The sequence below is a fragment of the Protomyctophum bolini genome (assembly GCF_963924005.1).
Source record: "Protomyctophum bolini genome assembly, chromosome: 5".
Taxonomy (NCBI): Eukaryota; Metazoa; Chordata; class Actinopteri; order Myctophiformes; family Myctophidae; genus Protomyctophum; species Protomyctophum bolini.
In genome coordinates, this window is record NC_137866.1 from 9,147,119 (window position 1) to 9,205,966 (window position 58,848).

At 44.5% G+C, this 58,848-nt stretch overlaps 2 protein-coding genes across 7 annotated transcripts; both read left to right on the forward strand.

Annotated features, from left to right (window-relative positions):
• Positions 1–2,132: 2,132 nt before the first annotated feature.
• Positions 2,133–7,666, forward strand: dhh (desert hedgehog signaling molecule). Its single transcript, XM_080763664.1, has 3 exons — positions 2,133–3,156; positions 6,062–6,323; positions 6,454–7,666. Exons 1-3 carry the CDS (start codon positions 2,845–2,847, stop codon positions 7,236–7,238), a joined length of 1,359 nt encoding a protein of 452 aa, XP_080619790.1. The 5' UTR covers positions 2,133–2,844; the 3' UTR covers positions 7,239–7,666.
• Positions 7,667–12,471: 4,805 nt separating this feature from the next.
• kmt2d (lysine (K)-specific methyltransferase 2D) lies at positions 12,472–57,163 on the forward strand. Of its 6 annotated transcripts, none has more exons than XM_080764259.1 (55): positions 12,472–13,098; positions 15,567–15,649; positions 17,345–17,456; positions 17,576–17,778; positions 18,251–18,348; positions 18,442–18,604; positions 18,697–18,868; positions 19,595–19,709; positions 19,844–20,022; positions 20,142–20,458; positions 20,969–21,091; positions 21,244–22,076; positions 22,509–22,622; positions 22,719–22,835; positions 23,351–23,455; positions 24,403–24,584; positions 25,010–25,174; positions 26,000–26,109; positions 26,244–26,288; positions 26,392–26,583; positions 26,680–26,868; positions 26,987–27,109; positions 27,557–27,690; positions 28,869–28,992; positions 29,324–29,410; positions 29,792–29,872; positions 29,975–30,133; positions 30,271–30,340; positions 30,451–30,692; positions 31,689–31,762; positions 32,573–32,627; positions 32,765–34,392; positions 34,485–34,652; positions 34,747–34,886; positions 36,377–38,073; positions 39,787–39,907; positions 40,034–40,118; positions 40,225–40,291; positions 40,390–40,622; positions 41,778–44,837; positions 44,941–45,090; positions 45,347–45,511; positions 45,882–46,029; positions 46,232–46,301; positions 46,392–46,564; positions 47,152–47,279; positions 48,071–48,203; positions 48,326–48,447; positions 48,580–49,960; positions 50,055–50,191; positions 50,853–50,983; positions 51,958–52,243; positions 52,732–52,805; positions 52,895–53,003; positions 53,878–57,163. In XM_080764259.1, the coding sequence occupies exons 2-55, from the start codon at positions 15,601–15,603 to the stop codon at positions 53,968–53,970; spliced, it is 15,231 nt and encodes a 5,076-aa protein (XP_080620385.1). In that variant the 5' UTR covers positions 12,472–13,098; positions 15,567–15,600; the 3' UTR covers positions 53,971–57,163. The 6 variants fall into 6 exon arrangements, with proteins under 6 accessions (XP_080620385.1, XP_080620390.1, XP_080620388.1 ...); XM_080764264.1 differs by having other exon boundaries at positions 44,941–45,048; XM_080764262.1 differs by having other exon boundaries at positions 27,572–27,690.
• The last annotated feature ends 1,685 nt before the right edge of the window (positions 57,164–58,848 follow it).

A 58,848-nucleotide genomic window follows, 5' to 3' on the forward strand; every position in this document is an offset into this window, starting at 1 on the left:
GGAAATCTCTTTTCTTGTATTGGTTTAACAGTGCGGGTAATTGTTGATATGAAAGCATTTGTTGCTTTCTTTTTTTTTGTTTTTGATCGAGCCATTCCCTGCATTTGTCACGATGGCTGCGATCTCTCATCTGCGTGCCGGGGCCTGACTTGAGCATTCTTCCATGTTTATCATAAGCACAGGAAGATGCAGCTCCACCACGCTACCCCTCCCTTCAACATCCTGGGATCTTCTGGAACCTTCCCTTACATGGCTGCCTCTCCGTGACCCCTGCAGAGGGCAGCTTATTGACCTATGACCCATCACTGTGTAAAGCACATGGGTTTATGTCTGTCCAGAATGTTGTTTGTTAAATACTGTTTAATTGTGGGGGGCAGCAATAGCTGAATGGTTGCCTGGGAAACAGAAGGTGCCAGGTTCAGTGCCTGTCTAATGTGTTGAAGTGAGCATTGTTTTCATGCTAAAGGTTTTTCACACAAAGCTATCGTTCACCATTGTCTTTGTTAGTTGTGGTGTGGTCTCTGCCATGCACTTGAGTTGTGATGATTTTTTTTTAAATTATATCTTTATAGACACTATAGTGCTGGGCGTAAACGGCACTTAAACACACTTGATGGCGACAGGTGAAACGTCCTTCACATACCAACAAGATACAACATTAAGATACAAGCGACTGAGCGTAAAAACCTAAATAATAGCAGAAAATCCTGAAGATTCTCATGATTAATCAATGCTCGGTGTCTTTATTGGCGACGACACATGGTGTCCACAAGACTTCCTGAATGGAAACTAAAGGCAAGATAGTGCAGTAACACTTTGACCTTTGATATCTATTAATTTCAGTTTCCGTAGGTGATTAGAGAGGTCAGGCTCACGGGTAAAAGCACAAATCTCCATTATTCCTCTTTCCCATGTTCCCTCTGGGATATTATCTCTTGACACTTTTTTTTATGACACCCTTATTCCCAGCTATTGTTCTGAGATGGATAAAAATAATATGTTGTTGTGGCCATTGGGTGTTTCCAGTGAAGAGGTCTAGGGGTGGCAGGCAGGGTTCAGGGGTCACTCGTGTCGGCATGCATGGGTCTCCTGGCTGACGAGGCAAACAAAGGAAGGCAGCACTGTAAGTCATAGCGAGTGTGCTCAGGGTGTCAAGGCTGGATACTAGGAGCCCCTCTCTCAGCAGCAGGATGCTTGTCCAAACGGATCTGACTTTATGTCACTTTCAATATGGGCTATTAATATCTGAAGCCAGTGGTTCCCAAACTTTTTCACGTCAAGGACCCCCGAATTGACACCAATTAGCCCGCGGATCCCCCGTTTGAAAATATAGAGAAGAGAAGATTTTTACGGCTCTAGCTGTGATTCTCAACCTGTTTAATTTCAAGGACCCCCCGGTTTGACATGCATTAGTCTACGGACCACCATTTAATGGCATTTCTATATCTGGGACCCCACATTTATATTGTAAAACGCTGAGAGTGTACAAATGGAACCAAATGGACCACTCTCTGAGTTACAGACCCATGAGGGTCCATTTGCAGGTTCCAAACTATCATTTAGCTGGGGACCCCCTGGAACTCCCTTAAGGACCCCTAGGGGTCCCCGGACCCCACTTTGGGAACCACTGTCTTAAGCACATGCATGGAGTCATGATAGTGACTGTGATGAACAAACAGACAGGGTTTAGTGGGTTCAAACTAAGACCTTTCTTCTGTTGACATAACTGATATCTGGACATAGAAGTAGGCTAGAGTTAACGCAAGATAAAATACAAATGCCCTATGATCTAATTTATCAGCTGTCACAAATCTCTGGAAATTATAGGACTATACTTGTATGAGCTCTTTTGTTTAGCTAGCCAGTCAGTATGTGGTTAATGCCAACCACACTGAAAACACTGAAAAAGTATATTATTTTCTTATTTAGCCACGCTTAAAATGTAGGCTATAGGGGGGGGGGGGGGTAAATCAAAGCCTAGACGTAAAGTAGGTAATCATAATGTAGCTTGTTGTAAAGCTGAATTGGAGGCGTGTGCTGTCGCAGTGGGAGCGCGCAGAGGAAGGGAGGGCAATCTTGTCCAGACGCTAAAAGACCCAATGGCTGGAGCACGGTGGCCAGGAGCGCTGGAACGCGACAGGAGACGGTGGACTGACAAACACCACGCGAGAAGAAGCGCTACTGAATGGATGTATATAGGATGACAATGTCACTGGAAGTGGAACATGAAGAGTGCTTTCAGAGGTAGTCTACGCAATCGGAGTCGGTGCGTGTGCGTCATTTCTGCGCCTTGCCATTTCCAAGGAGGAACTGCCGTCAGGTGCCAAATATAAGCGGGGACGCGGTATAAGTGAATGGAAGCCCCCGAAAAGCACCTGCGTCAGGAGTCAGGACAGGTACATTCGAATGAGGCACGAAGATGACTTGCAGTTTAGTTTACCACTCAGTGAAGCGTTCGAACATCAACTGACCACTTGAATAATCTGACAGCCACGATATGCGTCCTTAGAAAAACGTCAGTGAATATACTTTTATAAAGTTCCATAGACTTTTAGGTCGTGATATGACCTAAGGTCAGAATTATTTTGGAAAACAAGACATCAAAGTTATTTTTTCCCCCCCGTCAAGATTGAACAGAACTAGGTCAAGAAGTCACTGCTGAATGTCACAATAATTCACATTTAGTCCGATTTATTTATTATTATAACCCATGATCTGGAATGGACCGAGATTTGACCCTCGACATTCAAATGCTATCACTCTCCTGGACCTCCTGGGCTGTCACCGCCACTGTGGGCACTGCCACTGTGGGCCTCTGATTCCACGGATCCAGAACTTTCACCAATGAAGCAGTACTCCCGGTGGGCCCGCCTCGGCCTGCTCGCTGTGTGTACATGCGCATGGCTGCTTGTTGGGGTCCAGGGATGCGGACCCGGACCCGGTTATGGCATCCGCTCCAGGCCTAGGAAGCTCACAGCCATGCACTACAAGCAGTTCGTTCCCAACTTCTCCGAAAACAACCTCGGGGCCAGTGGGAGAGCAGAGGGCAAGATCACACGCAACTCGGAGCGCTTCAATGAACTCGTCTGCAACTACAATCCAGACATTGTCTTCAAGGATGAAGAGAACACCAACGCGGACCGCTTCATGACTAAGGTGAGACTGTGTGGTAGGCTATAGTGGTCACTGGTCAGTTAGGTGAAGTTCAAGTTACATCTCACATTTTGATCATCATTCTATGTTTGTTTACGCATGTATGCAGACAGTTACATGCAGGTGGCTGTGGTACCACCAAACATTTTTTTCAGTTGGAAATCAGTTAGTTTTGGGCAGCTACAATCAAGTAATTAGGTTGTAATGATTTGGGCTTTATCAGTGGCTGTTACTTTATTCTGGAGGATTCTCTCCTCCGTCAAATTGAACTAATACAACCCCTCTGATAACCAATTAACACTTTCCCTGTGTAGGAGAGTAGGCCTACCTTTTACACTTCCAAAGCTATATGTGCTATGCTTCTCCAACTCACAAAGCTGAAATGCAAAAAGATGACCCGTTTGCTCTGCTGTACTCTTAAGTCTAAAACTACCTTTTCACACCAAGCTCTGTAACACATAAACAAATATTCAACACAAGGTCTCAGCGATTTAAACACACTTCCACTCCCTCTTCGCAAGATAAGAAGATCAGGATGTAATTCAACACTACCTTCCAGGAGACCAAGTTCCATTTCCTTTTAATCTTTAACCACACAGTCTTTGTTATCGGTAATAAAACGATTCCTCTGACTGGTTCTCTGTTTGTTTAGGAGGGAAAGGCAGGTGAGGCACTAAACATGAATCTGTACTGTTTATTGGACCAGGAATGTCATTTTAAATATAGAGTCCAGCTGAATTGGATCACTCCCTGGCCTAAATGAGTTTGCATCTTTTAATCAACATCCCTACTCTCTGAAATATACTGAGTGAGTCCTTTTAGATCAGGTGGCGATACCCTCCCTGGAGTGACATGACTGTGATTATTTTGTGATGTGAATCTGTGTTCCTTCTCCTCCCAGAGTGATTCTATGTGATGGAAATCTGTGGTTGCATATGTTTGCCCTTCCCGGTGCCCAGTGTGCGGATGTTGAGGGTGTGTGCGTGCGTGCATGTGCCCCTTTCTTGCCCAGATGTGAAAGACACTCTTTGTGCGTCATTTGGAGACTCAAGAGGGGTCGCCTATACAGAATTCCCGCCTGCTGAAGTAATGGCACCGTTGGAAAAGCCGCTATTGTAGTTCCGACAATGTAACGCCTCTCTTCAATGGCATTGCGAGAAAAATGTACCCAGTTTGTTTTCTGGCCCTCTCGCTTTCTCACTCTTGCTGTCACATTCCCAAGTGCATGCCCATACATTCCTCCCCTCTGCCCTCTCCCTTAGTCCCAACCTTGGCTCTTGACTCCCCTACTTCCTTCTCACCCAGCTTTCTCTGTCTTTTCTCACTCCTTCCTTCTGTCTCTTACCCCCCCCCCCCCCCTGTCTCTCTCTCACACTCCATCTCTGCGTTCCAACTCAGCGTTCTTTTCCATATAATGGTCAAATGGTGAATTAAGTTAAAAGAAAGTTTCTATTCAGCAAGAGCAGACATCAGGCCACAAGACCTGCCAAGACAACACCAAGTCATGAGTGAATATGCTTTAAAAAGTCGACAATGAGTAGAGTGTAGCACCTTGGATGCTGACGTCATCATTTTTTGCCAGCTATTTTGTGACAATGCTGACAGTCTTATAACATTAGGGCCCACGGGGGTGTTGGAGTTGCTGTGTTAACATTTCTGATCAAATGTCTCAGGGGTGACACTGAGAAACTCATTCCTGGAACAGTCTGGAAAGAGAGAAAGAGAATGGCCTTGATTATTCTGTCACCCTTCAGAAAATGCCAAGGAATGTGCCAAACTCGCTACAGTAGCTTTGTTCTTGGTTGTTTGAGTAAGGAGCAGTGGAGATTGGCCTTTAGCAGAAGAAGGAGGAATTATGTGCGTCATCCGACAGACCTGGTCTACTGTAAAATCCTATTTTTATTGTTGCAAATGTTGCTTTATTATAATTGTAGAGAAACAGGAAACTGAGGTCAGGGAGAAGGGAGACATGCAAGACATGACAGGAGTGTGATTCGAAAAGATTCGGGTCCTTGGGACTTACTAAGAGCATGTGGATGTCCGTGCACTAACTGGCTGAGCCACCAGGTACCCCTTCTGAGTTAAAATAATACTCAGGATTTTGCAGAAGATCACAGTCAAGGATGAGGACTACAGATTCAAACATTAGTAGTTACAGTGCACTGTGGTGCAATACATAGTAGGTTAATTTCGAGTCTCTGCTTTTCCATTTCCTAAGAACACAGTCGAGGCACTGCAGACAGTGCCGTGCACAGCAGGTTAATTTCTACTCTAGGCTGTTTCATTTCTTGATAATAACTGATGACGAGCATCTTCGTGATTGCCAACACCTTATTTTCCGTCATCATATGTTTCAGTCATCAGTCACATTGCACTTACACCAAAATGAAATTATGATGACCATCAAAAACACTAATAGGGCTATATCTTGCGCCACCCCTTACCCCTTACCCCTTATTCATAAACTTATTTGCCATTTTTTACTATTTTGAAAAACCTTTTAAAATAGTTCAAATAGCCAATCTACATGCTCACAACGTGTCGATGTGGCTAGTTCGAAATAGTGAAAAATGGCAAATAAGTTTAGGGATCAGGGGTAAGGGCAAGATAGGGCCCTTTAAATGTCACAGCATTTAGTGTGTTTGAGCAACATTAAAAGTAACAGCATTCAAATTCATCATTCAACTACAGCTTAAATATTTACTATACAGATCCATATAAGACCCATCTCTCTCTCTCTCTGTCTGTCTCTCTGTCTGTCTGTCTGTCTGTCTGTCTGTCTGTCTGTCTGTCTGTCTGTCTGTCTGTCTGTCTGTCTGTCTGTCTGTCTGTCTGTCTGTCTGTCTGTCTGTGTATGCGTGCGTGCGTGCGTGCATGCTTGCGTGTCTCCCTCTCTCTCTCATTCCAGCGGTGCAAGGACTGTATTAACAGGCTGGCGATCGCAGTGATGAACCAGTGGCCAGGGGTGCACTTGCGAGTGACAGAAGCATGGGATGAGGACGGACACCACCCCACTGACTCTCTGCACTATGAGGGCAGAGCCGTGGACATAACCACAGATGACAGAAAGACAGACAAATATGGTCTTCTAGCTCAGCTGGCTGTGGAAGCTGGCTTTGACTGGGTGCACTATGAGTCCAAGTACCACATCCACTGCTCAGTTAAAGCTGGTGAGTTTTTAAGGAGCACGAGCTCACTCAGAGAGAATTATACAGTTTGCTATGATGTGTTGAGTCACACTCATCATCACAATGGAAATGTTGCATTTTCAGTCCTTGTCTTGTTTGTTGGTGTTTTCAGATCACTCTGTGACAGTAGAGAAAGGTGGTTGTTTCCCAGGCTGGGCCCGGGTGACTGTTGCTGGAGGAGGGCAGAAGGCCCTGTCATCACTGGCTCCTGGCGACAGAATCATGGCCCTGTCTGGGACAGGTCATGTGGTGTTCAGCCAAGTCATTCTGTTTCTGCACCAGGACCAGGACAGCAGGTCCACTTTCTTGACTCTGCAGACAGAACATGGCCATAGACTAACCCTGACTCCCCATCACTTGGTTTTTCTAGCCCCCCATGACAAACTCCACCACAGTGAATATCGGGCTTGGTTTGCAAGCAGAGCCAAGAGAGGTGACTATGTGCTCATCCATGGAGCAGGCGGTCGAATACAACCGTCTCGAATCGTCTCAGTTTCAATAGAGGAGGGAGTGGGTGTCTATGCACCATTAACAGAAGATGGGACTTTGTTTGTTGATGGAGTGCTGGCATCCAGTTACGCACTGGTTGAGGACCACAGCCTTGCACACTGGGTTTTTGGACCATTTCGACTTATCTCCTCCTTTTACCAGATGCTTTCGGGAGAGAAAACTATGACAGCTCACACTGAGACTCCATTGCAAAGTAGCACTTGGGTCCTGGACCAACTGGGTATATATGGAAATAATAACAGTCTAAGCTGCATTGACAATATGACTTTACCTCTACAAATGGACACTGAAGATAAGCAAAGACAAGCATCACATGTGCACTGGTATGCTAGACTGCTGTACAGTCTTGGGCGCACGCTTTTGGACTCAAAGTCATTTCATCCCTAAAAGCCTTCAGTTAATCACTGGTACATGTGTCCTACTGATAATCGTTTACTGTGTAGATAGATTTACACTAATGCCTTCTGTATTCCCTGTTACTCTGCCTTTCAATAAATGTAAAGCACTGGAAGGGCTTGTTTGAATCTATCCTACTGGAATTAGCATTGTAATGTACAGTAATGAATTTATATTTCAGTCACATTTTTTTAAATGATGACACAAATGATCAGAAAAGCCTATTTGTAAAAACAAATACTCATAATTAATGTATTGTAATTCATTTGTACATGTTATGTGTTTAAACTACTTCAATACATGCGTAGGACAAGTCATATTCTCAATTATTCAAATGTAATAAGAATGAGGTCTTTTTTTAAAGAAACAATAAAAGCTTTATTTTTGTACCATATGAACCATAATATATAAATGTTTCAATTTATAATTGTTCAATTAATTACATGTATGTCCTACCCTTTTATGTTATTAAAAAAAACACCCCACTACTGTATTTGTTTAGTTTGAGAGTAAATTGACCTCATTAAGGCATTGTTACTTTTTGCTTCGCTTGCGAAACATGCTGCTTGCTATATGAAAGTCTTGAAATATGGAATTGCGGAAATTGCGGAAATGGTAATTACGGAAATTGCGGAAATGGTAATTGCGGAAATTGCGGAAATGGAAATTGCGGAATTGCGGAAATTGCCGAAATGGGAATTGCGGAAATGGAAATTGCGGAAATTGCGGATTTTATTTTTCATTTTTTCTCAAATACTCAAAAATGATGAAAAACGGCTCGCTATAGTATGCCGTACGATATGGGCTATAGGATTATTTTAGGAGTCATTGATTTGAGTAATTGTTTGTGTAACAGAGGGTAAAAGCCCCGCTCCGTGGAAATGTAGACCAAAGTTAATAAAAAGCCAAGCCACATACTTAATATTCTTACACTGTACCCTACCACCATGTCTTTATCATAGTTATACTGTAGCTTGCCTTGTATCAGTGTTTCAGAAGATAACCCTTTCTACCCTTTCTTTGAACACAAGTATTTTTAATATTCCAAGATTGTGGGCAGGTTTTGGTGATGTGTGCTCTATGATTGGATCCGTTTTTATCTCCCTACAATACATTAGCTCCAAGGCAAGTTCTCCATTTGAACCAGTTGGTACAATTATTAAACACTGTTACCAGATTTGTTACAATATGAAACTAGGCCTTTATTAATTATCCTACATGTCTTTTCTGTCTTTAAAATAATAATAATTCAAACTGAGCATTCCCATATTTGTAAGAATATGTTAGGCAAGACAAGCAGAACAAAACAGTTGCAGGTTCCCGGATTGATACCCGGCTCCTCCTGGCTGCAAGTGTCCTTGAACAAGACACCCCCTAACGGCTCTTGATAAGCAGGTTGGCGCCCTGCATGGTTTCCTCCATCATAGTCTTGTGTGAATGGGTGAATGCAACTAATGACTATTGGAACTCGCTTTGGAGAAAGGCACTATACTCTGACATATAAATGCACCATTTGCCATTTACAGGAAGTAATATGATGTTATACACCACCCCCTTGTGGACATTATGCAATATGCCTTTGAGATGCGTTTGTGTAATTCCATACGAAAGGACATTATCAATATACAATTTTGTGGGAAAAAATAAACAATAATTATTATTATAAAAATTATAATAATTTTATAATAAAGTTTAATTTGTATAGCACCTTTCAAAACAAAGTTACAAAGTACCACAGAGAATCAAAACAAAAATAATACACATCACAATATACTACAGTATGTGTGCGTGCAGCCCATATGTGCAGCCGTGCATGCATGCAGGCGTGTGTGTTTCAAATACACTGTTAATTAATCATATGTTTAAGATTTCTTTTTCATACTGACATTTCATTTTAAAGTGTAATCTCTTTACTGTTATTTTACTGGCCAATATGTGCTCAAACCACTTTACGTAAATCAACCAAAGGCTGATTTGACTACTTTAGTAGTAGTAGTAGTTGTAGTAGTAGTAGTTTAGACTACTGAAGTAATAATTGGACTGTGTATTCTTGCATATGTATACATTTATCAGAAATTCAAGGCATGTAGACAAATTAAACCTAGATGGGGACAAAAATTACATTTTATTGTTCCATTTTATGTGCTGTTGTAAACAGCTGTGGAGGTATTTCAGGGGATTATCCTTGAGATAGAGGAGGCAGATGGGAAAGCACCCACTCTCTTAACTGGCCAATGGGATAAGCATTGTGACCTAATACCAACCTCTATTTACATCCTTTGGCCAATCACTGAACAGAGAGTCACGGTCTTCCAACCAGTCTCAGCCCCCCAAAAATCTAATCCAATCTTGCTAAAGCTGAATGGGGAGTTAACTAATCCTGTCAGGGGCACCAGTAAACCTATTTTCTAAATTAAAACCTGTACACCCATCGATTGGTCCATGGCTTTCTCATAGATTTGATGACAAAAAAACGAATAAAATACATTTCAAAGCCATCGTGCTTGAAAAATATAGCCAAAAATAGTCACTCAACACTAAAAATAGACCTTGTAATCCTCAAAGAATCAGTTTTATTAGCATAAAACGAAACGGATATACCACTGTCCACAGCACAGTAGGCTCAACCTAGGGGTTCATTATTGCTGTATTTTCAACCATGTGAAATAAAGTGTAGGCCTAATTAAAATCTGGATCTTCTATATATCTCCAGTGTAATTCTACAGCTATATTTCAATATATATCAACCAACACATTCCTTTGGGTTTGCTGCTGCAGAATTGTGACAGAAATAAAGGCAGCTATTAACAAGTACAGCTGTCTAAGCTCATGCTCTGAAACGACCACCATGAAATACAGCTTGGGGTGTTGGTGCAACTTGATGTTGTGTATCCAGCATATGACCGTGGTCCCACATCATCCCCTAGCCACAGAATAATTTGCTTCTTAGAAACCATGGTGACTCTTTATACAGCAGGGAAGTATTACGAGTGGTTATTTATATCGTGACAATAATGCACACTTTTAGCCAGCATCATGCTGCATACTTCTAGTATCTTCTCTCTTGCAAATACTCATTTACAGGGCGCACGTGTGTGTGTGTGTGTGTGTGTGTGTGTGTGCGCGCGCGCGTGCGTGTGTGTAGTAGACAGACAAACAGACAGACAGACAGACAGACAGACAGACAGACAGACAGACAGACAGACAGACATGTAGGTCTAAAGATCTAGGCTATAGGAATCTATAGAAACTAGACATCTAGGAAGTTCCCAATGTCAAGGAATATTAAGGCTTGCATAAAAGTTGAATCATTAGTCTTTCTTGAGACTGTAGGGCTTGGCAATCCTAGTTAAACATTGTATGTCACTGTAACCTCTTGTGAATTCAAAAGTCACGTAGTCATATAGTTTGTTTTGCAGCATAGGACTTTGGAATGCAAAGAACATTCACCATTTAAAAGATGGTAACTATATACAATCTAAATTCTCTCTCTACATAATCCTGTTTTCTTCACCAGACCCGAAACAGAACCTGCATGGGACCCAAACTAGTGAAAATGGCAGATTTACAAGCTCACAACACAAGCATGTAGATCTGCTATTTTCACTGCTTCTTCAAAAGTTTTATTACATTCATGGAATTCCTTTGGATTTTATTAATTTCTTTTGAAAATGAATAACAAATAGTAGTAGGAAATAACAAAAAATAATACTCACGACCAATAACAACTGGGTGCGCGGCTCACAAATGAGTCCGACCCAGGGTTTGGGAACCACTGGTCTATAGGCTAGTCTCAGACACAGAAGCCCCTACTCATGCATTGCTGCAGGAAGGTCACTGCCCAGGATCAGCTGCAGATCAGCCCACTTAACAGGTGCACATTCAGTGCTTCGAGTGCAAATAATCTGCTAGCCATTTGCTAAATTCTGACATAACCTTCTGTTGTTCCTGAGGATCAGTCCAATGACACCCAAGCCATGCCTAAACGGTAGATTCCATTTAGTTATACAAAATAATCCGAAACACATTTAAATTTTAAAATCATGCGTGTTTTAAGAGTTTTTCTTACAACTGGTCTGGATGAGATTTTGCACACTTCCTAGTTCCTACTAAGAAACACTAAGAAACACAGTTTCTAGGGGAAGGCAGATCTCCCTCCGTCTTTAATTCCTTCACTCCATTCACTTGACCGATAAACTCTTGACCCAGTAGGCAGTATGTGACCTCTACGTGCAGACTGCAGAGAAATGCAACACTGTAACAGGAAAAAGTTATTTATTTATTTTATAAATGTGTGTTTTATATAGGTAACCTTATGTCACTTCACACCCTATTTGGGGACACATGGATTTAATTAAGAAAAGACTATCCACTTTAATATATATAAAAAGCGAATAAAATATCAATGACTGCACATTAATGTAATAGGTTAATTAGGTATTAGGTTACATGAGAAGACGAAATTACCTCAAAGATTTCAGGTGTAACAGTACAGTACAGTACAGTACAGTAGAGGGACTCCCTGGGGACCCCCACACGGAGTTGCACCACTTACGTTAGGTTAGTTTAAGTTCTGTATCCCAGGTGGGAAATTTGGGGAATTATATCATAAACTGGTAACTGGATGGATGGATGAATGGATGTCAGCAAAGGGCAGGGATGGAATGGTGAAATAAGTTAGATATTAAATGTTTGTCTAGTTTATCATGTTATTGTGTTATAGCCTACAGTTATTATAATGAAGTGACTCTTAATCAGGCTCAAGCATACATGGTGTGCAGATCTAGCACGCTGATGTTGCTTTGGTCTGACAATCATTACAATCTAATGAAAAATGGCTTCCCTGATTCTGAAAATCTAATGACAACTATCCCCACCAGTGGTCTCCAGATTTAAATATTACAGTATTCCATTCTACAACCATTGTTGTAGCTTACTATACTATACATTGCCGTCTAACATTACCTGCACTGAACCCCGGAATAAAGATCCACTAATAAATAGTAACAATACATTCTTGTTGCAGAGCAGCGCCCGTTGGCATGAATAAATATTTCACGTCGTTATTAGCTAGCGATAGCTGGCTGCTAACCACTTGGAAGAACACACTCGTGTGGGTGTGTGTGTGTGTGTGTTTTCGCGCGCACGCACGCGTGTGCGTACGCGCGTGCGCGTGTATGTGGACGCACGCAAACGCAGTTCAGTGAAGTGAAGTGATGTTGATGACCCATACAAGGGTACCCATGGCAAAGTTGAGCTGCAAATCTAGGTAGATTCATGTCCGTGAACGGCTGGAACTTTGGGGGGGAACTATTTATTTATTGACATCTCAACTAAAGTTCGCGGATGGGATGTCAGATGGGGACGATTTTAATTGTGCAAACTTGCAGCGGCTTGCACGACCTCGAAGAGAGCGAGATTCCAGAACAGAGCTGGGGCTAGCTAGCTTAGTTAGCCTCCAAAGCTAGCCTCACCACAGTTGGGCAGTTGTTGAAACTTGGGGGGCGCAGCAACTTGAAACACCCCCCCCCCCCGGCCCGGGACGTCCATGGTCGGCGGCTCGCCCCGGAGGCGCCGAAGGATTCTACTGCGGGATTTGAAGCCGGTTTCGACGCGTATTACGCATGAGTTTGTCGCTTAGCTGGCTAGCTAGCTTAGTTAGCGCATTAGAGCTAACGTTATCCATCCAATATTGCACTTCCCCCCACTCTGCTCTCCCTCAAGCCGGCTAGCCACAGCCTCGGTCCCCCGGTAGATAGATGCAATGAGACGACAGGCAGCACTGTGGGGAAAAGCTGCGTGCTTGGCCGGTGCTGATGTATGAGGAGGACCGGACATTTCCACTGTAAAGGTGAGAAGATGCTGGGCTTTTATTGAAAACTTCTCCAGAGTACAGAGTAGTAGTACACACACACACACACACACACACACACACACACACAAACCACCCTGACCTTAAACCGATGGAGGAGGGAGGGGGGCGCTGGGCAGGCACAGACTGTAAACACTTTATAGACGCTCGACAGCAAAACAACGCAGTTGCGACGCTCCAAAGTGTCGACGCGAGTCGTGTCGACACTTTGTTCGGTGCGACATGACGTGATTGTGCTTCGGAGGGACGAAGAATCACGAATATGTATCCTAAATCTACCCTCCGACACGTTAGCTCGTGCAACACCGGGTCGCGTCTACTTGCTGGGATACTAGCAGACTCCCTCCTTCCTTCCCCCGGTCATCATAACGCGCATACACACAACCTGCGAACTTGTGTTTCAAATGCTCGGTGGTTGTGTTGCTTTTGGTGTTTGTTTGCACGACTCGGGTTGTTGTGACCCGTTCGGGGTACGTGCAGTCACTTAGCTGCTGAAATATAATAAATGGTCCTTCATTAGGCAACTGTCACAGTAGTACTCACTGGGCTGTAGGCTATCGCCTGGAACGGGACAAATCCTTTGATGTCGGTTGTTTACATTGAGCGACACGGCGATTAGGTTGCAGTTGTATCGCGTACACTCAACACTGTCTTCGTTGTGGTTCTTGTGTAGTTGAAATGTGTTTTCCCCCTTGCTGTTGTTTATATTTTTGCAATATAAATAAACATGGCAAACACTAACTTGTTGGTTGATTATAGCGATCGTTTTACCATGTTATTACGGAGGTTATAGCTAACTTCATTGTGACGCCTTGTATTAATACTTAATAGACCTTTATTTAAGCATTTAAATGGATACGTTTTGGTTGAGTGTATGTTCATTTGGAAGTGTGCTGTTACTGTGTTGGATCCGCCCAACTCGCTTATCACATAATGAAATCAGAAAGTCGGCACGACCATCTTAGATATTAAGGAGCATTAATTTAATTAGAATGCATGTAGACATGCATACGCACAGAGTTGTTGTTGCACGTATTGTGTTAAAGAGTGTTATAACTGAACATTGGTCTTGCGTTCCTTTTTGCCAGTCTAGTAGTCTGTATCAGTGAACATTTTATTGTATAATTTTGTGGGAATGGGAATTCACTTGGACACCAATTCGTTTTTATTGCAGCTATGATGACAGTCAAGTTGAACACATGCCACATCACATTACCAAAAACAACATTTGTACACCCCAAACTTGTATTTTTGTCATGTCAGCATCAGCAAGCAGCACGATGTTTTGGGTATGTGTTGATGGAAAAAGAAAGATGGAGAGCCTGTGCATGTGTGACGTTGTGAGATACATTGGGAGATTTGACGGCGATCGACACTTATTTGGGGGAGATACTTGCTAATGTTCGCACTAGCTGTCCCGGGGTATAGCCAAGTAAAAACATACCGGGGTGTATGTGAATTCATCAATTGAGTTGGTTGCTCTCTCTCTCCAGTGTATCGGTTGTAATTTGCCGCCGTTATGGGCCCAATAAATCGACATTAGCTTAGCTAAACCTAACCTACGTCAGCTGCTGGGCACAAAATGGTAATCTCCTTGTCCGCTATGGTCTCATATTCGGTATTTTTTTTTTGTTAATGACTCGACTCCCGGCGGCGGAACGATGGTGTGAATGGCCGCGGTTCAGTACGAAATGAGCACAGCTGCAACAGGAAGTTCTTTATACGGAAGTTGTATTTTCTTTGTGTATCCCGTTTTATGGTTGTTTTATTTATGAAAACAACATTTTAATTTCTGCCTTTTTTTCTATCGTCCATGCGTTAGCTGTTCCGGTTTGGATTATGCATTGCTGGGTAATCAAGTACCTAAATGGTTCAAATGAATTCTGCATGATTCGTGTGCTGTGACCCCCGCGCTATTTTCATGAGAGTTGGCATCGGTTTGCCCTGGTCTTAACGAGAATAATGCGTCGAAGCGGAATCAACTCAATTGAGGCCATAACAACCACATTTTGTATTTACATACATTCTGTTGTTGAGGAATAGACACGTGTTCTCGTTGCTTTTGGATAGCTCCTAAAGTTAGTGCATAGTTTTGTGTGCCATACAGGGACTTTAAATATTTTCCTCTTTATGTTTATTTTGTACTTAAATGTATGTAGTTAGCTATTTGATTATTTTTATGTTTATATGGTCATATAGAATTGCACATCACATAACTAAGTTAACTAACAACTTCACATTTGTGATGCCAATCTAGGTGTGATGTAATCCAATCTCCCAATCATTTCTCGAGATGTGCAGAGGTCACATCACTGACACATTTGTGACATGATCACTATAGAGATGAACCTATACTAATTCTATTTCTATGCCAGGAACAGTGTTTTTTTATTTAGTATTTAGTATTAGTATTATATTTATTTAAATGTAACTCTTTAATGTTGCAGATCTCTCGCAAGGAGGTCAAATTCAGTAGAGGGGATGGACGAGCAGAAATCAAACTGCGAAGAAAATGACTCTGAACCTACGGGTAAGTTTGTTTGTTTTCACTTCAGTTATGAAAGAACGGGCAGATGTGTTGTACGTTGTTGTACTCTGTTGAGTACGTTGTTGTACCCTGTTGAGTACCTTTTCAGATGTGTTGTACGTTGTTGTACCCTGTTGAGTACGTTTTCAGTACAGAAATCCTGACACGTTCATCCCTAGCCCCGCAAGCAGAACCCGAATGTAGTAAAGTTTCTGACACTTTTATGACTTTACTGCATTGGGTCCTGCTTCACGTGGGGCTGTCGCCAGTTACGCACAAACAAATACAATGTAACACGCCATGAGACGGACTTCTGCGCGCTTTTACCATGGTTATTCATGTATTGACTTACGAATGTGCAAACTATAAGTACCTTACATACCATACCGACACATCTCCTGTGTCGCGGAAGCCGTTAAGTATTTTTAATCCATGATTGATTAAAAATGTCGCTTCTTCCTACCTTGTTTATTGACACCTCATTGTACCGCCTATCTGGCTAGCTAGTGGTGCTACAGCTATGACGGAGCAGATCAAAGGCAGGGACGTTGCCCGCAAAGCCAACCGCACATCGGGAGGCGGTACAATAAACGGTAAATAAACAAGAAGAAATCAAAGCGACATTTTTAATCAAACATGGATTAAAAATACTTAACGGCTTCCGCGACACAGGAGATTTTATCAGAGGTATGTAAGGTACTTGTAGTTCGCACATCCGTAATCAAACACAATACAAAGCGCGGTAATAGCGAGCAGATCGAAGAAAGGTTGAGTTTTTTATATCCGCGTTCCAACAATCGCATTGGAAAATCTTAGCTTGACCAGGGACCCTACGGGTCAGCCCGGTTCGGTTCGGATAGGGCTGACCCAGGGGGTTCCGAGAGGGGCTAGTTCATCCCCTGAGTTGCGGACGTTTTTTTTCTATGGAGAATAACATTAGGTCATCTTAAAATTGTCTCGTATAAAGCATTGTGGTCCAAAAATAAACAAACTGTCTCAGCGATATCGGGTAGGTGGCACTGTGTAGTTTACAATAGTCAGTCACTCATATTTGATCTGTTTCTAGCGAAAATGTAACTAATTCGACGGCAGTAACATTAGTGATTTCTCACTGCCAGTTGATGCTTCATAGCCATATGAATATAACTGCCAGGTTTAGGATTAGGTATTTTTGGAACACAGTTCATATTTGACGTGCTATAAGAAAAAGTCTATGGGAATTCAGAATGGGGGAAAAAAAGCGACCCAGGTAGGATCATGTGTAAATTACTTCAGACTTTAGTGGTCTATAGTCTATACTAGTATACACCAGACAGTGGAGAACAGCAGTTGACTGCCCATATATGAAGTAACTTTCAAGGATATCCAACTCAGGCAGATATACTGTACATAATTATGTGAGATAAAGCGCAAGGAAGGGGAAATATGAATGAGTAGATTTGCTTTACTCTCATTCAAACTACGTTTAATTCATAACATACAACAACATACAGACCAGTACTCTCAAGGTTCAAATGTGCAATAATCATTTGAAACATTATCATGCAACAGTAAAACAAATACATGGTAAAAACAAAAACAAATTCGTTTTGCAAGCATGTAAAATATGATGGCAACAGAGAACACCTACTAAAACCCACAGCAACATATTACACATGCAGAATTTTAGTAATAATATCCACACATGCACATTTACAGCTGATGACAGAGCCCCTGCAAAGCAGCCTCTCTCCTCTGAGGTGGAGTCTGAAGCCCCTCCTGCTGTAGAGGATGTGTCTGATGCTACTGCTGCCACTCCCAGCACACCCGCGTAAGTATAGCTACCTCACAAATACCCCCAAGGCCAATATGAACAGTTATGCATTCATAGCCCCCAAAGGGAAACGAACAAACATGCAAACATGTTTTATTTTACCTGTGGCAATGCAGGGAGTGTGTGAGGGCCTGCGCGCTCTGTAACTGCGTGGATCGCAGCCTGCATGGACAGCGGGAACTCCGACACTTTGGGCCATCTTCCGAGCAGCCGACCCTGGAGCCCGCAGCTTCCTCACTGCCAGGGCCTGGGAACGATGACCTGTCTTCCATTGGGTTTTCCGACTCGTCCTGTTTGGCAACGCTCTTCGATGACTCAGGTGTGACTTCATCTCAAATCAATATCACGATTATCTCAAACCTTTGACTCAATTACTATAAATTATTAATTAACGTGATTATTTATTTATTGTTAAACGAAGTACTAAGTATAATACAGGGTTAAGCAGTTAATCAGTTTTTTTTAAATTATGAGCTGAATCGTGTATTAGAATGAGTTTTAATCGATTTGTTGATATATGATACAGTATATACATGCTAAAAAGCACAAAAAAACCTGCTTCTCTATTGATCGGTTAATTGCCCAGCCCTAACTCAGGTTGGTCTCTAAACATTATTTGGCAGTCATCTTCGTCACGATAGATAGATAGTGCATATGATACATTGCTGAATAGAATAGAGTACATCATTTATCCATTTTGATTTGTGATTATATAGGCCATTGTAATTATCAATTAGTATTATTTCCACCAGGAGATCACATTCTCATCATGGTTGTTGTTTTGTGAACAGGGGGTTGTTGGGTCCATCACTGGTGTGCAGTGTGGTCCGACGGGGTGAAGGAAGAGCTGGAGAATGTGGACAAGGCTGTTATCTCAGGGACACAGCGGGTGAGTTCGCTGGATCCACAGACGTAGGAGGCAGCTTGGATGAGTGCAAATATACAGTATTTGAATTGTTTTATATGGTTTTTTTTTCTTTAGCTTTGTGAATACTGCAAAAGGCTGGGTGCAACTATCCGATGCCACGCTGAGGGCTGCTCACGGTTCTACCACTTTCCCTGCTCTGCGGCAAGCGGATCCTTCCAGTCCATGAAGCAGCTGGCGCTCCTCTGTCCAGAGCACATAGACAATGCACAGGAGTTGGGTAAGGAGACCCAACTGATTTCACCAAGCTGATAAACATCCTAATTGTCGGTGCATCGTCTCTAAATGGCAAACGTTTTGTGTGTTGTATAGCTGGCGAGGATGCTTGGTGTGCGGTGTGTGACTCTGCGGGGGAGCTCCAGGACCTGCTGTTCTGTACGGGTTGTGGCCAGCACTATCATGCTGCCTGTTTGGAGATTGGTGCCACACCTATCCAGCGGGCAGGATGGCAGTGTCCAGACTGTAAAGTGTGCCAGACGTGCAGGTGAGTCCCACCTTCCATATGTTCCTGGACAGTTCATGATGTTTAACCCATTTAGACCTGAGCTCGATTCTACAAAATGCCTTCTAAATCCTAACCGTTTTCTGAAAAACCTGTCTGTCAGTGGTTCTATTTCACGTCAGAATTATAATAATTTGGCCACGGACCCCCATCTGAAAATATGTTGTTCCAACTTCCAGGGACCCCCCCCAGAAGCAAAGATTTGAGTTAAAAACGTTCCTCTGAAAGAATATATATTCAAAGATTTGCGCGACATTTTCAAGATTTTTCAAAACCGGTGACAACCTCTTTTTAGTGCAGAGCACCGACCTGTTGTTTACACATTAACACCAGCATTAAGTTGCTCCATATGTTTGTTAGATGAACAAACTAGTCTCCCATCTGCTATTACCTTTCCATAATGAGTGATAGAATAGTGCCAGAGCCTTTTTTTTAACAGGTGGGCACTCAGCGCAAACGTTAATTCTTTGCATAATATTTGCATTGCTGATTTTGAAAGTTTTTTTCCTATTTTAAAGGATTATTTTTCTCTCTACCTATTACAAAAAAATCACACCCGTGTGAAGTGAGGGGCGCTCTTATCATCGTACATCATCATGACATAACATGTCGATTTGCTCAGACACATATGATGTAAATTCTCATTCTCATTCATCCACTGTAAACTAATCATGTATAATTTATAATCACGTGTCCTTATTTATCCAGGCAACCAGGTGAAGACTCTAAGATGTTGGTATGTGATGCCTGTGATAAGGGCTACCACACCTTCTGTCTACAGCCAGCCATGGAATCTCTTCCCTCTGACCCATGGAAATGTAGAGTAAGTTCTTTTGATAAACACCATCAACAAAAGGGTCCCCCTAGCAATTTTGTTAGTGTTTTTTGCCACTTAACATTTGAAAGGATGTGTCGTATGTGTGTGATGAGTTTTTCACTCTTTCATGTCTATCTCAGAGGTGTCGTGTGTGTACGGAGTGTGGCGTCCGTGGACTGGTCCTCCCAGGCTCGGCCCAGTGGTTTGACAACTATGCTGTATGCGAGGGCTGCCAGCGTCACCGCAGCTCTGTGTGTGGTGTCTGCAGCAAAGCTGCCAACCCATCTGCCTCTCTGCAATGCTGCAGCACGTGTCACAGGTCAGCAGCGCAAAACCGGAGAACAAAGAGCCTTCATCAACTTTATATAGGCGGATGAAATTTACATTTTCGCATTGAGACTTTCGCATCTCAAACCCTGTTTCTTTCCAACTTCTCAGGTGGGTGCATGGTGAATGCGCTTCTTCAGTGACACCTCCAGAAGAGAAATGTGTCTGCCTGCTCTGTCAGGAAGCCCAACAGCAGCTGGCTGTCACTCAAAACGGCACAGGAGAGACGCAAACCAGAGAGGCGTGTGAGGAGGACACTGAAGGACACGTGGATTCGGTGGATGAGATGACAATCCAGACAGAGGCCGTCGAGGCCAACACAGAGGAGGCGGGTCCATCGGAAGTGACAGTCGGACAGACTGGCACGTCGGAAGATGAAGTCCTGCTGGCTGAGGCCGTGGCTGATTGCGAGGAGCCCATGGAGTTGGGTGAGTCTACATTGTCAGATACTTGAATGTGTCCTTATATTATCACCACTTTACCAAAATACAGCTGAATGGAAGTTAGAAGGTTTTTGACCATTAATGTGGAGATAGGTATTATTTCCGTCTGACTTCGTCATTCTAATCAAAGGGAGACAAACCACCTAACTCCACAAGTTTAAGTTAGGTGATTTGACCGACGGTGTCAGAAACCAATAGTTAGGAGGTTTAGTCAGAAGCGCTTTTAGATACTTTTCATTGGTTCAATATTTGGAAAACACACACACACACACACACACACACACACACACACACACACACACACACACACACACACACACGTAAAAGGTGTTCAATAGCACTGATTTATTAAAAAACTAAATATATCAAAAAAGAGTTGAAAAATCGATTTACCAGTAGCTGTTTTTTGCCCGACAGCGACCAATGCCGACTATATGTATGTTTGTATGCATGTACACACGTGTGTGTAAGCAAGTGTGTATTCTATGGATTTAGGGGTGGAGGCTGAAGTCGTTGAGACTGTAGAGGTTGAGGAAAACACCATGGAGGAAGGCCTGCAGCAGTTGGAAACGGAGCAAGCCATTTCAGAGATGGTCACTGGTCCACCTGAGTCTACAGGTAAATACTCGTCCCATTATAGAGATAACATCATCTTTTGTAATGAACCTGTCGCTGTAGTTGATAATTTGATGATAGCGTACGTAATGATAGATGCACCAATGAAAACACTAATCATCCCGCCCCCCCTCCCATACATTCCTTCACCCCAGAAGAAGAATGTGGAGAGGCAGAACAGGGGACCTCTTGTCTACCTGTTGCTGAGGAGAGAGCAGGAGAGGCGGCCAGCCAGCTGGCCCAGGCCAGCCCCCCACAGGACTCCATGGCAGAGACCCAGTCTAATGCTTCTAAAGCACGAGCACCGCCGGTGTCACAGCAGGGCCTTGAGAAGATGGAGCAGCAGGAACCCTCATTAGAACAGAAGTCGGGGGAGTTATCAAAAAGCAACTCTGAAGAAGGCACGTCTGCAACGGAGCTGTCGCTTGATGAGGCTCTACCAAAGCCCTCGGTTCCACCCGCCTCCCCTGCAGAGGCAGACACTGTGCTCATGTCGATGGATGAGACGGACCAGGCGGACGGCGCTCCTTGTCGGGACGCCGGCTCTCCTCTCTCCCTTTCTTCTCCCACACCACCTTCCCCGTCGGCGGACACACAGGAGGCCGATGCGGAGGAAAGGCTGCTACCTCAATCCGAGGAAGAGGAAGAGGAGGACGAGGACGATGAGCAGGTGAAGGAGGAAGCAGAGCACAGGGAAGTGACGATCAAGCAGGAGCCGCGGGACCCCCAGGAGGAGCAGGACGTGAAGCCGGACCTTCTGCTGGACGACACGTCCAACATGAGCCACGGAGACGAGAGCAGCAGTGGCTTCCTGGGCTCTCCAGCAGAGGCTGACCCTCAGCTCTCAATGGAGCTCGTACCTTCCACCCGCTCGCGTGCCGACTCCCTGCTCACTGAGACGGACGACTCGTTGCCCTTCGACACCTTAAAGTGTGACGGAGATAAGGTGAAGCGGAGAGGCTCCCCGGGTCGTTCGCGGATCAAACAGGTAAGGTCTCTAATGTTTAATGACATTAGCCTATTGTTTAAATAGTGAAATGCTCCTCAGTGTTTGACTCTTGATTGTAAAAATGTGTGTAATTGATTTAACGTTTTTCAATGAATTAAATTGCTGCTAGATAACACATTGCACTCTGATTGAGGCAAATGAAACCTGAGGATTTAACTGAGTAATCTCCTTTTTTTTATTTTTATATATATATATATATTTTTTTTTTATCCCACGATTTTGTAACTCATTTTTCACCCCTTTGTCAGTCATCTAATGTGATCCTAGGCTCTACACACCCTCCACCACCCTAGTCTCCATATCCCCTTTCTTCAGTTGTATCGTATCTGTTCCATCCTAGTAGCATGCAACATCCAAAGGTCATGAATATGCCAATTCTAATCACTGCCAATAATGTGGCCTGACTTTCAGGGGCGGAGCAGCGGTTTCCCGGGGAAACGGCGGCCTCGAGGGGGTGGCGGAGGAAGGGGCCGTGGCGGGAGGTCAAGACTGAAAGCCATGGCCTCCTGCATAGATGCCTTCTTGGTACGCTGAAACACATGCAATGTATCTCACTGCTGAATTAATGTCTTTGCATGTGTATCATGTTTCCCAACTGAAATTCTGCCTGCAAACCCGCAGCTAAGCATGACCACAGAACCTGGACTGAGTAGTAAGGAGGAAGAGGAGGAGGAAGATGACACCATGCAGAACACGGTGGTGCTCTTCTCCAACACTGATAAGTTTGTCTTGCTCCAGGTACAGCTTCCCTTCCTTCTTGACATTTCCACTTGCCCTGTGGCATTTAACCCATTCTGACCGGGCACCCATTTTGGTGTCGGCATCATGTTATGCTTTAGCTATTGAAAAATAGCAGATCTACAAGCTCATAGCGCGCCACCGAGTGGCGCGCTAAGAGCTTGTAGGTCTGCTATTTTTGAAAAATCGAAGAGCGACTGACATTTTTAGAATCTGATCTCAGGTCAGAATGGGTTCATCAGACCAGTTGTGTGTCCAGTGGAAACCTCGTATGAATCTGATCTCAGGTCAGAATGGGTTAAAACCCATTCGTACTTTGTCAGCGTGCCAAATATAGCCGATCAACAAGCGATGTTGTGAGCTTGTAGATTGGCTCATTTCATCGCGCAACCCAAAGTATAAATCAAGCATGACTTAACCAAGCACCACAGGTGTCACAATTTTGTCTTTAACCCAAACTATTCTCTTCCTTGTCTTTTTTTTCCCCCTCCCCAATCCTCCCTCTGATTTCACAGGACATGTGTGTTGTGTGTGGCAGTTTTGGAAAGGGAGTGGAGGGGCAGCTCTTGGCTTGCGCTCAGTGTGCCCAGTGTTACCATCCGTATTGCGTCAACAGCAAAGTAAGTATAGGTCTTTTATCTATTCTTACCATTCAAACCAACGTGAACATCCGTGGAGTGAAATGTCATTATTAGAGAACGACTGATGCCAGATTTGTCATTCCGATCACGATTTTGGAGAGTCCTGGACCAGTGATTCTCAAAACTTTCAGGCTGCAAAATTTGGTATTGAATTGTAACTTTAGAAATGTGCAGATACCCTGTGTTGTATGTTTATTGTTGTGAGAAAAACAATATTAAGCTAATCATCTGGGGACCCCCATATTTCTTTGGGAATCAATGTCATAGACCAGTGGTTTTCAACCCTTTTCATATCGAGGCACATTATTGTCTCCACCAGGCCGAAAGGCATGGGGAAAGAGTATGTTTTGCACTCCGTCCGTCCATGTGTCCGTATATCCATTACCAGCTAATCTCCGGCACCGTTTGCCCCAAGTTTTCCAGAACGGCCTGTTATAGCGCCACCAGGAGGCCGACTTTTGTAAAACACATTTTTTGCCATTACTACTCAAATCGTTACACAGTATCTCTATAGTCATGTGCTCAAGACGGATCTGTCCAATATTTCATATTCCATCCTAATTGGCTAACATTGGCTTTCAAAGTTTGCAGGACTAGCCCGTTTTGAACAAAAAGCCTCAATAAGGCAGCGTGCAATTTATGTGAAATCTTTCACGCACTTTCCTACTAGGCTGAGGAATATATCCCACTCTTTTCACATTGGCCTGTTATAGCGCCACCAACGGGTGGATTTTTGCAAAACACATTAGCACAAATGGCATCCTTTTCACATTGGCCTCTTATAGCGCCACCAGGAGGCCACAACCTGGTGGAGACCTGCATAATTGCTGATACCGATGTCGTCCAAAAAAGTCAAAACATGTCTTCCATATGGGACAAAGTGGTATATTGGTGTGGCTCTGGTCATGACATCTTTTTCTTTGTAGATCACCAAGATGATGCTCCGTAAGGGCTGGCGGTGTTTGGAGTGCATCGTGTGTGAGATGTGCGGGAAGGCCTCAGACCCTTCTCGCCTGCTGCTGTGTGACGACTGCGACGTGAGCTACCACACCTACTGCCTGGACCCGCCCCTGCACACCGTACCCAAGGGCGGGTGGAAGTGCAAATGGTACAAAACATTGCCTTGATCGGCCTTATACACAGCCAAGTCCTCGGTGGTCATTTATAACTCGAGCGTGTACAAAATGTAACCAAATGGACCCGTAAGGGTACATGCACACTAGGGAGATAGAAGCGGATAAATGAAGACTTGAGGAGTTCTTTTTTTTACTGTGTAACTTTGAATGGGGTCAAATGGAAATGAATCCATCCCAATTTGCATATTATGTAAAATGTTTGTGCCTCAGCTCTTCATTGGTGATTCAGAGAGGCCCCAGTTCTTTGCTTCTTGTTACTGTAGCAAAAAAAAAAAGGAAGAGAAAAAAAAATCCTGCTGCAGTTCTTCGTCTCCACATATGCTTCAGTAACTTTTGACATCCAATGGGGAGATGAAATGGGTTTCTCATGCATGTTTCCGGCACTGCTTGGTTGCAGGTGTGTGAGCTGTATGCAGTGCGGCTCCAACTCACCGGGGTTCCACTGTGAGTGGCAGAACAACTACACCCACTGTGGTCCCTGTGCCAGTCTAGTCACCTGCCCCGTATGCAGAGAGAACTTCATGGAGGAGGAGCTCCTGCTTCAGTGCCAGTATTGCGACCGGTGGGTACCGCTCATTAACCCATTCTGACCTGAGATCAGATTCTAAAAATGTTCTTCTACATCCTGACAGTTTTCTGAAAAATCCATGTTCCTATGTCAGTGGTTCTTCGATTTTTCAAAAATAGCAGACCTACAAGCTCGTAGCGCGCCACTCGGTGGCGCGCTATGAGCTTGTAGATCTGCTATTTTTCAATTTTTCAATAGCTGAGGCAGGCAGAGTCTACAAATGTCTGTTTTCTGAAAAGCCTAATGTTGCTATGTCAGTGGTGCTCAGACCTTTTCATGTCAAGGACCCCAAAAAATGTTGTGAGTATTATGTATTTGCCTGCGGACCCCATCTCAAAAAAGATTCTGGGTTAAACGTTTTCGCTTTGGTCATAATTTTGTTCAATTTTATTATTGAAAGGATAGCCCCTTGAGAGGCAGCATCTCATTTTACAGGGATGTCCTTTAAAATATATATTGAAAGATTTGCACAAAAGAAATCTCGATCATTCAAAGCTTCTTTCTACAAGCTTCTAATCTATGAGCTTGTACATGTGCTATTTTTGAATAGCCAAAGCATTTTAAATCTAAAATGACACGGATGCTTTCCCGGTTTTAACAGGTTAAAGACGAGACGCACACGCACAACAGACAGAGTGGCTGGTGGGGGTTCATTATATTTCCGCTAATTAAGACTAGTGGGGAATAGATTATTTATGTTTGGAATCTTATCATAAATTATTCCATAACATCTTTCATATGAGGATGCCATTTACGTTGTAACAAGAAGGATGCGTGTGTCATGATTGTGTGTTTATGTGTGCGCGTGTGTCTACGTAGATGGGTGCATGCTGTGTGTGAGAGTCTGTACACAGAGGATGAGGTGGAACAAGCCTCCGATGAGGGCTTTGCCTGCACATCTTGCACCCCCTATGTCCCCAAACCCGTAGGTAAGTGCAAGACAATTTTTTTTGTTACTTTCGTGTTCCCTAAACAGTGATTTTTGAGTGTTATAGAAATGTTTACTGACTGCGTTGTTTTTTCCTTTTCTCTCTGCCCCCAATGCTGTCGTTTTTGTTCACAGTAGTGGAGTCTGCTATAATGGCTTCCATAAAGATTAAAGAGCCAGGTTTGTTGAGTGTTTTGTTTTAATTCATTACAACCAAATAACATCAAATTGACCTGCTATTTCCTGATCTCACTGAAATTTGCAAATGTGATTGGCCACACAGAGCCTCAGTTTTACCGGTTGGAGGGTGTGTGGCTGACCGAGTCAGGCATGTCCCTGCTGCGCAGCATGTCCATGTCTCCTCTGCACAAGAGACGTCAGCGGCGCTCCCGTCTGGGCACCTTGTGTGGCGAGGGTGGTCCTGATGGCATTCTAGAGCTTAAAGAAGGAGAGGGAGATGGGGATGAGGGCAAAGGTGTGTATATGTGCACGGTTTTCACAAATTCATCAACGTAGGAAACGGTTTTGAAGTTGTTGTTTATCCTCTCGAACTTTTCCCTTGTCTCTTTAGCCTGTGGAGAGCCCATGGAATGCGAACCTAAGATGGAGAACCCTGGTAGCCCAGACAGGGAATGTGGTGCTGACAGGGACCTGGGTGCAGATGGGGGTATTGAGGGCATGGCTGATTGTGAGGGCCTCAAAGGGGGTGCAGAAGAGACGGAGGATAGCAAGAAAAGGAAACGGAAACCCTACAGACCTGGTATGTTTAATAAAAAAGACACCAAATAGGCCATGAGCACAAATACTGTATGTGTTTGTTGCCCTGCCAATGTTAACACATTCATATGCACTATTTATTTTTGCCATATCTCTTCCAGGTATTGGAGGCTTCATGGTGCGACAGAGGAAGTGTCACACACGAATGAAGAAAGGGTTTTTCGCACAGCTGGCAGGGGAGACTACGTTAGATGGACAGCCACTGGAGAGAACCATTGAGGAAGGTAAGCGACGCAACCAGATTGTTTGCTTTACTATTGGACAAATTACAAATAAAAATGTTACACTATCATACTAACTATTACTAACATTGTTAGTAATACATTTGCATCTTCATCATACAGACACACACACACACACACACACACACACACACACACACACACACACACACACACACACACACACACAGTTAATTACAGCTCAAAACTTATCTATTAGATCGCCTGCAGTTCAAGAGCATGTTGTGAGCTTGTAGATCGAGAGATCAGCTATTTTTGCTACTTTAGCGAAAAGAGCTGACTTTTGAATTTCATTTTTTGAATGGAGTGCTGCATATTTCATGCTGGTAATAGAACATCAAAACAAGGTGGCACCATCTTGTTGGTTGTTTGTGTGGCTTGGCATTATGTGAATCACCTTATTTTGAAAATTTGTCTCCTAAAACGAAGGTTGTCTATCTATAGGACCCCACCCTGACACAGACAATATCATGGATCCCAAACCAGCAGAAGGGGAGGAACAGAAGAAACGGCGGGGCAGAAAGAAGAGCAAACTTGAGGACATGTTTCCAGCTTATCTTCAGGTTTGTGATTATATAGGGTTGGGAGATATAAAGTTTTGATCATGTGGTTGACCAATCGACATGACAATGGCCCATTGGCCATCACCGATGATGTCAAATAGAGAGGAGTTGACATTTGAGTCATGTACTGAAACTGATGTCAAATAGAGAGGAGTTGACATTTGAGTCATGTACTGAAACTGATGTCAAATAGAGAGGAGTTGACATTTGAGTCATGTACTGAAACTCACTGAAAGCAATGTACTGTGTGTCAGAAGAGTATACTCAAGGCACTGTACTGTGTCGACACAATTTCCTTCTACACCAAACCTCAAGAGTCTTCGCTGAAAATAGCCGATCTGCAAGCACACAATATGTGAGCTTGTAGATCTGCCATTGTTACTGAACGTTTGCCTACAGAATAGAGTCACTACTAGGGTTTAGGTGGTGAAAATGTGGAGGTGTGTATCTTCACTTAATTTGTTTTCTCCATTACTTGCGTTTCTCTACCTCCCTCAGTCACTTCTCTGGTTGTCATAGCTGTTTGCATGCCAAGCAGCATAGCAGTGTCTTTGCAGGTCAATGGGACCATAGCCTCGATACCCAGGCTTTCATTTCGTCCGCGCGAAAAATGAAAATGAAAAATAACACTGAGGAAATTATTACCAGTGGAATTCAAACGAGGCTATGTGAGGAAAATGAGGAGAATGGCTGAAGAACCCACCACACCGTCTAAGAAAAAAACCAACGTGTACCGACTCTGTGGAAATAACTTTGACAGTCTGTTAGAATAGTATACTCCAGCAACCACGTGGTTTCTGCTTCTGGTCGACACAATAACAGTGCTGCACTGGGGGGAGGAGGAGAGACCGGGGCTGACGGACAGATCGGTGAACCAATCAGGGTGCGCGTTTTTCTGAGCCTCCCATCTAGGCCAGAAATGTCTAGCGTTAGCTCAGGCTAATGGGACCATAACTATCATCGCAACGTCATTGTCCACGTGAGGTTGGAAGCATTGATGAAGAATCGTCAACGCCCAGATCGCTATACGTCATCGAATCTAACATTTTCCACACCTATTAAAATGTAATATCAGCAAGGACTCTTACTTAACATCTGCAGAAGGCCTTTGTAGAATCTGCCTCAGGTCTTAATGGTTTATTAAAAGAAACTTCAAAAATCTTGATCTACCCCTGCAGGAGGCTTTCTTTGGGAAGACACTGATGGACCTAAGTAAGAAAGCTGTCATGGTGCCCCCAGTGCAGAGGCCAGGAATGTGCCCCGTCAGACCTGCACTAGGGACAAGACCTTCTGCCCCGGAGGGTAAGACCTCTGAGTTGACCCCCTACGAATGGAACCTCTCAGATGATTTGTCACATGGTTCAATACATAGTGTCTGCATGGATTAAAGTTCTCAGTTGCCACAACTGATTTGGATTAAATAGCAGTCAGCATCTTTTATCTTTTATGGAAGCATGAAACAGCGAAAATAGCCTATCTACGGTAGATGGGTAGTTTAAGATTAAAGCATTTGAAGTGGTCAAGCTAGCAATATGTTCAGATGTGCACAAATCACACATTAGGACGTTTTCAGTCGTGATAATTTATTTAGCTTTAATCCATGTGTCTGACTTGTGTATATTTGTGTTCTCAGCTGAGGCAAAGGATCGGGTGGTGGAAGCTACTCTGTTTCTCAAGCAGGAGGGAGGTGAAACACCCCTGACTCAGGGAGAGGGAGCAGGTGAGTCTGTTTTGAACAGTAACTGTGTTTTGTTCACTAGCCGTTATGATAATGAGGCTAGTGACCATTCTGACCAACCTTACATGAGCCGATATAACACGCCACAATTTAGGCTAGAAATACATTTTATTGCAATTATGAGTTTAGTGTATTTGGGGAAGACAGTTATTTTATTAATTTCCTTTGCGTCTTGTAACTCCAGCTGCTGCAGTGTGCAGTTTTGGCTTCTGCAGACATTCCAAGTGAAATATTTTGAAATGGCTAATATGCCAAGTAATTAAAGGACAAGGCAGACGTGTTTTAGTATGTATTTCATATAAAGCAATAGAGATAAGCTTGTATTTGTTTTTATTAATCTTATTATTTTTCATATGTTTGTAGGAGTTTCTGCACCATCTTCATCTGTGATGGACCAGGCCTCAATTGATACTCAAGACTCTGATACAGAAAAGAAAAGTGAAGGTAGGGGTTGGGGGCTTATTTGGAAGCACTACATTAAGAGAACAATTTCATATATAAAAAAAAAGAATAATCATTTAAATGTACACCCTATGTATTCCCTAGGTCTTCCTCAGGGGGTGGAGAATCAGGACTCTGAACAGTTTTTCCGGAAGGTTCTGGGTGTGTCTGAAGTATCTACTTTGGAGGGCATGAAGCCCATTCTAGAGGGCAACAAGGGAGAGCTCAGCCGCAGTGCTTTGCCACAGAGACCTCTCCTCTCAGGTGAGCGTACAGGGAGAGGGATCAATTATTGAACCGGTCTGAAAATCAACACCACTTGTTGGGAGAACTTTGTATAATGTAGCAAACGTTTGATAGGTTTCAAGTAAGTTTGTTTTGACCCAAAAAATATTTTATAGGGTCCCTGCCCTCTGCTGGAGTGATGGACGGTTTCCCAGGCCTTTCTCAGTCTCCATTCTTTGACATGCGGTAAAAAAAGCAATTCTACAATGCTCCAAATGTCATATTGTTTTACAAAGGTCTCTCAGAGAGATCATGCAGTGTTTTGTACATAACAAATGACCCTTGCTGCTGTACAGGGATCGAGGAGGAGGGCTCTTCAGTCCAGATGGTACAGAGGAGAGCCCCTGGGCCACTCCCTCTACTCCAGCCACCCCTTCCACACCACCCACCCCCACTGAGGCTGAGGGCGACGGGCTGTCCTACAACCAGCGGAGCCTCCAGCGCTGGGAGAAAGACGAGGAGCTGGGAGAACTCTCCACCATTTCCCCGGTGCTCTTTGCCAACACTAATTTCCCCACGCTCAGGCAGGACTATCCAGGTGAGTCTATGGCAGGGTTCCTCAAACGTTTTATATTTTGTAATGTTTTTCAGGCCAAGGACCCCCACTACATGTTGTATAAAATTGTGTTGCAGATTAAACGTTTTCATAGATTTTATAGACTTGTTTAACAACGCTATCATTGTGTAGTGTTGTGTTGGATGCATGTTAATGTGTATTGTAGATCTGCCGTTTTCGGATAATGTTCCCCTCAGAATAGGGAAGCTAGGGTTCAAGTGATTAATGTAAAAAAGAAAAAGATTCGCTCCTTCTGTATTAACTCTGAGGAGGTCCCGGACCTAGCCTGGCTCCAGCCCCTGAATCGCTAGCCACATTAAAAATTTATGTTCAGGCGATTAGGGTCTGGTGACTCTCCCGTAGGAGATCTCAGACTCGGTTGGAAATCCAACCGACCAATCAGCGTCGTTTCAACTCGATGACGTCAAACAACAGTGCCGTCCAGACACAAACAAACATGGCTGCCCCCGCTGCGGTAACTCACGGCCGTATCAATCTGGCTATTAAATCGACGTATGATAAATAATTTCTTTACAGACACGAGCGATTTTATAAACATCATCATCCGACATATTTTACCGCTTTTGTTTACATACTAGTAGCGCTCGTTGGCTGTGTTTGTTTGGTTAGCAAACAGGATAGCCATAGCCACATGATTGACACAATGCCGTCTGCTTTCCTACTATTCTGATTGGTTGGTATGAACCAATCACCGAAGACTGCCTCTTTGGCAACGCCCATCCCAGAAACGGCTGTAGATGGGAGGGCGTTCAGACTGAATAATGGAGTGAAACGAAATGAAATTCAGGCTGAGTGTCAGGCTATCCCGGACCCCCTTTTGAAGGTCTCTGGTCCATGGGAATTGACCTAAAGTTCTCACTGGCATTGGATTTATGCCTCTGACTGAACCAGCAATTTGACATACAGCAGTCCTTAAATCAACCCGTGATACAGCGCTTTGCGTTTACTCTGTTTCAGACTGGGCCAGTCGTTGTAAACAGATCATGAAGATCTGGAGAAAGGTATCGGCTGCTGACAAAGTTCCTTTTCTGGTAAGTTGTCTGAACTTTTCATTTTAAAAGCCATTGGGAAGTCATTATGTAATCCTTTATTTTTAGTGCATAGATGTAAAGGGACATGAAACCCTAGGCTGAGTGTTGTAGTTTGTTTTCCTGCACAGTTTTAAAATAATAGACGGGTAAAATCATGGCAGGCTGACCCTATACCAAAGAAAGATCTTTATTATTCTCAAGATGGCCAATCCCACGACTCACGAGAGTGTGTTGCTGATACAGACGGGTCTTGAACAAAGATGATAATGGAACAGGAGGAAATTAATAATTATCTTTATACATTTATGTCTGGAAAAATCCCATTTCAACATCAACATCTTTGGAACACATGTGGCTTATGAAGAATGGTCCAATATTTCCTTAATTGTCCATGGGGGAAAATAATTGCTGCTCATTCAGGCCCCTTTAATTACCTCTATCCTTAGTCAAGTTAGAAAGTTATTCTCTGACTAAATGAATGCCCCACATTCAGACACGCATGCCTGTGTGTCTGTCGTGGACACTGAATGTAGTACTGAAGTACCAGCCCTCTCTTTCGGTTTACACTCATATGGAATAAGTCGGTGGAATTCAAACAGTTTCAACTGATTTAAAGTTTTGTGCTCTGGCTAGGTGGAAGTCAATACAAGCAGAAAATAGCCTATTTGTAGTGGATAATCGTGGCCTACACAAGAGTATCACACCACTTTAACAAAAATAATACCTGATTTCTAAGTGATCGCCACTTCACAGCAGCTTCAAGGGAAACGTCTGCAAATATTTGTCTAATGGTTGATTTTTCATGTTTAGCAAAAGGCCAAAGATAACCGAGCAGCTCAGCGGATCAACAAGGCACAGAAGGCAAGTGGAAGCTTCACCTTGCATTATGAAGAATGAACTGTACAAACTCTACACTGAACCGTGTAGAATTGTTTGTATCCAGGCCGTTCTTTTGATCCTTTTTCTTAGAGCTGTTTCTATCTTTGCTCTTCTTACAGCAAGCAGAGAGTCAGGTATGCAGGCCGATCAAGGTGGAGCCAGGGCGGGTGAAGACAGAACGGCCCAGTCTTCACCTCCAGATCCCTCCTCCTTCAGGATCCGTGTCCACCCCTTCACAACCCAGCTCTGCAGAGAGTCCCTTTCCCTTCCACCCGGATTCAGGATCTTCTCCTGCCTTTTTCCCCGACGGTCCTGTCAAGACTCCGGGGTCGGCTGAAATCCGGACAGATCCCTTTGCCAAGCTCCCGCCTCAGTCGCCCCATCCTCAGTCACACCCAAGTAACGCCTTTTCCCAGGCCGGGGCCAGTCCCTTGCAGGCCTCATCCTCAGGTTATCCACCTTCCGGCCCACAGGGTCCTCCTCAGGGACGTCCGGCCAGCCTCGGCCCTTTCGACATGCAACCAGGGACCCCGGGAACGCCTCGGCGGGCCCAGCAGGTTGACCCTTACTTCAGATCTCAGCTGCAGCAGCAACAGGGTCACCTGCCACATCAAGGCTCTCAAGAGTCCTTAGGACCCCCAGAGAGCCCTCGGTCACGGGGTGGTGGGCATGGGGAATCGCCTCTATTCTCCCCACCCCACAGCACCCACTATGGAGACCCTTTCAGAGGCCAGTCAGGAATTGGACGGCCAGAATATGTCTCAGCCGCATCCCCTTCTGCGGTGGCCTCCTCACCTGGTGGTATGGGGCAGTACAGGGCCGACATGAGTGCACCTTCTCCCCGCTCTTCTTCGGTCGGACGGCCTGACCTAGCTGCTGGCTCCCCTGCTGGCATGCTAGAGTCCGGTGACGGTTTGTTCAAGGCACCTATGACGCCACGGATGCACCAAGGGGAGGGTGGGGCACTTCATCCAGGAGCTTCCCCCGGCCACCCTTCTGAGAGTTATAGGCAGTCTCCCTCCGCTCCGTTCTCTGACCCGTACGGCCAGCCACCGCTCACTCCGCGACCTCAGTCAGGTGGTAGTAGCTCCCCTGTTCCCCAGAGACACGCTATAACCCAACCAGAGCCCTGCTCCAGGGTGCCCTCCAGCCCCCAGTCACAGAGTAGCTGTCAGTCTCCTCTCACCCCAGGCGGCCACTCCAATGACGCTTACTCAGTCCAGTCTCCTGCTACCCCTCGTTTTCAGTCTCCCGACCCCTACTCGGCGCAGCCGCCCTCGAGGCCACAATCTAGAGACCCTTTTGCTGCTCTCCATAAGCCACCTCGTCCCACCTCTGCTGCCCCGGATGGAACTCCCAGTTACAGAGGCTCACCACATCCCAACAATCCACCGCCCCCCGCTCCGCCCACCAACAACCCAATGGGTGATCCTCTTGCTGGGAAGCCCTCCGCTCATCCTTCATACAGTCGCAGTCCCAGCTATCAAATGACCCAGCAGCCAGCACAGATGGCTCAGGCTCAGCTACAGCTACAGCAACCTCAGCCACAAGCACAGCAGGCTATGGGGGCAGATAACTTCAACTCCAGGGTGCTGCCGCCTGCTGGAGCACAGGGCCCCACAACTGTCCGCCCTCCAGAGGCATCTCATCAGCCAGCTATGCCAGGCACTCAAGAAATGCCTGACATGTCAACAGTGCTGGACCCCGCCTTAGTGGGCCTCAGCCCCTCTGAATTGGAGAAGCACAGACAGGTATGTTAATTCATACACAGAAGATCTATGAAAAGTCCATTGTCATTCAGGTTAAAGAAGTGCCACTAATGAATGTTACATTCACCTTGCAGCGTCAGAAACTGAGGGAGTTCTTAATTCGACAACAAATGCAAAGGAACTCCCTGAGACAAGAGAAGGAGGCTGCTGCTGCTATCAGTGCCGCCCCTGGCTGGCCTGGAGCAGAAGTAGCAGGCTTTCAACAAGACAAGGCCCATAGGGCACCGCCACCTTATCCACAGGTACACATTTGTTGTTGCGACAAACGTAACATTAAGCATGTGTAGTTGATGTTTACTGCTCTTTATTAACTTTGACTATTGGTTACTCTTTTAGGACCGTATTGCTGCTGCTGCTGCTGCAGCCCAAGCTGCTCTGGCAACCAAGATACCGATGACTGTTGTTGGCATGGAGGACAAGCACATTCGTCCTCCACCTCCAGGAGCCCCTGGGATGATGGATCCCAATGCACTACGGTAAACATGTTCAATTAGTGAGGCTTGTGTTATACTGTTTTATGTAGCACATTGTCCTTTAAATCTTTGTGTAAATTAGATTTTTTATTAAAAAAAAGGACGTATTGTGTGATGAAAACAGAAAATACATTTGGTGGCATAATACATGGACATAACACACAATACTACACACACAAAAAAATCTTTATGAATTTAATACTTAGGACCCGAATGTAAACGAGACCGCAAGGCTATTCTTTTAGAGTGTTTGACTGCTGTGTTTGCTGTGTTTGACTGCTGTTTCACATTTCTGTCGAATAAAGTATTCAATCAATTATTAAGCAATCAAACCAAACATTTCAAGCGATTTGACTGTTGCTGACAGATTTCCAAGCAGAAATGTAGGCTACAGTGAATGGAGAGTCCAGTCGACTGTCTGCAGAACTTTGCCATTCGTAGATCATTGTACTAAAGTATATTATAGTGTATCTCATTTCATAGATAAATGGCTGATCTGTGACTGTATTCGTGTGTCTGCTATCTATCTGCGACGAACCACCCCGGTCTAGGTCCGCAGGCCGCTCATCTGGCCAATAGGAATTCTGCTCATGAACCGGGCTTTACACTGAGCAAATCTTCTCCTAAGACGAGTGACAGATGTAACTGCATTCGTTATTTCTTCCCAAGATACTTTTACATCATGTAAAATGATATCTTCTATGAAAAGAGTTTGACATCTACTGAAACCCATCTAGCTTAATCAAAGCCTTCCAATGTGTGGTAGATGACGTGGAATCGTGTCAGACTCGATCCTTTCACATGTATTTTCAAAATGACTTTGATCCGGTTTGGTGTACGGAGCAGCATAGTGTCTGTGCCGCTAGCGCTCCTTTTATATCCTTTTCCCGACCCAAACTTTTAATTAGAGGATAAACCCCTTGAGATGCGTCGTCTTGTTTTCAACGGGGTCCTCGGGCACAACACACACACACACACACACACACACACACACACACACACACACACACACACACAGTGAGTCAATGAAAAGATCTAACACACACACACACACACACACACACACACACACACACACACACACACACACACACACACACACACACACACACACACACACACACACACACAGTCACACACACACCAGTGAACATCCCATAAACATACACATAAGGGCTCTCCCACCATCCCAGACCACACGACAGCTGCTACCCATGTCATCAAAAGAGAGAACGAAAAACAAATACTCTCAATTGTATAATGTAGTAATCAAGGACATGGGGATTTAAGAAAAGCAAGCAAAGAAGTCTCGAAGATATGAAATGAGGTAATTGATCATAGTGAAATAGGTTGCTTACTCCAGTCTGATGGTGCTTCAAACTTTAAAAGAACGTCACTGGCTGCTTAGTTTGATTCCTGAGACCTTGTTTGAGCATTCCTCAAGTGCTCCGTAATATATGTTTTACACATTTCCTTATGTATTTCTCTTACAGACCATCAGGGCCCACACATCCCCAGGACATGTATAGCCGTGCTCCATTCCCTCCTCAGTGGCAAGGCCATGGTCCACGGCGGTTCCCACAGCCGGGCATGGAGGCTATGGGCCCGAGGCACCATCTGAACCCTGCTGTCAACATGCAGGCAATACAGGGCATGGCAAACCCTCGTACCATGATGCCAGGTTCAGGAGGAGAGGCCATGCAAGCCATGGGGCAGGGACCCCCGCCACAGTTCATCGAATTGAGGCACAACTCCCAGAGATTGGCCCTGGGACCCCAGTTCATGCCCAGAGGGCCCCAGGCCAGACCACGTCTCTATATCCCTCAGCAGGACATGACGGCACCTTACGCTCATCAGCAGCATCCCATAGCTCAGACTGTTGACACTCAAGTAGAGGGATCTAATGACTCACAGCTTGGTGGATTATCCATGTTACTGCCACAGCAGCAGCAGGCTCCTGGCCCCTCACAACAACAGCAACAAGTCCAGCCTCAGGTCACCAGTGCCAGCGCCAACACTCCTAGCATTCAACAGCAACAACAGCAGCAGCTTCCACCACCCAGTGCTGAGGCCCAGACAAGCTCAGTGGACCCCAGTGATGACCTACCTACTGACCTGGAGGGACTGGGCGACGCCCCTGGAGACGGAGGGGTAGAAGACGAGGATGACCTGGGCAACCTAGACCTGGACACTGACAAAGGAGATGATGACCTGGGCAACCTGGACAATCTGGAGACCAATGACCCACACCTGGATGACCTGCTCAACAGTGACGAGTTTGACCTGCTAGCTTACACCGACCCTGAACTAGACCAAGGAGACCCCAAGGACGTGTTCTCAGACCAGCTCAGGTTGGTGGAAGCCGAAAGTGTCAAAGTGGAATTTAAGCCCAAGGTGGAACCAGGACAGAAGTCGCTCACCACGGCCCCTACTGGGGGCTCCGCTGCTTCACAGCCGCCCTCTGCAGAGACTATAGGTAACATCAAAATCAAGCTGGAGGCCCCACAGACCACGGTGAAGGATGAAATGGGCGAGGCTGTGTCCATGCTACTTGGTGCGACAACGCCCAAGAAAGAAAATGGGTCTGCGTCACTCAGTTCTGTTCGGCTCGGAGGACTTCAATATCCTTTGCCAGGCCAGGGTGATCCCCTGTCTTTCACCCCGGCCACTCATCACTCAGACATGGGGAATGATCTGCCTGATGTCGGGGGCCAGCACTCCCCTGCTGTGGATCTGGCCAAGGTTGAGAGCTCTTTAGATGGCGAGTTACCTCTTCTGATCCAGGATTTACTGGAGCACGAGAAGAAAGAGCTTCAGAAGCAACAGCAACAACAGCAGCAGCAGCAACAGCAGCTGAGCTCCCTCCACCAGGAAGGCATGGCTGCTCATATGCATGGCATCCCAGGACAGCAACCTACCCCACAGGCACCTGCTCACATAATGCTGCAACAGCACCACCGCCCACCACCCCAGGCCATGATGGGCCAGACGGGGATGGTACCCCGACCACCACACATGCTGCTGCAGCAACAGCAGAGGCTCATGGGACCTCACATGGCCATGGCTCAGCAGCAAGCAATGATGAGGATGGGGCAGCCAGGAGCGATCCATCCAGGTCTCAATCATCAACAGCAGCCACAGCAGATGCTCAAACAACCCCCTCTGGCCAACAACTTCTTCCCTGATAAAGGTAATCACAACTAGAAAGATTATATGTGGTAAAATGTCATTACAAATCGCAAAATATCCTTTTAACAGACTGTGTTAAAGACTGCCATCAGTGGCATTATATTGTGGTGACTGTCACAGAGAACCCAGGAGTCCGGACAACAATTGGCCTATATCAAGGCGTTTTATTTAGAAAAGGAAGAGGGGACAGTTATAGGGTTTCTTCTCAGTATCTCCTGTATGGACAGTTCTCTCTCTCTACCCCTAGGTGGGGCGGTTCTTCCGTCAGTCGCTGGACCTTGTCTCGGGACTCTGCGGCAGATAGGCGAATTCAACAGCGATATAATATAATGCACAGTGTCTCTCTGTCAGTAGACGGCAATATAATATAATGCACAGTGTCTCTCTGTCAGTAGACGGCAATATAATATAATGCACAGTGTCTCTCTGTCAGTAGACGGCAATATAATATAATGCAGTGTCTCTCTGTCAGTAGACGGCAATATAATATAATGCACAGTGTCTCTCTTCCAGTAGACGACAATATAATATAATGCACAGTGTCTCTCTGTCAGTAGACGGCAATATAATATAATGCACAGTGTCTCTCTTCCAGTAGACGACAATATAATATAATGCACAGTGTCTCTCTGTCAGTAGACGGCAATATAATATAATGCACAGTGTCTCTCTTCCAGTAGACGACAATATAATATAATGCACAGTGTCTCTCTGTCAGTAGACGGCAATATAATATAATGCACAGTGTCTCTCTTCCAGTAGACGACAATATAATATAATGCACAGTGTCTCTCTGTCAGACGGCAATATAATATAATGCACAGTGTCTCTCTTCCAGTAGACGACAATATAATATAATGCACAGTGTCTCTCTTCCAGTAGACGACAATATAATATAATGCACAGTGTCTCTGTCAGTAGACGGCAATATAATATAATGCACAGTGTCTCTGTCAGTAGACGGCAATATAATATAATGCACAGTGTCTCTCTGTCAGACGGCAATATAATATAATGCACAGTGTCTCTGTCAGTAGACGGCAATATAATATAATGCACAGTGTCTCTCTTCCAGTAGACGACAATATAATATAATGCACAGTGTCTTTCTTTCAGTCGGATCCACTGATAGCGATATATAAACGGCAGTTCTGTATTGCTACTCAGCCTTTCTCTCTGGCTGTGTACTCGGGTCGCGATCCTGTCACTCCCTTTCCCTACTCCGTATGATTCAGATTATCCTCCTCTTCCTTGGTTCTCCTGCTTGCAACGCTTACAGGTTACACGCGCGCTCCCAGTGCGCATTTAGTGTGCTGTCAGTATACGCCTGGGGGGGAATAAGACAGAGGGGTCAGTATGACAATTCAGCACAGTGGCACAGAGTGACAGTGAATTAGTGGTTTCTCGACTCACCGCCCTAGCAGTCTCTAATGACTTGCGACCTCACCCCCCGGAGTGTAATCTGCTCTGAGGCAGAGATAGCTCAGTTTTGTAGTGTCAGTTTTGGGCGAATGCCTGTGATGCGCATCCCAGCTGGTCCAACAGGTGACGGGGAATGTACCTGGCTTCCAAAACCACTCCCAGTGGTAGGTGGGTTCCTCTCCTGTCTCTCTGCCTCTGCTGGCCTCCGGGGGTATTCTTACCTGGGCGGTGATTTACCATCGAGACACCACAATATATATACTAATATGGTTGTGTTTTGTATGTATTGCAGATTTAGACAAATTTGTTACTGATGACATGGATCCCATTGCCAAGGCAAAGATGGTAGCGTTGAAGGGTATCAAAAGAGTGTTGGCACAGGAGCCAATGGGTGTCCCACCAGGCATAAACAGGTACTTGTATTATGTCTATTTTTTCATTTATATGACTTTTACTTTGGATTTGTGCTCCTCATATGGTCACGAGAACCCCATACCAGTACAGCCGTTTGTTCTGATTTCAATTGTTTTCTTTCCCAGGCAACAAGTTTCTCTTCTTGCCCAGAGACTGGCCTCTGCCCCAGGAACAGATGCACAGAGTCAGCTTGCATCTGGACCACCTAAAGTATGTTTTGTTGTTTTTTTTAATTATATAAGCCAGTTTTTGCTCCTACTGAAACATGGATGTATTTTGTGGTTGCTGGTTGTATATTTTCTGTGTGTGTTTCTAGGAGGGAGAAACCAGTGATCCAATGCTGTCAAAGCCCAATCCGCCCCAGTTTGTGCAAGGAATCATCAGTATGTTTTAGTCAAAATATGACTTCATTTGTCAGAATGGATTCCTCCATATTGTTTTATAAATGTCTCATAAACTGGTTCTCTCTCTTCCACTTCAGATGACGCTGAACAGCACCAGTATGAGGAATGGCTTCTTCACACTCAGCAGTTACTCCAGATGCAATTGAAGTTTTTAGAGGAACAGATTGGAGCTCATCGCAAGTCTCGCAAGGCACTGTGTGCCAAGCAGAGGACCGCTAAGAAAGCTGGGAGGGAGTTTGCCGAGACTGACGCAGAGAAACTCAAGCTGGTTACAGAAGAGCAGAGCAAGATCCAGAAACAGCTGGACCAGGTATGTAAGCAAGCACCGCAGTGCAATTCTTTAGGCTTCTTTGTTGTTTCTGAACAACGCTCTGAATGTTTTTTCTTTCAAAAAATCACACCTGTGTGAAGTGAGGGGCGCTCTTATCATCATGACGTAACATGTCTATTTTCTCAAATTGTCTATTGCTTTGTTAATGGGAATGTGTATGACCGAAATAGCCAATTTGCTCGTCTACATATCGCGTAAATTCTCCATTCATTGTCAATTGGGAATTTAAAAAATACTGATTTGCTCATCTACATTCTACATATGATGTAAATTCTCTCTTTTTAAAAGAAAATATATAATAATTTTTGTTTTTGTGGCTTTTGCCTTTATTTTATATATGTTATGGTGGGACAGACAGTAGGCTGACAGGAAATGGGGAGAGAGATGGGGGGAAGACATGCAGTAAAGGCCGTCGGGATCGGGAGTCGAACCCGCGGCACACTGCCAGACTGGATTACCAGCCAAGGTGCCTGGACCACTGAGTCATGGCCCAGGCCAAATTCTCCATTCATTGTCAATGGAATTTTGTTAGGACAAAAATACCGATTTGCTCAGACTGACACATATGACGTAAATTCTCCATTCATTGTCAATGACATTTTAGGTTTGTGTTAGGACAAAAATCTATAGCTGCCCCTCAAAAATGTGTTTAAATGTGTTTAACTTTTGCCCTTTCATAACCGCAAGCTGCAGTTCATCATAGATCCTGTGGGCGGAGACATTGTATAGCTTAGCCATGAATTTGAAGTTTTGACTTTCATATGCCCTTTTATTGAAAGGATCAATAACATAACCGTTAATTCCAACATTACATTTGATTGTGTCGTTATAAAATCCGGAGATCAGTAGTAACAAATATTTTAGTAGACTACAGCAATCTCAGCACGATACTTAAAAATAATAATCAGTCAGACAAAGCGCACTCGCAAATAAAAATAGCAGACAAGAAACCATGCATGCAACTTTCTTAAAAAAATAAGTAGGCCTAGCTTGAAGTTAAAATGAAATATTGTCAACTGCAAATAAGACATGATTTTTTTTGGAAAGATTACAATGAAAGTATTACTATAATCAACTTTATTTTACAATCATATGTCGTATGTTCTCAACATCGTTTCACATGTTGTGTTTTAGGTGCGTAAACAGCAGAAGGAACACACCAACCTCATATCTGAGTACAGAACCAAGCAGCAACAGCACCAACAGGGCTCGGGTCTCCTGTCACCAGGGCCCTCCACGCAGCAGGGCCCGCCTCACATGCTCTCCAAGATGATGGGCCAACAGGGCGCTCCGATGATGGGCCAGCACCCTGGCATACTGCCACAAGGTGGAATGCCAGTCAGGATGCCTCAAGGACAGCCCTTCATGGGAGGAGGAGGCCAGCCCCAGCACCCTGGAGCTCTGGGAGCCAGAGCCCCTGTTCCTCCTGGCGCTCCTCCAGGGTTTTTCCCACAGGGGGCTGGAATGCAAGGAGCAGACCCCAGGCTTCTCCAAGAAAGACAGCTTCAACACAGGATGCAGATGGCCAAGCTCCAACAGCAGCAGCAGCAGCAACAGGTGATGATGGGTCAGCAACCGATGCCACACCCAGGCCAACAACCTGGCATGATGACTCAACCACAGCCTGGCATGATGGGCAACCCACTCATGGCCCAACAGCAACCAAACATACAGGGAATGCTGCCTAACCAGCCCAATCAACAGGGCATGATGCAGGTGTCCCAGGGCATAGTTGGTCAGCCCGGAGCCCAGCCCATGAACCAGCTTCCGGGCATGATGGCAGGTCAACCCGGAATGATTGGGAACCCACCCATTGGGCCTCCTCAACAGCAACAGCGGCCTCAGATGTTGTTGGGACAACAGGGATTGGTTGGATCTCCAGGTCATCCTGGCCTCAGGGGACCTCAGGCACAGCTAACGCCACAACAACAGAACATCCTGGCCCAGCGCATGCTTTTGTCTCAGCAGCAACAACAGCAGAATGCTGCTAAACTCCAGCTACAACAGCAGCAGCAGATGGCACAGCACAGACAGCAACCAACACAGGGCTTAATAAATCAACCAAACCAAGAGCAAGGGGCACTCTCTCAACCCTCTACCCCTCAGATGAGTTCCTCCCCTTCAGCAGCAGGAGGGAATAGAGTCACACCGCAACCACAGGGTGGTGCTAACGAGGGCTCGCAGCAGGGCTTTCCCCAGGATGTTCAGAACTCTGGCCCAAAAGACGGAGGGATCCTCAGTCCTGGTCCTGCCACGCCGTTACAACACAGTGGTCCCTCCACACCCAGTCAGTTGAGCCAACCAGGCTCTACAGATCAGCAGAATGAGACGGGACAACAACAACAACAGCAACAACTGCAGCAGCAACAACAACAACAACAGCAGTTACAACAACAGCAGCAACAACAGCAGCAGCAGCAACTTAATCAGGCCCTAATGGCCCAGCAACAACAACAGCAAAAAGCTCAATCTGTACCTCAGCAACAGGCAGGTTTTCTTGGAAACCAAGTACAACCACAACATCAGCAGCAACAACAGCAAGTTCAACTCCAGAGGCAGATTTCCCTCAACGCTGACAAGACTGGGCTGGTCAAAGTCAAGGAGGAAGGGCAGCAGATGGAATTCTTAGTACAACAGCAGCAGCTGCAGCAACAGCAGCTGCAGCAGCAGCATCAGCTTCAGCAGCAGCAGCAACAGCAGCAGCAACAACAACAATCTGGTCAGAATGCTATGCAACCATCACAAGAGCCCAACATACAACAACAGCATGAAGGAATGGGCCAGATGCAGAGTGTCATGGGGCAGAACCCCCTTGGTCAGACTCAGCCTGTTATGATGAACCATCCTAGTCCACAACAGCAAGCCCTCATGGCTCAGCAACAGAAGCAGCAGGCTATGATGGGCATGATGAGAGCGCAGCAGCAGCAAGGGATGCTCCTGCAGAGGCCTGGGGTTCCATCCGGACAGATCCGCACCCCCATCAACATCCAGGCTATCATCGCCCAGAACCCCCAGCTCCGCAACCTTCCCCCAAACCAGCAGATCCAACACATCCAGGCCATGATTGCCCAGCGGCAACTCCAACAGGGCCAGATGCTGAGGATGTCCATGGCCCAGGCACAGCCGGGCCAGATGAGACCTCAGATGGCTCCGGGACAGGTGGGACAGCGGATGCCAGGCATGGAAGGGCAGCAGATGCCATATGGTCCCATGGGGAAACCGGGAGCATTGGGCTCTCCACAACAGCCCGGCATAATCGGACAGCAACCGGGTGTTGCTCCTCATATGCAGCAGGGATTGATGGTACCTGGACAACAACAGCAGCATTTACAATTGGGGATGATGCAGCAACAGCAGATGATGAGAGGACAAGTACCTATGGTCAGGCCCATTTCACCTCGCCAACCGCTGCCCAACTCTCCTGGCGACCCTCAGCGCCATGCCATGGTGCAGGCTATGGGGATACGACCACCCACGCCCAACCAGCAACAACAGCAAGCCCAAATGGCAGCTGCAGCAAGCCGCTTGCAGGGGTCTCCATCCCATTCTGGCTCTCCGAGGGGGCCAGTCACCCCGGGCACACCGTATTCAACGCATGTCTCGTCTCCTTCCGTTGCCGATGGCGGAGCTGGATGCGGGAGCCCGTACAGTCAAGTCAGGGCATCCCCACTCAGGTCTCCAATGGCCAAGAGTCCACTTGATAACCCAAGCCTGAAAGCAGAACCTCAGATGTCAGGAAATGAAATCTCTCATATGGCCCCAGTTCCTCCCAATGGGCCGCAGCAATGTGACAATGCCCAGAGACAGCCTCCACAGCACGGGGCCCACGCCGCTCGTCCACAGCCTGGTTCCAGAGAAGGGGACCTGTGTAAAATAACCCTGCAGAACATCAAGCAAGAGCCAAGAGAAGTGCAGTGCGATGGTGGAGGAGGAGGTGAGGCTAACCCCGGGGCTATAAAGAGAGAAGCCACTGGTGAGCTAGTGAATCCTACTACTGGATTTGTAGATGCTGGGCATCAAGGTGCGAGAACGGAGACTGGCCAGCAGCTACTCCAGAAACTCTTGAGAACTAAGAACCTGCAGCTGGCCGCTCAGAGGCCCTCTGAAGGCATCCACAATGAGATCAATGGCCACATCAACAGCAAACTGGCCATGCTGGAGCAGAAACTACAAGGGACCCCACGCAATATGGAGGCAAGTATTGGTCCATGCATTCATTCAATATTTATACTCATTAAGTTGATGGGAAATGTTCGGCGAATGCTTAATAATAAGCCATGTTCTCGACTCTTCACAGGATCTGCAGTCCATCACGAAAAGAGCTCCCGTAACAAAGGCCAAGCGCAGCAATAAGCCTGCTGGGGACCGAGGGCCCAATGCACGCAAGAAGAACAAGAAGGAAGAGGTTGGAAAGAGTGCTGAAGCCCTGGTGAAACAGCTGAAACAGGTCAGATCATTACGGTCTGCCTGCTTGTTTGTTTTAGGGGTGCAACAGTTAATCAAATTGCCTTTTCTGCTATTTTCATGTCATGAAAGGTGCTATTTTCACTATGGCTGCATGACACAATTGTGCAACAAAGCTTAATTGAGATTTATGAATGGAAAAAGTAATGAATAGAATGATCGCTATGAAGATAATTGCTAGTTGCAGCCCTCGTTTGTTTGTGTTTGAGTGGTTGATTTGAAGATCTTTAACCCTGCAGGGCCTCTCTCTGCTGCCCCTGATGGAGCCATCGATAACGGCCAGTCTGGACCTGTTTGCCCCATTCGGCAGCAGCCCTGCCAATGGCAAGACTCAGTTGAAGGGCTCCTTTGGAAATGCCGTGCTGGATAACATCCCTGACTATTACTCCCAGCTGCTCACTAAGGTAGTAACAAGCCTTTTGTTGAATTACTGATGTGTATATAGCGACGTATAATACACATTAGGTATGGGACATTTAAAAGGTTAGCTGTTTAAATGAAGGACATCCTGGATTCTGAAGGACTAATTGACAGAAGGTTTTATGTAATTAATAAATATGTCAATATGTTACAGAATATTCTCCCTACAAGCTTGAAGCTTCTTTAATCCGTTTTTCCCAAATCATATACACAATCTCCTGATTGTCACATGCCTTCTTTTTTTTTTTGAGGACTACACAAGTTGCAAGACTGAATAATATGTTTCATTTTGGATCCTGTTATTAATAGTTGTACTATTTGCAGAGGTACTGATGCTGCTACTTGTCTTTACAGAGTAACCTCAGCAACCCACCAACTCCCCCATCTTCATTGCCCCCTACACCACCACCCTCGGTGCAGCACAAGCTGCTCAATGGCGTTACTACTGTGGAGGACATGTCTGGGGGCCAGAAAGAGACCCAAACTACAGAGGATGCTATGGGTAAGACTTTTCCTTGTTCCTTATAACTTCCTTATCTGCAAGAAAACTCAAACCACAACGAGATGTGAGCTTGTAGATCTGCTATTTTTTTGCAGAATATTTGCCCATGTTCCTCAGACGTTCTCCCTTTTCTAGCAACACAGAATAGGGATGGTTATGTTCATGTTGTTAAATGTGCTCCAATTTGTCTTTTCTGTTGCAGAAGAGGTGAAGAGTGTGGACATTCTAGCAGCTCTCCCCACCCCGCCGCATAACCAGAATGAGGACATCAGGTACAATATGTAGCCTGTGTGTTTCCATGGTATGATGACACTTTCCCTCTGCAGTGTTGCAGCAAACTCACACAAACGTCTTCCTTTCAGGATGGAGAGTGATGACGAGGACGCCCCAGAAAGCATCATCCCAGCTTCCTCCCCTGAAAGTAACGTAGGTGAAGAGACGCCACGTTTCCCTCGGCTTAGGGAACCAAAAGAGGAGGAGACGGAGAGAGCAATATCTCCCATCATCCCCCTCATACCTCGATCTGCGATCCCAGGTAGGACGCTGACAGCAGGCTGTCTTAATGAATAGTTCTAGCCACAAAAATTAATTAACCACATGAACTCTAGTGTCCCTATTCAGTTTGTTGAGAATACGTTGCAACCCGACGCATTGTGAGCTTATAGATGAGCTGATTTTTGCCAAAGGGATATCAGGGGTTGACACGAACGGTTGCTGACTGCCAAGTTGATAAATAAAACATTCAGGCAGGTGAAGTTCACTGTAAAGTGTAAACGCAACACAAGATGTCTGTGGAATTTTAAATAATTCATATTGTATAGCATAAATATTCAGGTATGTCCAAGTCCATACAGCACAGCCCCAGAATTAGCAAATTAAGTAAAAATGTAATTACCGGTATGCAATTAATAAATAATGATATTAATAATAAATAATAATATTTTACAGAATGAATATTCTCCCTACAAGATTGAAGCTTCTTTACTCTTTCCCCCCCTAATAATCATGTACACAATCCTTCCTACAATAATGTCTCCTGATCATCACATGCTTTTTAGAACTACATCTGGCCATTTACCGTTGCAAGCCTGAAGGATGTAACATTGCTTTCCTTCCGTTTAGCATTTCCAGAGAACAAACCGCTAGAAGCAGCTGATGGCAACAAGATGGTCTCCACATCCAACCACTGGGACAAGGCCAAGAACAACGAGGTGTCAGTCACCTTCACACTGTCATCTGCAGCAGCAAAGGTACAGTGAACAAGAACAACGAGGTGTCAGTCACCTTCACACTGTCATCTGCAGCAGCAAAGGTACAGAACAATGAGGTGTCAGTCACCTTCACACTGTCATCTGCAGCAGCAAAGGTACAGTGAACAAGAACAACGAGGTGTCAGTCACCTTCACACTGTCATCTGCAGCAGCAAAGGTACAGTGAACAAGAACAACGAGGTGTCAGTCACCTTCACACTGTCATCTGCAGCAGCAAAGGTACAGTGAACAAGAACAACGAGGTGTCAGTCACCTTCACACTGTCATCTGCAGCAGCAAAGGTACAGTGAACAAGAACAACGAGGTGTCAGTCACCTTCACACTGTCATCTGCAGCAGCAAAGGTACAGAACAATGAGGTGTCAGTCACCTTCACACTGTCATCTGCAGCAGCAAAGGTACAGTGAACAAGAACAACGAGGTGTCAGTCACCTTCACACTGTCATCTGCAGCAGCAAAGGTACAGTCGGGTACAGTCGTACACTATGTAAACAGGCAGTGAATGCCATCACCTTTCTATGGGAGAAGTGAGATTTACTTCCCCCTTTGGCCTACTGAAACATGGATCTTTTAGGCCTGTTTTGATGGAAGCCAGTGATCCACATTTTTAAGGGATGGTGTCAGGGCATTCCACACTTTGCTGGCTGTGCTGTAGAAAGATAATTTACCCATGTTTGTTCTATAGGTGGGTGTTACCAGATCGTTGTTGGTGCTCCCTCTCGCATAAGGATAACTCTTAACATTAACTTCTCTCTCTTATTCCTTGTTCAGAATCTGAACCATGTCATGGTGGCGATGGCCCAGCTACTTCACATACGGATGCCAGGTTCCTATGAGGTGACCTTCCCTCCCAGCCCTGGCACACCTGGCACTGCCATGCCAGGAAAGGGCCCTGAACAGCCAGGTATTTGTATAACGTGATGCAGACCCATGTATTTCTAGGACTCGGATGTTATTAAGGCACGACGATAGATTCAGTGAATAACGGTGTCCTGATGGTGACATGGTGTTTTATTATTTTCCCAGGGGCGCTTTGTGTAAAGGACGGTGCTTCACAGAGTCAGGATGAATGGCTGAGGCAGTTCGATGTGTCCCTTCCAGGCTGCACTTTGAAGAAACAGGTCGATATTCTCTCACTCATCAAACAGGTCAGTCATTGCATAACTTTGCCGAACTCAAAGGTCCATATAATTCCTTATGATCAAAGGTGCTCTGAGACTAGCATCTTGTATGACACTCATTTTGTGGACTCTCATATACTGGTACTTAATTTTTCTCAGGAACTTTCTGAGCAAGAGGACAAACCGGTACAGCACTGTTACACCACCAATGTGAGCGACTTGGATGTGCGCCACCTTCCAATTATCCCCATAGAGGAATCTCCACCTCCTTCGCCCTCTCCTCCACCCCCTCCTTCGCCGTCTGCCCCAGCTCCCACTAGCGAAGCTGAAAATCCCACCAAGCCAGCTTCTCCCTCGCCTTCTCCCTCCAGTCCCTCAGTTCAGATCAAGACTGAACCTGAGCAGGAAGCTATTACTACTCCTGTTGATGCTGAACCAACAGATACCACGGAACCTGCTGCAGCTGCTCCAGAAACAAACACGGATACGGATCCAGTCGCTGCTGCCTCCACAGCTCTTGATCCTACTGCTCCTAGTGAAGATGCTTTAACCCCTGCTGCAACGGAAGACGACTCTGCAACCGAGCCAGCCCTCCCACCCAAGGATTCCCCAACCACAATGGAGGTGTCCCCTAAAGCCATCAAGCAGCGCAGGCCCCATTCTCCAGATGAGTTTGTGGTGCAGCCCAAAGTGAAGAAGTGGAAGGGGATTCGCTGGAAGCGCCTTCAGATTGTCATCACTATCCGCAGGGGTGGTTCCAAGAAGGAGAACAGCCGCGAGGTGTCGGAGCTAATGGAGCGCCTGCGCATCGCTCTTCGGCCAGACAAGCTGCCGCGAGACAAACGGAAGTGTTGCTTCTGTCATGAGGAGGGTGATGGAGCGACCGATGGGCCAGCTCGTCTGCTCAACATAGACGTGGACCTTTGGGTGCACCTCAACTGTGCCCTGTGGTCCACCGAGGTGTATGAGACGCAGGGTGGCGCCCTCATTAACGTCGAGGTGGCTCTGCGTCGTGGCTTGCGTACCCGATGCGCCTACTGTCAGAAAACGGGTGCGACCAATAGCTGCAACAGGTTGCGCTGTCCCAACGTCTACCACTTTGCCTGCGCCATCCGGGCGCGCTGCATGTTCTTCAAGGACAAGACCATGTTGTGCACCCAGCACAAGTTGAAGGCCAGTACTGATGAGGAGCTTAGTACTTTTGCAGTTTTCCGCCGTGTTTACATCGAGCGTGATGAGGTCAAGCAGATCGCCAGCATCTTACAGCGAGGTGACCGCATCCACTTGTTCCGCGTGGGTGGCCTCATCTTCCACGCTATTGGCCAACTTCTGCCGTCCCAAATGGCCAACTTCCATTCCTCCACCGCCATCTTTCCTGTGGGTTACGAGGCCACTCGCATCTACTGGAGTACGCGCGTGCCCAACAAGCGATGTCGATACCGCTGTCGCATCAACGAGACCGATACTCAGCCTCTGTTCGAGGTGCGAGTGCTGGAGCATGGCATGGAGGACTTGCACTACCGTGACAACAGCCCAGAGGGTACGTCCAGTAGAACTGTCCCCACTCATCCGTGTTCATCAGAGAAGGTGTGACGGCCAGCGTCTAACCCTGTCCTGTGTTGTTTTCTCCTCAGGCATCTGGGACCGGGTGGTCCAGGAGGTGGCTAAACTTCGGGACGATAACGGCATGTTGAAGTTGTTCACTGACCACGTCAAGGGAGAAGAGATGTATGGCCTCACCATCCACGCTGTTATGCGCATCACTGAGTCGGTAAGAATTTGAGAGCAAAGCGCTGGTACAGTTATTTCCCTTCTGTAATAAGAATAGTTAAGTATAATATACGAATACAATTTAACTTAATCTTAGCCCATCAATAATAAGGTTTTAGGGCCTCTACCTGAAATGTAGTCATCACGTCGTCCATCCTTCCGTCCGTCCGTTCACATTATTTGATTACTATTATTCTTGTGACCACTGAAGGCAATGTTTGGTTGACTGAAAGATGAATGAATATACATATTGTTACTGTCACCACTTAACTCTATATTCTAACATTTTTTGTAAATTAACGCCCTACTTGATCATACTACAGTGTCACACAAAAGTAAAAGTTCTGCAAGCTTGTAGATCTTCTATACTTTTGATGCTTTTTTTTATATTATTATCTTTTATTTGCTTTTGACATTTAATTTACATACAGTTGTAAAATGCAAGTTATAAATATATAAATACATTTACTAACTGAACAATTACTGACCCTTCCCCGACCATTCCTAGTACAAGAAAACTATCAAGTGCATGATTTACTTTTGATGCTTGAATTTGAATCCTGAACAGCAACATTTTTAGACGTGGGTTTTCCTCCCGAGTCCTAACGGAGACAAAATGCACGTACTGTATATAAAACTCATATATGTGTTTGTGTGTTTAGTTGCCTGGAGTAGAGAATTGCCAGAACTACCAGTTCCGCTACGGCCGCCACCCTCTGATGGAGCTCCCTCTCATGATCAACCCCTCTGGGTCTGCCCGCTCGGAACCCCGGGTCCTCACGCACTGCAAGAGGTGAGAACAACATCCTGACGTGGTGTGGCACACAATGCTTCAAAGTAAATGACCCCACTTAAGACCTGTATTTAGGCATGTCACAAATATTACATAACCGCCTAATCACAATTATTTGAGATTGCAATTATTTTTGCATAATCTGCAATCGGATCCGGATCCTTACAACACGTCATATTTGTGACGTGTTGTAAACTTGTAGAATCTAAAGTAGTTGATCTACAATAGTTGATCTACAATTCTCCGCTCCCTCCATTGGCTCCCGGTCGCTGTCCGCACAGAATACAAAACTCTGATGCTGGCATTCAAAGCAAACAAAGGCATGGCTCCCCCATATCTCACAAGTATGATCGTACCCTACAAACCCTCCCGCGCACTCAGATCAGCCAATGCAGGGAAGCTGGAGGTACCTTCACTAAAAACGCCGGGACACCGCTCCACACGTCCCAAACTCTTCTCCCTTCTGGCTCCAAAACTATGGAATGCACTTCCCATCACAGTACAACTGCAGCCTCACTCCCAATCTTCCGCCGTAGTCTGAAAACCCACCTCTTCAGACTCCACCATGGCCCGTAGCACTTGCCCTAGCCTAGCCCCTTAGATAGCATTTTATGTCAAATTAGATAGTATTTTAGACAGACTTATAGCTTGTTACGTAGACAGCACTAGAATTGCATTTTATGTAGTCATAGCACTTTATAGTACACATGTATATTGTATAATATATAATATAGTATAGTATGTATAGTTGACATAGATACTCCACTGTTACGTTCTTAGTTTATACATGATTCATGATAACTACTTTTTATATTATGTGATGTATGACATGCTTTTGTTTTTGCTTAAATGTAAGTCGCTCTGGATCAAGAGCGTCTGCTAAATACCTAAATTGTAAATTGTACAATGTAGAATCTAAAATGTGTAACCGCCACAGCCCTACTTGTATTCTCATCTCGTCTCTGCCTCCACAGGCCCCACACTCTCAACAGCACCAGCATGTCCAAGGCCTACCAGAGCACCTTCACCGGGGAGATCAACACGCCCTACAGCAAGCAGTTCGTCCACTCCAAGTCCTCCCAGTACCGGCGGCTGAAGACCGAGTGGAAGACCAACGTGTACCTGGCGCGCTCCCGCATCCAGGGCCTGGGTCTGTACGCCGCCAAGGACCTGGAGAAGCACACCATGGTCATCGAGTACATCGGCACCGTCATCCGCAACGAGGTGGCCAACCGCCGGGAGAAGATCTACGAGGAGTCGGTATGCTGACGGTCACAATTATCCCATTCTGACCTGAGATCAGATTCATACGAGGTTTCCACTGGACACACACTGGTCTGATTAACCCATTCTGACCTGAGATCAGATTCTAAAAAATGTCAGTCGTTCTTCGATTTTTCAAAAATAGCAGACCTACAAGCTCGTAGCGCGCCACTCGGTGGCGCGCTATGAGCTTGTAGATCTGCTATTTTTCAATAGCTAAAGCATAACATGATGCTTACACCAAAACGGGTTCCCGTACAGAATGGGCTAATTGCAATTATTGCCCTGTGCAATTATCTTTTATTATGTAGCCTAAAAGACAAATCAAACAGAAATTAAGTATTTATTCATGTTATCTTCAATGTTCAATACCAAAAACTTTTAATCTATACAATTAATATCCACGTAAAACAAAGTTGTCTTCCATGAATAATAATATGCGAGTCTTATTCGTTTCCGTTTTTTCTTCACTTCTCCTGCCATAGAACCGTGGGATCTACATGTTCCGTATCAACAACGAGCAAGTGATCGATGCCACTTTGACAGGCGGCCCAGCTCGGTGCGTGTTACTGCTTGATCTATCTCTAATTTGATGTGCTTGTCCTCGTCTTATTCACCATTAACTTAATTTTCTTTTTTTTGCCACAGATATGTCAACCACTCCTGTGCCCCGAACTGTGTTGCAGAGGTTGTAACATTTGACAAAGAGGACAAAATTATCATCATCTCAAGTCGCAGGATCCCAAAGGGAGAAGAGGTGAGTGCTGTAGAAACTCGGACAGCATGGGGCATCCTCCACAGGGGTAAACTTCCTACCCAACACTGTGGCGACTGGGGTTCGAATCCTCCCAAGAAGCGATTTGACGTGTATCAGATGAGACATATGGCTGTCTACTACGGCCTCCCATGACCAACCAGTAGGGACCGGGACTACATGGGGGATTAGGAATTGGCACAAACACTAAATTGGAAGAATACGGTAAAACATAATTGGAAAAAGAAAAGAAAGAAACCAGACAGTGTGAACTCTCATGTACAATAGAGCTGTCAAATAATGGTTTAATATTTGAACACCATTCAAATTCAACCCATTAGGGAGGAAAAGGAAGTAATTTCAATGTGAAGATTGACATTCAAATGTGGAACGGATAAAGACAAAATACAGGACCTCGTAATAGCGCGTCTGTTCGTTTGAACTTCTGCATAACTAAAACCAAATCTCATATTTTAGTTGAAAACTTGAAGTCAAGGACAAGCTACAGATGGCCCACCTTTCCACAAAGAACAAAAGGAGGGCACTTCTCATAAACATGCACCCAAATGAGTGGCCAGATGTCTGGAGTCACTCCATTCAAACAGCCATGTCTCCACTCCACTATTTTGCATGAGGTTGCTACCTGTAACACAAGAGGCTTTTATACAAAGAAACACTACAGCCTGAGGTTGCTTGAATGTAGTTACACATTTAACTATAAACAAACGGATATCATTTTAAATGTTTGTGTTCAGAATATTTTAGTATAACTTTTGGCTATGGTCGACGACCCTAATAAATTAATTTTGCAATCATTTTGATGTTTTTCAATAATTGTTAGGCGGCAGTCTTCATAATTTCCATCTGCTTGTTTCAGCTGACATACGACTATCAGTTCGACTTTGAGGACGATCAGCACAAGATCCCTTGCCATTGTGGAGCCTGGAATTGCCGAAAGTGGATGAATTAACAGGAAAGAAAACGAGAGAAAAAAAAAGAGACTTCCCTTCTCATTGGTGCCAGAACACTCCTGCGCCAAAGCCTTTTTTTGAATCCTAGTACTTACCCAGTGCATAAGCTGTTCTGAAATACACGGAGGGAGACACGCCTCTTCGCATCTATGAAAGACTATATATAGCGTTCACACCTGCAGCCAAAGGTTTGAAAGAGCATTAACAGATTTAAAAGAAGAAAAAAAAGCAACCAACCACCTCCACTAACAGCAGCCTAATGGTGGGACAATCTTTTTCTCTTTGGACTAGTGGATTACTCTTTCCTCTGCCAAAAGCAACCCTCTTCTCTACTGCACCCTCTCAATAAACTTACTATGGCTGGAAACAATGCTCATCTACCAAAAGAACCTGATCCTCCTTTCTTCTTTCCAATATCAGTACTTTGAGAAAATCAAAAGCCATTTTAAGAAGTGAACTAATGCATTTTTATGTTTTAAGTCGGACCTACTTCTTCTCCTACACCCCTACCTCCCTTCCTCCCTTACCTCCCAGGAAAAAAGAGACACTTTCCCTTAAAGTCATCAATGAAGACAACACGGATATCGGCTCGCTAGACAATCCTGATGTGGCTCTGCATAGAACTATGTATGATCGATGGTTAAGATGTATGATATAAGTTCAGATGCTATTGACCTCTGGCTCCAGAGGCGCCAGGTGTTTTTATGAGTGTCTGGAGTCTAAAGGTGGGTTTAGTTGGACCCAGTCTACCTCATTGATTTAGTGGGAAGTGACTGCTTTGTACAAAAACTGTTAACTGCTACTGTGGAACATGGGGAGGGAGGGGAGGGAAGGGGGTGTTTTTACAGGGCTTAAGCCTGATTTATGCATCAATGACAATGTTTTGTGATTTATTGTGCAACAAAAATGTTTTCATAACTGAAAACGCATCACCGTTGGCACTTTTTCAGCTGAAAATATGTTTTTGTCAAGCGATATGCCACACTACACTTTGTTGCAGAAGCATAAATCACTCCTTAGCCTTCTCGGACAAGCAGGGAAACTTTAGCAGCAGGTTTGCTCTATCTACTCTATGCTGATGATGATTTACAATAATGAGCCAACATAATAATTATTATTATTATTACTCACAAGTTATTTATACAGAGGAAATATATGACAGTTTTGATAAGATATTGCATTAAGATCACAATCAGAAGCTTAACAGGAGTCCTGTAATGCCATCAGATCATCTTAGAATTTCATGTTAGCTTTTTTGTTTTTGTTTCTCATTTATATTTATGAATTTAGAAATCATGCTTCATCTTGGTGTGTGTGAAAGCACAATAGCATCCACCTCTTTCTATGATCGCTTACAACAGACTAATGTGGGTGATAGCTTCCACAGCTTTAGGATCACAGATGGATACTGTAGTCTTGGAAAGACTATCAAAGTCCAACCAACCGCTTGAAGGAAAAGTATGCTTCATTGTCACGTGTTCAGGTCACAGTTGATTAAAACTAGCCGGTGGATGCCCGACTACTATCCCTTTTTAATGCTTTTCATGCCTACATCTCAATCTTCTCTCAACCTTGAACCCTGAATCATGTCATCTTCTAAACCATGTAATGGACTGTTTAAACTTTACTGTAATGAGTCTTTCTCTGCCGCGAGTACAGCCTACAGTGTATCTGCTTCCCTCTTAGTGTGTTTTTTTTTTCTTTTTCTAGTGGTTGGTACCGTCTTCTTGAGGCTGAACCAGTGGCAGGGGAAGACTTGGGTTGTTGTTTTTTGTTGGTTTCTTTTTGTAAAGATAAGGGCATTTGTTTTCATTTCTCGGAAAGATGAATGACAAAGTAAATCTTTTAAGAAGGGAGCTTTACTAAGACTCCACCTTCCCTTATTACTTTGTTTCCTCTTCCTTCTAACCTAAGACCTCACATGATAAAAAATGCAAAAGTGTACAAACTGTATATAAATATATATACACATTAGGGGGGGGGGCGGGGGGACAGCAAACTCTTTATCCAACCCCTTTTTAATCAAAGTAAAAAAATGTAGAGAAATAAAATTGAGACAATTCAACCACTGGATATCATTTTATCATAAAGATGAAGCTGTATATATATAAATATATGTAAAATGGCAAACTAATATCTTGATATGTATATGAACCAGAGTGTTTTTGCATTTACCTGTTTTTCTATTAGTGTTTTTTGCTATAAGCTTTCAAAGACAGTTTGTTAATTAAAAAACAAAACAAAATGGGTATTTGAAAATGTCTGGTCTTCTCCAAAAGCTTGGGACGGGAAGCCAAGATAAACGACAACATTAAGAAAGGATCTGTGTGGAAAGTCATGGTTATTAGATATGAAAGTCACTTATGGCGTAAAGCAGCAGCAGTACAAAGGTGCATAGTATTTGTGTATTTATGTAATATTGTTCATGTGTTTTTTCCCCCCATTTTTATTTATGCTACTGCTTGTTGAGTACCAAAATATGTCCCTTAATTCATCGCAATTGGATTGATATACAGTTTGAATGGAAAATCTTGAATTCCCTTAGGATGATACTGTTCTGATTAGTGTTTTTTTGCTCCTTTTTCTTTTAAAATCTTCCCAATAGAAGTGAATGTGTTGGTATACCTTGTGAAATGGTTACTTGGCCTAATGTACGTTATGATGTAATACTCAAAGTTAATCCCATGCTTACCTGAGAATGGATTGCACTCTTGTAGTATATAATGGAGTTCTTCTCTAAAGTGGTAGACATTGATCAAGTGTCCGAGGCAGTGATATACAGTATATATATATATTTTTTGGTATGTTTATATTGCAAGGGAAGACCATGACACGACATTTTGCCGCTCACTGGATTTTAGCCTGAATAATTTTTAACTTCTTTGGATCTTAATTTAAGTTCTCTGCATATCTTATAATTTAATAAAGAGTTTGCTCAAGTTGAAGTTTTTTTTTTTCTTTTTTTTTTTTTAACCTAACCTACTTTTTAAAAAGATGTTGCATTCTGTACAGCAGAGATACTTTTAGGGAATATGAATAAATATAATGATAATTTTTATTGTATGTGGCATGTTTTGTATGGATGTTATTTTGAATTGTACATATTTTTTTGATGACGCCAGAGGTTGCATCTCTTTATATACAGCTTTTCCCCTCCCCCTACCCATCATCTTATTTCTTTGTCTGCTTTTATTTCTTGTAAAGGAAAATAAAATGCATTTTAAATATAATGCTATTTTTCTTTTTTCATTGATGCCTGAAGTCCAACAGCCTCGGGTTACAAATGACCTCTCGCTGGCCAGATTTCACAAAAACTAAACATACATAATTATAATTCTATGAGGCTATAATAAGTAATTAGTAGAAAGAGTATTCCTACATTGTGGTATTTTACCTTTTTCCTGTGTTATTATGGATGTTAGTCTTTAACCCATTCTGACCTGGCACCCATTTTGGTGTTAGCATCATGTTATGCTTTAGCTATTGAAAAATAGCAGATCTACAAGCTCATAGCGCGCCACCGAGTGGCGCGCTACGAGCTTGTAGGTCTGCTATTTTTTGAAGAATCGAAGAACGACTGACATTTTTAGAATCTGATCTCAGGTCAGAATGGGTTAATCAGACCAGTGTGTGTCCAGTGGAAACCTCGTATGAATCTGATCTCAGGTCAGAATGGGTTAAAAGATGCTTTGCTGTAAAGAGTGGTTAAAAATGTATCTTTTGGAAGTTTGGAACATTTTCACACTTATCTAGATAGGCCTACTAAGTAATTGGTTGTATAACAATTTAACAAATACCTTGCATGCTTTTGTGGGCCTCGAGATAATAGATAATAGGTCAGTGCTTTGTAAACCAGTTCTTTGTAAAAAAAAGGTTCTTTGTTCAAAACCAAGCATGAGCATTTTTTCCAAGTTTGTCAGAACTCAAAGGATAGCGACTCGCCACTATACAGATCGTCATTCTGCATGCAAACTCCACTTTAAATACTTCAGTGAACAGGTTGGAATCACTGCTAGGGCTGTAAAAATCCTCTCTTATGGGGGTCCCTGTCGTATTATTTTCAAATGGGGGTCCACAGGCTAATTAGTGTCAATTTGGGGGTCCCTGACATGAAAGCTCAAGCTGAAAAGTCTCTTGGTTCAAAAAAGGATGAGTGTTTTCCCCTCAATTTCTGCCTGGCTCTAATCTTTCACTGAAGACCACACAATATAACTGAGTAGCCTATAGTGGGGAAAAAATATTTCTAATAGGATCTTATAGGATTTCGAAAATCCTATTAGAATCCTATCCTATAGGATTATGAACATTTTAAAACGTTCCAATAGAATTTCTATATGAAATTCCTATAAGAATCCTATAGGATTTAGAAAATCGTATTAGAATCCTAATTCCTATTGGGGTTTTCCAAATTTCCAATATAATTCTATAGTAGCCATAGGCCTATTCTATTGGGACTTCTAATTATCCTAATTATTTCTTTCAGTGTCACCTCTATCATAATGTTATTGAAATCCTATTGAAACGTGTTTTCATACAATAGTCCTACAAGCATACACATACCAGGAATCATATTTCAAATACATTATACACTGTAGTAGGCCAACGACACGTGGTAAACAAGGACTATACTTCCTCCGGCGGAGGTCTAATTATGCGCACTAATACACAACACCTGTCATCTTGCCACTACCCCTTTCAGCGTCAAGAGGTGAGTTTCTCTGCTTGTTATAGTTTAATTTATTCGCAAAATAAAAACAGTACAAAAAGGTAACATTTAAGAGAAAATAAGTGCAGGTTGAGAAAGGATAAATTAAATCACGCATAAAGGGTTATTTGTAGGCTACATGTTTCTCACATGCCGTCTTAATTCCTATATT

Excerpts from the sequence above, each read along its gene's own strand:
- dhh (XM_080763664.1), top strand. The coding sequence starts at position 2,845 with ATGAAGCAGTACTCCCGGTGGGCCCGCCTCGGCCTGCTCGCTGTGTGT. Across the intron at positions 3,157-6,061 it reads CGGACCGCTTCATGACTAAG|CGGTGCAAGGACTGTATTAA; the intron begins GTGAGACTGTGT and ends CTCTCATTCCAG. Across the intron at positions 6,324-6,453 it reads CCACTGCTCAGTTAAAGCTG|ATCACTCTGTGACAGTAGAG; the intron begins GTGAGTTTTTAA and ends TGGTGTTTTCAG.
- kmt2d (XM_080764259.1), top strand. The coding sequence starts at position 15,601 with ATGGACGAGCAGAAATCAAACTGCGAAGAAAATGACTCTGAACCTACG. Across the intron at positions 23,456-24,402 it reads CGTATTGCGTCAACAGCAAA|ATCACCAAGATGATGCTCCG; the intron begins GTAAGTATAGGT and ends TTTTCTTTGTAG. Across the intron at positions 46,565-47,151 it reads ACCTCGATCTGCGATCCCAG|CATTTCCAGAGAACAAACCG; the intron begins GTAGGACGCTGA and ends CCTTCCGTTTAG.